The sequence below is a fragment of the Nicotiana tabacum genome, chromosome 11 (genome assembly GCF_000715075.1).
Source record: "Nicotiana tabacum cultivar K326 chromosome 11, ASM71507v2, whole genome shotgun sequence".
Lineage (NCBI taxonomy): Eukaryota > Viridiplantae > Streptophyta > Magnoliopsida > Solanales > Solanaceae > Nicotiana > Nicotiana tabacum.
In genome coordinates this window covers 17,987,442-18,059,530 of record NC_134090.1, presented here as the reverse complement: position 1 = coordinate 18,059,530, position 72,089 = coordinate 17,987,442, and the positions used below count along the sequence as shown (strand labels likewise).

General features: G+C 38.0%; 4 protein-coding genes across 4 annotated transcripts; 1 reads left to right on the top strand and 3 right to left on the bottom strand.

The window, feature by feature from the left end:
• Positions 1-29,649: 29,649 nt before the first annotated feature.
• On the bottom strand, positions 29,650-32,496 carry LOC107771344 (bark storage protein A-like). The gene is made up of 6 exons (XM_016590694.2): positions 32,203-32,496; positions 31,918-31,985; positions 31,422-31,577; positions 30,936-31,142; positions 30,635-30,814; positions 29,650-29,877 (listed from the first exon to the last, which is right to left on the bottom strand). The coding sequence occupies exons 1-6, from the start codon at positions 32,444-32,446 to the stop codon at positions 29,701-29,703; spliced, it is 1,032 nt and encodes a 343-aa protein (XP_016446180.2). The 5' UTR covers positions 32,447-32,496; the 3' UTR covers positions 29,650-29,700.
• Positions 32,497-42,429: 9,933 nt separating this feature from the next.
• LOC107771345 (uncharacterized) lies at positions 42,430-47,816 on the top strand. The gene is made up of 8 exons (XM_016590695.2): positions 42,430-42,741; positions 43,606-43,758; positions 43,846-43,961; positions 44,135-44,226; positions 44,864-44,885; positions 44,955-45,023; positions 47,183-47,281; positions 47,385-47,816. The coding sequence occupies exons 1-8, from the start codon at positions 42,525-42,527 to the stop codon at positions 47,463-47,465; spliced, it is 849 nt and encodes a 282-aa protein (XP_016446181.1). The 5' UTR covers positions 42,430-42,524; the 3' UTR covers positions 47,466-47,816.
• An 864-nt stretch (positions 47,817-48,680) lies between these two features.
• Positions 48,681-51,243, bottom strand: LOC107771347 (uncharacterized). The gene is made up of 3 exons (XM_016590699.2): positions 51,106-51,243; positions 49,985-50,278; positions 48,681-49,855 (listed from the first exon to the last, which is right to left on the bottom strand). The coding sequence occupies exons 2-3, from the start codon at positions 50,263-50,265 to the stop codon at positions 49,024-49,026; spliced, it is 1,113 nt and encodes a 370-aa protein (XP_016446185.1). The 5' UTR covers positions 50,266-50,278; positions 51,106-51,243; the 3' UTR covers positions 48,681-49,023.
• An 828-nt stretch (positions 51,244-52,071) lies between these two features.
• LOC107771346 (3-phosphoinositide-dependent protein kinase 2) lies at positions 52,072-57,494 on the bottom strand. The gene is made up of 11 exons (XM_016590696.2): positions 56,751-57,494; positions 55,800-55,980; positions 55,639-55,691; positions 55,300-55,401; positions 55,116-55,224; positions 54,952-55,030; positions 54,679-54,844; positions 53,401-53,535; positions 53,114-53,280; positions 52,517-52,739; positions 52,072-52,412 (listed from the first exon to the last, which is right to left on the bottom strand). Exons 1-11 carry the CDS (start codon positions 56,928-56,930, stop codon positions 52,329-52,331), a joined length of 1,479 nt encoding a protein of 492 aa, XP_016446182.1. The 5' UTR covers positions 56,931-57,494; the 3' UTR covers positions 52,072-52,328.
• Positions 57,495-72,089: the final 14,595 nt, after the last annotated feature.

The following is a 72,089-nucleotide window of genomic DNA, read 5'->3' as shown; positions in this document are numbered from 1 at the left end:
ACACTTCACCCTAAGTTTTGTTGGTTGATTCACACACATTTTTAGCTTAACCCCTTTGGAATTGTATACCTGGTACAGCTTCTCCGAATTGAATACTTTCAAATACCGGTCCTTTTTCCAGCACAACTTTCTAGATGAAAAAAGAACGTCTCTTCCTACTATTCTTAACTCCTTTATGTTGAGCTTACCCTCTTCCAACTTGTTCCCTAGTGGTGACAAAATAGATTAAAAAAATATTTATTTATTCATATTATCCACTAAAAAATGGGTTAGATAATTAACTTTTAAAAAACGGATCAAATATGGATAAGAACCATATTATCCACTTAAAAAATGGATAAACAATGGAAAACTAATATGTTTAACTTTTGCATTTGTAAAAACTCAAATTAGGGGTTCCTCAAGTTTGGGAGAGTAAAAATCTTCCAAAAGTGATCATATTTAAGAAGCCATGGATAATATGGATATCCATATTATTCGTCGGTTAACTAATTTTCTATTCGTATTAAATATGGGTCAGATCAGATAATTTATCATTTTTCTATTATCCTTTTTCGATCCGCCCATATTCGACCTGACCCATTGTTTGCCACCCAATCGTCCCTATCTTCTATCAATTGACATCCTTTGGAACTGTGGATCTACTTTCACAAAGGGAGTTTATTCGATAAGCCTTTAGTCTGTTTGGCCAAGATTCTAAAATCAACTTATTTTGAGAAGTATTTTTTCTTTAAAGTATTTTTCTTAAAAGTACTTTTGAAGAGGAGTAGTTTGTATTTGGATAATTAATTTTAAAAATACTTATGGGCAGCAATTAATGTTAGGCCAAGTTTTTAAAAAGTGTTTTTAAGTGTATTTTTTTCAAAAGTAATTTTCAAAAAAGTGTATGGAGAGAAATTATTTTTTTTCTCGCTTCTCCAAAACTGCTTCTGCTACTACTAGGGCCAGTTATTTTACTTAAAATTAAAACGTTTTTTTTAAATACGGAATTATATGAATAAGGGAGAAGCTCCATGAAATGAAAATTAATGATTCATATAAATCACTTAGTGGGAAATGTCCCGAAGAAATCCAACTAGTAACTAATAATCATTTTATGCATAAAAAAGTAACTGTTTGATCCATTTATAATCCTCCACTAGTTGGATTAATGGATCATCCGATTGGAAATGATAACAAAATGCATAAGTCGTTAGAAGGAGTTCTAAAATACATATACATATACATATAGTATACCACATAATTATCCTATTTCCTTTATGGGGAAGAAAGAAAATTAAGGAACCCGCAAATATTAGAAAAACTACAATTATTGTTAATTAAGGAAAATAAATCGTAGTAAAGACAAGATACACTTGGACCATTAAATCCCGTGCTCAAATATTTTGATTTTAGAGCACAGATTTGTCGGTAAAAAAAATATCTTCTAAAAACTTGGCCAAACACTTCTAACTTTGAAAAAAAAAATATTTTTTTTGAAGAAAAAAAAAGTATTTTTTTTTTTGCCTCGGAGAAGCTTGTAAGAATAATCTCACAAAATATACTCTTACAATGGTTTACACAAACGAACAGCTTAAACACATTCAATTCTCTCTCAATACTCTCTACTTCCAAAAGGACTATATTTTGGATCCTCCAAGTTGAAGTATGTATGGGTCAAAATTTGACCATAGGATAGTTGCCGTTAAGAGGAACGATAAGGGGTCGATCAAGCCATAATCACGTCCACGGGGCGAGATAGCAAAGAACACCTCGGTCATTGTCGGGATCAAATCGTCGGAAAGCTTACATTACAGAACATACGTATTATTCAGGCGAATGATAAAGGGTACAAACATAAGGAAGTACGTTGGTCAAAGACCATTGGATAAAGGGAAAATTGTTAATATATATAGGGGGAGTTGAGCCCAGATGGAGGAAGAGACTTCGATAACTGCCCTCATGGAATCAACAGGAGAAACCCCTTGGTCATCGACAATTCCCTCTTTTCTCCTTCTTTGTCTCTGCGATTATGAAACACACACCTGTAAGCCTATCATCTACAGTTAATGTATGATAATTATTTTAGGAAATATTATACATTCTTACTCTTTCTCGATGTTTGTACTCAATATATTTAGATATGGAGTTAATTATGTTTGGCTAAGATTTATCTTGTATATCTCTTATAATTAGTTTAACAAAAGGGTTCAATGCTTTTTTGGTCAAACAAAGTGAAATAGCTGAGTTTGGGTAAGAAATATGGAACCTCAAGTTAATACTTTAGAAACTTTTTGTTGTCCTGTAAATCTCTCAAATTAATCTCAACCAAATAAATAAGTTTTTGCTGCTGAATTTTAACAAGAAACACAGGAAGTGAACAAGACAAATTTAGCGTTCAATGAGATAGAAATACACTTGCTAAATTCTAAACTCGAACTAATGCAAATAAAAAAAACAGAACTATAAAAGAAACGACGATATTTTTGGGCACCAAAAGTATGTATCTAGCTGCCTGATTAGAGAAAAACTCAGTAATATATCGAATGCTTTGGTAGATTGCGTTTGCAATATCTAGTTCAGGAAAATCACTTGATGGAATTGTTTCATTTGGTTTTATAGGTGTAACGATTGGAGATCGGGAGATTTATGAAAAGTAACAAATATTTTATATGATTAGATAATTGCATTTTCGTCCAAGCAATTCATTACTATTTTAAAAAGATGAAATAGTCTAATAAATATTTGTATTTGTTATGTTTTATGATTTCGTCTTTATACTTTACGAGATTTCATCCATACCTCTGAACTCGATCAAACAACCCTAAAAAACTGCATTTCAGATGCTTCATATAAAAATGAGATTCTCGCACGTGACAGAAATACCCCATCAAGTCGTCAAAAGGCACCCCAAAATATGGCAGGCTAAATCATTAAGATATATATTTTCAAATGAAATTTAAACAAAACATTTAAAGTTGTCAACTTTTAATTTCGAAAACGCCAAAACCAAGACCACCAACCAATTTCGACAATCATGTCTGAGTCAATAGCTTTTGGATTGTGACATCTCCGCTGGATTTTAGAAAATACTGGTGTTCAAATAACATTTCTACATAAACTATGATAAAGGGAAAAAATGAAAAAACTACAAATATATAAGTAAAAAACTGTAATCCTTCTCTACTTTAGCACGTCTTAGTATCTTACTCTTCTTATTTTGAATTTCCTTTAGTTTCATTTGCATTTTATATTCTTGTTTATCTTTAGAGTTTGTAAAATTCTCCGAAGAATTTGAATAAAGGATAGTTGGATTTGGTTCATGATCTAGTAGAATATGATGATATACTGCTGCTACACTGTTTACCCCTAAACAACAACAACCCAGTAAAATCTCACTAGTAAGGTCTGTGGAGAGTAGTGTGTACGCATACCTTATCCCTACCCTGAAGGAGTAGAGAGGTTATTTCGGAAAGACCCTCGGCTCAAGAAAACAAAAAAACAAAAGGAGACAACATTAGTATTACCAGAGAAATCATAGGAAAAATAGAAACAACATGAAATTCAGAAGAAAGATGCAAAGCAAAAGCGATAGCTAGTAAATAGGCCATGCACTGAAAAGCGAAATAGTAAGACACAACATTGCCACTAGCTATCTTAGACAAAAATCCTACGAGACTAGTCTCGTAAAGGTACGAAGTAAGGCAAGACTCAACTACCTCCTAACCTACAACCCTAATACTCGACCTCCACATCTTCCTATCAAGTGTCATGTCCTCGGAAATCTGAAGTCCCGTCATATCCTGCCTGATCACCTCTCCCCAATACTTCTTAAGCCGCCCTCTACCACTTCTCGTGTCCTCCACAACCAGTCACTCACACCTCCTTACCGGAGCATCTGGGCTTCTCCTCTGAACATGCCCGAACCATCTGAGCCTCGCTTCCCGCATCTTGTCATCAATAGGAGTCACGTGCACCTTCTCCCGAATATCATCATTCATAATCTTATACATCCTAGTGTGCCCGCACATCTACCTCAACATCCTCATTTCTGCTACTTTCATCTTCTGGATATGTGAGTTCTTAACAGGCCAACACTTAGCCTCATACATCATGACCGGTCTAACCACTGCTTTATAGGACTTACCTTTGAGTATCAGTGACACTCTCTTGTCACAGAGGACTCTAGATGCTAACCTCCACTTCATCCATCATACCCCAATACGATGTGTGACATCCTCGTCGATCTCCCCTCCCCCTAGATAACCAAGCCAAGGTACTTGAAGCTGCCTCTAACAATTAAATTTGTACGCAGTTTAAAGGATATATGGTTTAATTTAACACAAATGATCAAAGAACAATAAATAATTGAATTGAAATAAAATAAAACGATCAAACCAAAGTGATGTAGTAATTAAGCCTTGTATTCAGCTTAAATGCTAACAATCGGTCACAATCAAGCACTTGAGATATAGCTCGGATCCGGCTAAACCAGAGAACAACTGAAGAATACTTAAAACAATTGCAGATAGCCAAAGTGAATTTTATTGCCTTGAATATGCATGCAAATAGCGCCAAAAAATAAAGGGGTCCTCCTCTTTATATAGTAGAGGAATTTAACCTAATACAAGTCTAAATAAGGTAAAAATCTTTTCCTTTCTTCTCTCCCACGAAAATATGATCAGCATCCAATACCGAGCGTGATCCACGCCGCAATATCCGGCTGATGGAGGATATTTCGACTCCCCGTTTGTCTCCTTTAACTATCTTTCTTTTACCCTCGATGTTCATCTCACTCAAGCTTGATTCTTTCCGGGTTTGGCCATGCTCGAGACCCGTTGTATCGTTCATCCATCCCTGGTTCCAATCTATGGGTATCTTCGGTATCGCTCGAGCCAGTAACAAGTAATGTCGTTCCTCGTTTCACAATGGGAGATCGAGGGTAACTCTATCCTTGATTTTACCCGTACACAAATAGTCCCATCACTTCTTGGAGAGTAAATTATTGGACCGATGAGAAGGGACTAATTGACCACAGTTCATTCTCTCGTAAATCATGTGCAAGCTGACGAACCGAAACATCCCATCAGTCACTTTGCTCTGACTTTGTACACGCGTCGGTCGTCAGTTGAACACCCCTGTTAGTTACCGAATTCGAAAGGTCTCATAATTATTACTCTTTCCCTATAACATTTTGGTTTCTCACTTTCACTTTTTTACTTGCTGACTTTAATTTCCTTAAGTTATCCTCGAGTTTCTCATATCTTCATCCGTTCATCGATCCTTCAAATCTTCATAACTTGTTCTTCATATCTTCATAGTTCATCTTCAAACCTTCATACCTTACCTTCAAATATTCATACCAAATCTTCATATAAAGTTTTCAAATCTTCATATTTTCAGGTAGAAATAGCGAAAACCTCAAGATTGGTACCTCAAAACACTGCACCGACGACTTCTTCTTCGGCCTCCGACATCGAGGCAGTGCCTCCGGTGGTAGCCTTGGGACCTCCCCTTAGAGATTTTATCCTCGATGGTTGCTCCATAGATAATAACTTCAAAGTCGAGAAAGCCCCTGCACAAGGAGATCAGGGTGAGGAGGCATGGAGGTATGTTTGTTCCATCATCGAGGAGGTGCTCAAGGCTGTCTGGGAGGACTGCAAATGGGAAGGCAAGGACGTAGTCATTCTAATTTGATATGCAGTTGTCCCTTGAGTCCCCAGTGTGATCTCGCATTGGAGGGAGTGGATCGAGGGTATATGCAAGCAACTCACCTATTCCAAGCGTAAGTGGTATAATCCCTCCAAAGGCAAGTGAAAGGCTCTTTCCCGTGGTGAGTGCTTTTCTCTGGTTGATTTTTTTACTTGTCGTTCTTTATTCCATCATTGACATATCCCATTTCCTCTTTCACAGGTTTGCCAAAGACCACCAAGTTTCATGAAATCACCGATACTATGGTCTCGGCCCCGTCTTTGAAACCCTCCACCTCTCTACAGCCAATTGCCAAAGTTGCTGCAGAGAAGGAGGAAAAAACGAAGAATAAGAGATCCCCAACTCCTCGTACTCTCCTCCCGAGGTCAAGAAAAAAAATCATGCTCAGGGTCAGGAAAAGCATTAAAAATACTTCGGATGCCCGGGTCCCAAATTCCGAAGCTCTTCGTCAGCTCCAGGATTTTCTCGAGGATGACGAGGACATGGAATTGGTGACTCAAGAGCTGATTGATGCTGACCAAGAGTTGGTGACCCCTGAGGGGAATGCTCATAAGGTTGAATCCCTCTTAGCTCGGGGGCCCGAAGAAGAACATGCGGCTGATGTTTCGCAAGAAGCCTCTCCGATCCCGAGATGAGACATTTTTGAAGATGACGTTGTTATCCACATTCAAGAGTCACCACCTCGTATGGAGGCCACTTTAAATGAATCTCGGGCCACCGAAGAGAAGCCGACTGAAACGTCTCAGGCTGTGGACGATGCCATCAACTCATTTTTCGAGGGCGTGGACTTTGGTATGTTAGAGGAATACTCTGGCTTTGGCCACCTGGAGATCCCGAGAAGGCTCGTGCAGCCAGAATCAGGTGGGACGAGTTCGACCTCCATGCTTGAGAAGCAATTTTCCACCCCAAGTAAGGATCCCAAGCGAAAGAAGACAAGCATGTTCTCGGAGCCGGTGGATACTAGCATGTTATCTAGGCCGGTCGAAGTGGCCAACTATCTCTGTTCCTTGGTAACCAAATAAGACCAAATGCAGATGAACGAGGTAGACGGGCCAAGCCTTTTCAATGAGGCTCAGCAGACGCTGAATCGGGTATATCCTCTTCCCTTTTTATTTCAACAAGTTCCCGTTGCCATAACTATTTTAACGGTTTTCTTTCCATATCTTATTCCTCGGTACTTCATCACGAGAGTTCCCACCGAACCAAGATGGAGGTGAGCCATCTTGAATTCGAGCTCAAGGAACAAGTCTGGCAAACAGATATGTACAAAGCTTTCGATGAGCAAAAAGATAAAGTCCTTAGGGATATGGCCAACCTCTTTGCCCTTCAGGCCGAACTGGAGAAGGCCTAGAAGGAGGCCTCAAAAGTAAAACAGGACCCTGCCATTCTAGTTGATATGGTAAGAGTGCTCGAGATTGATAATGAGAGGTTAAATGCCAATGCTAACGCTGCAACCTTACATGTCCAGGAAAAGATAAATTTGATCGACCAACTTAAGTCTGAGATAAATGAGGTCAAGGCTTCAGCCGATAAAATGAGAGTCAAAATGGATCGCCTAGCATCGGAGTGGGATGCCACCAAAGAGGACTTGGCGTCGACCAAAGTACAACTCCGAGTGATGAAAGACAAAGCCGAATAATAGTCTCGGCTGAACGAGAAGCTCCAAGCACAACTCGCCTCAGCTGTTGCAGAGCGTGGCACTCTTAGCCATGAGTATATTACTTTGAAGTCCAAATTGGAAGTTTCTTCAAATGAGATCTCAGAGGTCTGGGATATTGATCTCGTCCAATTCACACATCATAATAAGGTTATGAAACGGTCGATTGCAATAGTAATACCCAACAAGGAGTCGGACTCAAATTCTACAGGGAGTTATGCATGGGAGTTAGGAGTATATATTGTAGTGTATGAGCTTGAACTATCTCAATTTGCACTTCCACAAATTCGGGTTGTTTCTATGTCTATTTAAACTAAGATTACAAGATTAAGAAATGAAACTAAGAAATTATTTTTGTTGTTTTTCAAGGATATAAAAAGGCCTAGGGTTGTTACCACAACCTAGGTGTTTGCCTAATGGGATTTAGACTTTTACACTCATTTTATTTACTAGGGTGTATTATAGCTCACAACACTATGTTGCCCACTCAATCCTCTCGGTTAAAGAGTGGGTTTGCCTAATTTGGCTTTCTCAAGACCAAATGGATATCTACCAAAGAGGTTGATAAGAGATCAAATCGGGTTGTTACTATCTGTTGAACCCTTTAATTGGGTTAGCCAATTTCTCAATTGAACTAATTCCTTATTAGCTTGGTTGACCTAGACTAAGTCCCTCTTTCTCAAGAAGAGACTAAGTCAAATAGGCATGAATTAATGTTTGCAACCACTAAATTCACAAATAAAGCAAAAACTAAGCTAAATAACACACACCCATTCATAAACAATCATAAAGTTAATCACCCATTAGGTTTACACACTAGGGTTGGGTGACAACCCTAGTAAAAATTTAGCTATTCATGCTTGAAATTGAAGAAATAGAGAAGAAATGCTAATTAAACTCATATTACAAAATTAAAATGATAAAATCTATGTTAATTATCCCAAAATATGAAAAACTACTAAAATAAGTTAAAAACGGCTATTGTAGCTGCTGATGTCCAAAGTTACCCTAAAAATGTGAAACTCGTCTATTTAAACAGGGCTAGAAATTTCGGACAAAAATGCCCTTGGGGAGGTTCTGCAGTCGCACAATTCCATGTGCGGTCAATAGAATTCTTCAACTTTGTCAGGACTGGAAGTCTGCGGCCATATGATTGTGATCTGCGGCCGCAAGGCACTCTTTCTGCGGACCGCAGATTTGTAACTACGGTCCGCACTTTTACATTTGTGGCCACATAACACTTCTTCTGCGGCCGCACAATTCTTGTGCAGTTCGCACTCTTGATGGACTTGGAATGGACACTTTCTGAACTTTGCTCCTGGCCTAGCTTTTGCGGCCGCACAATTCATGTGCAGACCACACTTTGCATCTTTCTCTGTTGACCTTTCCTTCATAATTTGCGGCTGCAAATGATAATCTGTGGCCACAGATGATATTCTGCGGTCCGCACTTCTGAGCTTCTGTGCCTTTTGTGTCCTTGAGTTCAGATTACTCCTTCTTGAGTTAGATTTCATCTCGGGAGTTCATCTTCCAATATTCCTGCAATTATGCACATTTCATCAGTTTTCGGGAACACAATTAAACACTTTTAGACTAAAACAAAAGCTAAAAGGCGCTAATAAGTAGTCAAAATCCCCACTTATCAACTCCCCCAAACTTAAGTCTTTGTCCTAAAGCAAATAAAATAGTTCCCACCTCCAAAAGTTAAAGGACATTGTAGTCGACCACGAGTGAATCATTCACACCTTAGTTGGGACTAACAATTACCCATACCACTCATGCATTATTGACAAGGAAACAAGTTAAACATTTATGCACATATAGCTCTAATGTGACATTCAAGCATCAAGGGTTGACTTAGCTCATCAAGTACTTTCGCTATATCTTCTAGGTCATGGTGGATCCCAAATCTCTCCTCCTCTACTCTCCATTTGCCAAGCTCACTTAAGAATTTAGCACTCAATTCAAATATTTACGAAAGGTTCACTCATCTCTCTCAAGAAAATGTCACAAGTACGGCTTCCGGTACCATAAGCTTGTCCCTCATGTAAATCACCACTAATGTAGCTCACTCGGCTCGATCAAGTAGGATTTCTTTCAGGATGTAATGAAGGCTTTTGGATTAGGAATTGATACAATATAGATAAGTGGTTACACCTTCCTTAAGAACTCCATCTTTCAATTCTCGGCTCACACTTTACCGATTCCTTGAGGCATTTTTCTTTTCCTTGGGGACTAGAGAGACTTAACATCACTCTTTATTGATCATTTCATTCATATTCCTCCATGTTTGGGATCATTGCTTTTTCTTTGAATCCCTTCAACTCTTTCATTTATTCATTTTTTGCATTCTTTTTTTGTTATTTTCTTTTCTTTGCCTTTCCTTCTCGTCGTTCCTTTTTCTCTTTTTGTGACTTAATACCCTCTTTAAATTTCCTCATCTCTCCCCCAAACTTACGTTTTTAGCTAATTATTTCACATGAGTGTTAAGGAAAGCTCGGGTGCCAAAAGAAGGTCACTATAGAACGGGCAAAGGCTTGTAACATGGTTTCCAAAGGAGAAAGGCTAAAGGCTCGAAGGATTTGACTAGGGATGACATCATTGGTAGGCAGTAGAAAACTCAAACAAGCCAGGGAAAGCCTATAATCACTTCTCAAGCCAAGCAAAACTTACAATTTCGCCTTAAAAAATATTTGGGGCAAGTTCTAGACCTTCCGCACAAGTACTCGGACTAGCAACAAAGTATCACACCCCTCACACAGCTAGATTGTTAAAGAGGATAGAGTCGAGGGCCCACAACGACCACATTCAAGATTGAAGATCACTATGGTCCAATTAGACCACTTAATGATATCAAAGTCAACACAAGAGTCACAATGTCACTAACTAGAGCTATTTAATTTTCTATTAAAAATCATTGTCTCTAACCATAAGCACGTAGTTAAATGTGTTGGTGCCAAATGAATCATGTTTGACTCTTCGAGTTTGACTTAATCAGGTCTTTTAATTTATTATTACACTATTAATAACTAGACATCAAAGACGAACTCAATCCCTTAAGAAGGTTGTCACACCATCTATTGCTGGGAAGAGTCACCCGGTTCACACAAAAACTACCTTTGATAAGAACCGTTACATTAAGAAAACCAAAGGCTTATTGCACACTAAAACATAAAAAGAAGCTATTAAATTAAAAAGAATCTACTAAATTAAACACTAACTAATAAGAAAACAAAATAAATAAGCTACAAAGCAAACTACTGAAAGCGTAACAAATACACATAATGAGAGAGGAAAAGAGAGAATATATACATCATGAGAAAAACGAGAGAATATATACAGAATAAGGAGAAAAAAATACTATCAGTTATTACAAACCAAATGTCTCAAAATCATCCAAATAGATCAAATAAACTCCCCCCCCGAATAAAAATAAGCATTGTCCCCAATGCTTAACAAAATAAGAGTAAGGAAGGGTAAGAGTGAAGAAAACTCCCTATGTTGCCTTGGACATCTCTGTGTCCACAACAGTGTCACCGCCCTCAGTCTCCTATAAATGGATCTCATTATTCTCGAATTAGGGAGTATCTGGATTGGTGAACATCTAGCGTACCGCCTCAGCAGTGTCGGCAGCCAGGTCTGGCTCCTCAGACTAGCCAGCTGGTGACACTGTAACTACTGGTGCTGAAAGAGCTAGATCTATCAACATGTCAAATGAAAGATCTCCAGCTGCTGCAATCTTGATCACCTCTGTCCGCAGCCTGTCAATTGATTTCTTGGACGCCTGGAATTTCCTCATTTTCTTTACTTGTTTTCCCAGCTCCTCAATCACCAATCCATGCTCTACCAAGATGTTCATTATGATGGTCTGGTTCTCCAAGAGCTTCTTCAAAGTCTCCTCCACTGTCGGATGAATCTGGGGTGCCGTAATAGATGACTGCATTGCAACAGTATTGGATATGTCAGATAGCTTTGCAGTGGCTGTCTGCATCCAGTTGTTGAGGCTCGTCAATATCTAGGACACTCGTAGCACAGATAGTGGATGAGTGGGCATAGGCACAGGCTTTAAAGCCGAGGTGGAAGGTACTGAGGTTGAAGGTGGGGGCATGACAACTGTATTGGCCGAAGGCTCTATTGAAGTGAATGGCATATCGGTTGTCTGTATAGGTACCATTAATGGCTCATCAAACTGGCTAATAGTGGTAGTAGGCTTACCCTTTCTCTTAGGGTTGTGTGCATCCATCACCATGAGAAGGGCTTCTTCGCCCTCACCTTTGTATCAAAATCTTTTGGCTCCACCCGTGCATCTATAAGGTACTCAGTGATGGTGTTGGGATACAAGTAGGAGGTGTCATCTAGCCTGGCAACCACAGACATGTTGGCTGATATCACGACACCCATATTGATCAGGTACACGGCCATGATGCAGGCGATTAGAATGGCCCGTGGAATAGGAAGGTTTGTTTCATTTTGGCACGAGTCTGGTCTGCTGCATACAAAAGTTTTCCATCCCTTTGCCTCGAAGTTCAGGGTGTTCCGCTAAATAGGAAACCCTGTTGTGATCCATGATGGTGGTAGCCCCGGGGCTGCTAGAATCTCAGCTAGTTATGGGCGAGCTGCATCTCCAAGTGCACACTTCTCCAGGTAATGTGTAGGCTCAACATCCTCAAAACCCAAGTAGGAGCTTAGTGTGTGCTGGTCAAACCTCACCTTTAGATTTGTCACTTTGGTCCCTTTCTTTATACGCGCCACATTGGCGTAGAATTTATGGACCAGATACTCTTTTGCGTCCACCACACTCTGGATGAACCACATCCACCCCTTCCACTCTCGGAATTGTTTCAAGAATATCGGATTGTACTTGTCAAGGTATTTCAGTTGGAACTGTCGCTCAAGAGTGAGCGATCTCATCGGTCACCACTCTCAAAAGCTAGTGAAGGCAGCTAGACTGACGAACCGGTCCTTCCAGACTTCTTTCTTCTTCGACCTCTCAATGACAGCAACTATAGTATCTCCCTCGCGGCCGTCATCTGGAATATCATCAACTAAGGTCACTGGTGCCTCAGGGGCAGGTGTAGAGCAGGGCTCTAAAGCATGACTGTCACTCTTTGACCCCTCTAAATAGCTTTGAGATGTAGAAGGCTCGTCCCATAGTTGATACCTTCTTAGAGGCTTTGACTGGACAATTGACTGCTCTTCAACCGAGTTGCCCTCTGATGCTTCCCTAGATGGGGCATAAGAATTGGATTCGGCAGGATCTGCATTTCTAGCTTGGCCGACTGCAACCTTCTTGGTTATAATCTTTTGGAGGGCAAGGGGTAAAGTACTTTTGCCTCAGCCCCTAGAAGGTTTATCCCTCCCCTTTGAAGTATTTCCACGACCTCGATATCTAACCATTATTGGTAACAAGCAGCAGCAGGTGTTAGTTGTAGTTCAAGTTCAAACAAACAGTGAACACAGTGTAAGATAAGCTTGCAGGGTGGGGAAGTGTGGTCCGCACAATTACAAGTGCGACCGCAAACTGGGCTGTGCGAACCGCACAATTTGATCTTGCGGCCGCAAAACTGGAACTACGGTCCGCACAATTGTTAGTGCGACCTATAACTGGAGTGCGGTCTGCACTTTTATCATTACAGCCGCATATCAGATATCCCAAAATTGCCAACTCTCTGATGACAAAGATTAGGCTGTTTTTCGGACGCACTCACTTTTCTGCGGTCGCAGTGAAATTTCTGTGGTTCACACAATTTCAAGTGCGGTCCGCAGATTCATGCTTGACCAATGCCCTTAATATCCACTTCTGCGGACCACACAATTTCTTGTGCAATCGCAGATTTCAAAACTTTAACGAACAGAGTTCTTAGGGTTTTTAATTTTAGCAAAATTCGACATGGTATTTATAATTGAGCTTGAACATCAATTCACCCACCCCCAAACAATTATGAGTATACCCACAACATATTCACCCCACAACATTGTTCAAATAAATTCATAGACAACTGGTTCAAAATTCTACTAGAAATCTAAAGATTTAAAGAAGTTAATCAAAATTATGATGCATACCAAAGATGAAAGAATGCAATAGATGCATGATCAATAGATGTTAGGCTTGTGAGCAACAACTTTAACAAGAGATTTCAATTTTTTTTAGGACTTTGAGAGCTCAGAGAGGGAAAAAAATTGTACAGTGACCTAGGCCTCCTATTTATATGAAATGGGTCTGGCTAAGGGACAAGAGGATGAGTGAGGCTGCAGAATTCCTCCTACGGTCCGCACTCCGTTACTTGGGGCTCAAAAGCCTTTGGTGGTCTGCGATCCGCACAATTTGTGGTGCGGTCGTAGATTTCTGATGCGGACCACATATTTTGATGTGCGACCGCACTTTGGCCATTTATCTAACAAACCAAACTTCAGAGAGTTTGCAGTTTCCCTTTCTAATTTGTGTTGTCCGCGCTGCAATTTTGTGGCCGTATTTCCCTTTTGCTATAACAATCACAATTGTGCGGTCCACACTTCTTTCCATACTTAGCCAATTTTCGAAGCACAGTTCCTGTAAAGCACACTCATCCTTGCAACACACTTCAAATTTAGTTAGCACAAATATAATACCTATCTACAAAAGAAGAAAAGAAAAAGAAAAAGAAACATGGGTTACCTCCCAAAAAGCGCCTGATTTAATATCACAACACGATGCTGACTACCAACACTTGAAATGACTCACCGCCACAACGTGGCCATCACCTACTTTTCCCAAATGATGCTCTCCCCGGTGACCATTGACTCGAAACACCTCATCATTTTTGTTCTTCAAGTCCAATTCACCAAAGGGTGTCACACCCACAATTTCAAACGGACCATTCCATTTAGACTTTACCTTCTCGAGAAACATCTTCAACCATGAATTGAACAACAACACAAGATCATCCTCTTTGAACTCTTTGTTCCAAATGTACTTGTCATGAAGATATTTCATCTTCTCTTTGTATAAGGACGAACTTACGTAGGCATGGTACCGGAACTTATCAACTCACTCAAATGTGCCACCCTCAAGTTTGCAGCGACATCCCAATCAAGATTCAACTTCTTTAGAGCCCACATGGCTTTGTGCTCAAGTTCCACCGGAAGATGACAAGTTTTGCCAAACACCAACCGGTATGGAGACATTCACTAAGCCCATAAAGCATCATCAAGTTTCTTGGACCAATCCGTCCGGTTAACATTCACTGTTTTGGACAAAATACTCTTTATCTCCCGGTTGGAGACTTCTACTTGACCGCTTGTTTGTGGATGATAGGAGTCGTGACTTTATCAGTGACACCATACTTGACGAGTAATGTATCAAAGGCTTTGTCGCAAAAATGTGACCCCCCCCATCACTTATGATAGCCCGTTTGTGAAAATATTATTCTTCAAGAATGCCACCACACTTCTCACCTCATTTGTTGGGTAGAGCAATGGCCTCAACCCATTTGGACACATAGTCAAACGAGACCAAGATGTAGGAGTTCCCACATGAACTCACAAAAGGGCCCATGAAGTCAATACCCCACACATCAAAAATATTGATCTCCAAAATAGTGGTGAGAGACATTTCATTTTTCTTTGAGATTCCGCCGGCCCTTTGACATTCATCACACCGCTTGACAAAATTACTTGCATCCTTGTATAGAGTGGGCTAATAGAAATCTCAAATTAGCATTTTGGTTGTCGTTCTTGCTTCACCATGATGACCATCCTATGGCAAAGAATGACGACCTCCAAGTATTTCACCTTGCTCCTGATCCAGTACACATCTTCTAATCACCCCATCTGTATAAATCCGAAAAAGGTACGGTTCATCCCAATTATAGTCTTGACAATTTTGAGCTCCTTATTTTGGTTTGAAGAGAACTCAACAAGGATGATACCACTCACAAGAAAATTTGCTAGATCCGCGAACCATGGAACCTCCTTTATTGAAATAGCCAAAAGTTGCTCATCAGGGAAGGAGTTGTTGATTTCAAGGCCATCATGCAGCCTCCCCTCCTCCTCCAAACGAGACAAATGGCCAACCACTTGGTTTTCACTTCCTTTTCGATATTGGATGTTAATATCAAACTCTAGCAATAAAAGCACCCATCTCATCAATTGGTCTTTGGAATCTTTCTTGCTCATAAGATAACAAAGTGCCACATGATCTATATGGACAATTACTTTTGCACCCATCAAGTACGGGCGAAACTTCTCAATAGCAAACACAATGGCAAGGAGCTCTTTCTCTGTCACGGTGTAGTTGACTTGGGCACTATTCATGGTCTTACTTGCATAATAAACTGGATGAAAAATCTTGTTGATACGTTTCCCCCAAACAGCCCCAACCGCTACATCACTTGGATCGCACATGAGCTCAAAAGGAACACTCCAATTTGGAGCGGTGATAATGGGACTAGTAGTCAACTTGAACTTTAGCAATTCAAAAGATCTCATGCAATCATCATTGAAGTGGAACTTAGTATCTTTCTCCAAAAGCTTGCACAACTGGTTCACCACTTTAGAGAAATCCTTAATGAAACACCGGTAAAACCACGCGTGGCCTAAGAAACTCTGCACGCCCTTCACCAAAGTTGGAGGTGGAAGTTTAGAAATCACCTCAATCTTTGCCTTGTCGACTTCAATGCCATCCTTTGAGACCTTGTGGCCAAGGATAATGCCTTCCTCAACCATAAAATGACATTTCTCCCAATTTAGCACCAAATTTATTTCTTCACATCTTGCCAACACTTTATCCAAGTTTTCAAGACGATCATCAAAAGAATTCCCGACCACCGAGAAGTCATCCATGAAGACTTCAAGGTAATCCTCTACCATGTCTGTGAATATCGTCATCATACACCTTTGAAAAGTCGTCAGTGCATTGCACAACCCATTTGGCATCCGCTTGAAGGCGAAAGCACCATAAGGACATGTAAATGTAGTTTTCTCTTGATCCTTCGGAGCAATAAGAATTTGGTTGCAGCCGAAATACCATCAAGGAAACAATAGAAAGCATGACCGACCAAACTATCAAGCATTTGATCTAGGAAGAGAAGTGGAAAATGGTCATTCCTTGTGACTTTGTTGAGCTTACGATAGTCCATACACACTCTCTACCCGGTCACCGTTCTTGTAAAAATCAACTCATTCTTGTCACTGGTGACCACTATCATGCCCTCTTTCTTTGGGACATATTGAACCAGAGAAGTCCACAAACTATCAGAAATGGGGTAGAAAACCCCGACATCCAACCACTTGATGATCTCCTTTTTGAAAACCTATTGCATAGCTTCATTGAGTCTCTTTTGATGTTCAATAGATGGTTTGGCACCTTCCTCCAAATTAATCTTGTGCATGCAAAATGTGGGGCCTATCCCCTGAATATCCACCAATGTCCATCTGATAGCCTTCTTTCTCTTTTATAGCACCGCCAATGTAGAGTCTACCTGCACGTTAGTCAAACAAGAGGAAAGAATAACCGGTAAAGTAGAAGAAGAGCCAAGAAATTCATACCAAAGATGTGGAGGCAATGGCTTCAACTCCAAGATAGGAGTCTCTTCAATTGAAGGCTTTGTAGGAAGAGTTATCCTATTTTCAAGATCCAAGGACAATTTGCAAGGTTCATAAGTATACGACCCCATTCCTTGCAAAGAGTTCATACATTCCACAAAACCATCCATCTCGTTATCATCAAGGTTGACCAAGACGACCTCCAATGTATCATCAACATTTATCACAACACTTGTTTCATCCACAATCATATCGGTCACCAAATCCACAAAAGAACACACCTCATTGCTATTGGGTTGCCTCATGGACTTGCACACATGGAAAACCACTTTTTCATCACCAACCCGGAAAGTAAGTTCTCCGACTTCCACATCAACAAGAGCCTTCCTCGTAGCAAGGAAAGGTCCACCAAGAATAATTGGCACCTCATAGTCAACCTCACAATCTATAATGACAAAATCCGCCGGGAGAATGAATTTATCAACACAAACCAAAACATCCTCAATCACTCCCAAGGGTCTCTTCGTGGTACGATCGGCCATTTGTAATCTCATAGATGTGGGTCTTGGTTGCCCAATTCCCAAAGTCTTGAAAACCTAATAGGGCATCAAATTGATACTTTCCCCAAAATCACAAAGAGCTTTAGAAAACTCGGCACTTCCAATGGTATAAGGGATTTTGAAAGCATCGGGATCTTCTAATTTAGGAGCCATTAAATGCATAATTGTGCTCACTTGACGAGTGACTTTGATAGTTTCAAATTTATCAACCGCTTCTTTGTCACTAAAACCTCCATGAACTTTGCATAACCGGGCATTTTCTCCAAATCTTCAACCAATGGCACATTGATGGATAGACTCTTCATCATGTCAATGAACTTTTTGAATTGATTCTCGCCATTTTGCTTGGCAAGCCTTTGAGGATATGAAGGAGGAGGCTTAGGCAATGGTGCCTTAGCCTTTTACACTACCGGTTCCGGTATGTCAACAACGTGATCCCTAGACGGGTTTACTTACTCTTGAGTCTCTTCCACATTGTCCTCAATATCAATCCGCAATTCATCACTTGGTTGCACCACATTGTTTGGGGTCTCATCTTCTTATACCACTTTCTCATTATCCACAAGTTTCCTTTGACTAGAGGTGGGTACATTCCCACCTTTTCCACTCCTTGTAATAACATTCATGGCATGTCCCGTGTTGTTCCCACCCTTTGGGTGCACCACCGTGTCACTTGGTAGTGCCCCCTTAGGACGGGTATTTAGAGCTTGAGAGAATTGCCCTATTTGAACTTCCAAGTTACGAATAGATGTATTATGGGAGGCAAGTTGGACATCGGAATCGGCATTCTTCTCCATCATTTGTTTGAACATATTTTCAATACGCCCCATTTCATTTTTGGAAGAACTTGGGCCATGGGAAGGATAAGGAGGCGGGTTGCTCAATTTTTGATACATCGAGGGCCTTTGAAAACTTGACCCCCGATTTCCTTGATTATTGGTCCATCCGCCTTGATTATTACCTCCCCAATTTCCTTAATTGTTACCACTCTAATTTCCTTGATTGCTATTGTTATGCCAATTCCCTTGATTGTTCCCACCATTCCAATTACCTTGGTTGTTAGAATTCCAATTGCCTTGGTTGTTTTGAGGTTGTCATTATTGTTGACTTGGTCCTTGGAAGTTGTTTCGTTGCCCTTGAAAGTTATTCACATATTTCACTTACTCTTCTTGTTCATTGTAAAATTCATCTTGATCAAATCCACTATCTTCTTGCACATAATTCTCTACTCGGCTTTGCACTTGCGGACCTTTGGTGCTTCTTTTGTTCACCATCATGTTTACTCCCTCCATGACATTGACTTGCTTAGGACCTTGCACTTGTTGAAGTTGAGACTTTGCTAATTGATTTATTGTGGTGGTCAATTCAGCAATGGCTTGTCCATGATCATGCAACTCTTTATGGAGGTGAATTACATTGGATCATCTTGAGAAACATTTGCCCGACTTTGCCATGTCGAGGAGGTATCCACCATTTCATCTAAAATCTCACAAGCTTCTTCATATGGCGTTGTCATGAAACTTCCTCCGGCAAGTTGTTTTACCACGCACTGATTGGTCGTGTTGATCCCCCGATAGAAAGTTTATTGAATCATAGCTTCCGTCATGTCATTATTGGGGCACTCTTTGACCATTGTCCTATACTGCTCCCATATCTCATGTAACAGCTCATTGTGCTCTTGTTTGAATGCTAGAATCCCTTCTCTAAGAGTAGCCATATGCCCGGGAGAAAAGAACTTGGAAATAAATTTTTCCGCCAACTCGTCTCACATATGGATGGAATGGTTTGGTAATCTCTCCAACCAATCTAAGGATTTTCCCCATACAGAGCAGGGAAATAGATTTAACCTTAAATCATCCTCAGAGATGTTTGTCTGTTTACTCCCCCAACAAGTGTCCAAAAACCCTTTCAAGTGCTTGTATGCATTTTGACTCGAACTCCCGGAGAAGAATCCCCATTGCTTTAGAAATCTGAGCATTATATTTGTGATTTGAAAGTTGCCCCGCCCTAATGTGGGGCGGGACTATGGCACTTGAATACCTTTCATTCGGCAACACCCGGTGTGGATCCGCTCTTCATGGAGGTGGGGTGGAATTAGGACGTTGTCTTGAGGCGACCGACCTCTTCTATTTGCTTGAGGTTAAAGAGGAACCTCATCAACTTAGTCATCATCAATGTCCCCATCTCCCAAAGGCATGTTTCCGAGTTGATCGTTATTGTTTGCCATTGTAGTACCTATAATTGATTCACAAAAATCAATAACACAGAAGGAAAAAAAGATAATTCACACATAAAACTAAATATATAACTAAATCCGTTTTTTAGCTTCCCGGCAACGACGCCAAAAATTGAACTCGTCCAATTTACACCTCAAATCAAGGTTATGAAATGGTCGATTACAATTGTAATACCCAACAAGGAGCTGGGGTCGAATTTCACAGGGAGCTATGTGTGGGAGTAAGGAGTATATATTGTAATGTATGAGCTTGAACTATCTCAAGTTACACTTCCACAAATTTGGGTTGTCTCTATGTCTATTTTAAACTAAGATTGCAAGATTAAGAAGAAAAACTAAGAAATTGTCCTTGATGTTTTTCAAGGATATAAAAAGGCTTAGGGTTGTGACCATAACCTAGGTGTTTACCTAATGGGATAAAAACTTGATTGGGGTGTATTATATCTTACAACACTGTGTTGCCCACTCAATACTTCTCGATCAAAGAGTGGGTTTGCCCAATTTGGCTTTCTCAAGACCAAATGGGTATCTACCAAAGCAGTTGATAAGAGTCAAGTCGGGTTGTTAATATCTCTAGGTTGAACCCTTTAATTGGATTAGTCAATTTTACAATTGACCCAATTCCTTGTTAGCTAGGTTAACCTAGACTAAATCTCTCTTTCTCAAGAAGAGACTAAGTCAAATAGACATGAATTAATGTTTGCAACCACTAATTCCACAAATAAAGCATAAATCAAGCTAAATAACACACACCCATTCATAAAAAAGCATAAACTTAATCACCCATTAGGTTTACATATCAGGGTTGGGTCATAATCCTTGTAAAAATATAGCTACTCATGCTTGAAATTGAATAAATAGAAGAAGAAATGCTATTAAACTCATATTGCAAAATTAAAATGATAAAATCTATGTTAAAATATCCCAAAATATGAAAAATTACTAAAAGAAGTAAAGAGAAACGGCTACTGTAGCTGATGATGTCAAAAGTTAACCTAAAAATGTGAAACTCATCTATTTATACAGGGATAGAAATTTCGGACAAAAATACCCTTGGGGAGGTTCTGCGGCCGCACAATTCCATATGCGGTTTGCAAAATTCTTCAACTTTGTCAGGACTAGAAATCTCTGGCCGCATGATTCTAATCTGCAGACGCAAGACACTCTTTCTGCGGACTGCAGATTTGTAGCTGCGGTCGCATCTTGCCCTTCTGCGGTCTGCACTTTTACATATGCGGCCACATAGCACTTCTTCTGCGGCCGTACAATTCTTGTGCGGTCTGCACTCTTGATGGACTTGGAATGCACATTTTCTAAACTTTGCTCCTGGCCTAGCTATTGCGGCCGCATAGTGTATGTGCGGACCGCACTTTGCATCTTTCTCTACTGATCTTTCCTTCATAATCTGCGGCCGCAAATGATATTTTGCGGTCCGCACTTCTGAGCTTCTATGCCTTTTGTGTTTTTGAGTTCAGAATACTCCTTCTTGAGTTGGATTTTATCTCGGAAGTTCATCTTCCAATATTCCTGCAATTAAGCATATTTCATCAGTTTTCGCGAACATAATTAAACAGTTTTAGACTAAAACAAAAGCTAAAAGGCGCTAATAAGTAGTCAAAATCTCCACTTATCAAATATGCTGGCCCAGTATAAGATTGATGTCGAGATAGCAGAAGCCCGGATTATAACGAAGGCCTAGTACGTGAAGTGTCTATCTTGGAGGGAGCTTTCGAGGAGATCCAAGTCGGGGAGGTCGATGTAGCGGCCAAGATTGAGGAGGCCAAGAGGTTCAAAGCCGAGGCCAAAGAAAAGTACCAGCCCTAAGGATCAGATATTGAGTTGGGCTTTGGTGAAGATTTGGCACGGAATGCCTTAGTTAGTTTGTGTTATTTTTTGTTTTTTTTGTACTTGTATATTTTGTATGGGGCCATTTTCTCGTGCCTATATAAATATTTTTTGATGAATATATGAAATTACCCTTCGGCTATATATTGTGTCCTTTAACTTTTTCGCACTTGCTTTTGCTTAGGACTTAGAATATATAACTTGTGTCTCGGATTCAGTATAACTAATATATCATTAATGCCTTAGCATAAATTTTGTCATCGCTTAAATCATTTGACTTCTAAAGCCCAAATAAGGTCCGGGTCAAACAATGGCTTCGAGTTGCTTTGATTTCGAAGGATCTGACAAAAATGAAATGAAGTCTTAGTTTTAGGTATTTGAATGATTTATTAGGACACAGTTAATCTTTGCCGAATGTGGCCTTTTCCTTGGCCATAATTCGAAACTAATTGATTTGATCAGATCGGACATAATCTTTATAGACTTAAAATGTGTAAGGACCTTACTTTTTATACTTACGAACTCAGACGTCTTCGAGTCGTTTATACATTGATGTTGAAGATCCAATGGTTTTCGACCTTAAGTTGGCAGTAGCCTTTCATATTTAGGCCCTACCTCATGGGCTTGGTGCCTTTGGGATTTAGTAACCTGATTTACCCAGTCTTTTTGTCATACGGAAGTCCCGATTTAAGGCGACCTGTCGGCTTAGGGGTCTTTAAATGATTGGGCATGGTCTCGTGGACTCTTACTGCCTTTGGGATTTCATGTTCCCGGTTAATGATGGCCCTTGGGCTTAGAAAATTTTGAACCCAAATATTTTTATTGTAAGTGACTTAATTATAATGTTGCTTATGTAAGCGTTAACCGATGAAGTATAGAAGGTAAATTTCTCACCTTATTACTTCAAATATAATGTAAATAATCGAAGATACAAAAACTATCCACCACGGCGAGAATGAACTATCCGGGTATGATTCATTTAACCATTTGAACCTTACAATAAATCCTATTATTCAAGCCTCTGCTTTCGATGTCGAATAAAATTGTCTTCGAAATTTTTGAACTCAGATCTTCGAATCTTGATTTGGGGTGTGATAGTCTCCGAGTACTTGAGGCCGAATTTTGAGGGCTCGAGTACTATGACCCATGCCAGCAGTCCCCGGTCCTAGACTGGTCTTCAAAACTAAAGTAGCAAGCTTCCTGTTGCCTCGTTAAAAACCTTGCCATAAAACCCACTTCGGAAAAAAATCGGTCTAAGGGAAAAAAGTGCAACACGTGCTTTCGGACCTAATTCTTGGACTTGACTTAGATTGAGTACATGCACGAGTTAACTCACAGGATAATAAACCTCAAAGAAAATTGGGTATTCATACCTTAGCAGTACTACTGCTTTAGGTGTGCCACATTCTAATTGTTTTGCAGTTGCATGCCACTTTCAGAATCAAGATGGTATGAGCCTCTTCAGGTTATACCGGTGACTATATATAGTCCTTCCCAATTCGGTAGTTTCCCGTCGTTCGGGTTCTCAGACCAAGGCAACTTCTCGCCGTTTGTTTGCTAAATTTAGAATTGTGGTCATGGCCTCGTCGCTTGATATTTTTGTAGCATATTTAAACCTCGAGCTTGGTTCCCTCACTTCTACTAGAATCAAATCATCTCCGTCGTAGACTAGAGAAAACGGTATCTCACCGGTACTCGGCCCCGAGGTTGTTCAATACTCCCATAGGACCTCATGCAGAATTTCTTTCCACCTTCGTTTTGAATCGGTTAATCTTTTCTTCGGGTTCTGCATTATAGTCTTATTTGTCGACTCCGCTTGTTCATTTGCCCGTGGGTGATAAGGGGTTGATAAAACCTTTTTGATTTTGTGATCTTAAAAGAACTTATTGACCTTGTTGCTGATGAATTATCTCCCATTGTCACATGCAATTTCGGTTGGTATCCCGAACATGCAGATTATGTGATCCCAAATGAAATCAATAACCTCCTTCTCTCTAATTTTCTCAAACGCCTGTGCTTCAACCCACTTGGAGAAGTAATTAGTCATAAGAAAAATGTATTGATCCTTATCGAATGCCCATGGTAAAGGAACTACAATATCCATTCCCCACTTTATGAACGGCCAAGGGTAAATGACCGGGTGAAGTAGCTCCCCATGCTGATATATCATCGGGGCATGCCTCTGACATTTGTCACACTTTTAGATGAAGTCTTTTGCATCCTTCTCCATTTCGTTCCAATAATACCCGGCCTTATCAGTTTCTGGACCAATAATTTCGATCCCGAATGGTTTCCGCAAGTCCCCTCGTGGACTTCTCTTATCGCGTAATCAATTTCATCGAGGCCCAAACATCTTTCTAGTGGTCCGAAAAATAATTTTCGATACAGTTAGCCATCAACCAAGCAAAACCTGGCAGCTTTAATCCGAAGGGCCCTTGCTTTTTTAGGGTATGATGGTAGTTTCCCCTTTTGAAGGTAGCCCAAGTATTTGTTCTACCAATCCTAGTTTAAACTTGTTGATTTTACCTCAGCATGACCGACCTCTATTACTGAGCTCATTAATTGCACCACCATTTCGGAATTAAATTCTTCGAAGTCTACTGAAGATACCAAATTAGCCAATGCATCGGCCTCACTATTCTGAATCTTGAGGCACGTGCTATAGCGTCCATTTTTGAATCGGTGTAACACCACTAGAAATTTATCTAAGTACCTACACATTTGGTCTTCTTTGACTTCGAATGTTCCATTGACCTGGTTAATAACGAGGAAGGAATCATACTTGGCTTCGATAACCTCAGCCCTCAGGCTTTTAGCCAATTTTAGACCTGCAATCATAGCCTCATATTCGGCTTCATTGTTAGTCAATTTCACAGTTCTAATTGATTGCCTTATTACGTTGTTAGTGGTTTTTTTAGTATAATACCCAACTCGAACCCTTTCGCATTGGAGGCACTATCCGTGAATAGGGTCCATACCCCCGAGCTAGTCCCCGAGGCGAGTACTAATTCTTTATCGACCTCGGGGATCATGGCCAGTGTGAAATTAGCCACAAAGTCTGCCAATATCTAGGACTTTATAGTTGTTTGGGATTTGTATTCAATATCGTACCCGCTAATCTCTACGACCCACTTTGCTAGCCAGCCTGACAGTTCGGGTTTATGTATATTATTCCTTAATGGGTACAGGTCATGACACATATATGGTGACATCGAAAATATGATTTTAGTTTCCTAGATGTTCTTAGCAAGTCAAGCGCCAGTTTTTCTAGGCGTGGATACCTCGTTTCGGTATCACCTGGGGCTCTACTAACATAATATATAGGAAATTACGTACCTTCTTCTTCCCGGACCAGGTGACACCACTTACTGCTATCTCGAATACCACCAAGTAAAGGTATAGCTGCTCGTTCTCATTCGGGCCGTACAACAGGAGAGGGCTTGATATGTATTATTTAAGTTCCTCCAAAGCTTTTTGGCACTTCAGGGTCCAAGCGAAGTCGCTCTTCTTCTTTAATAATGAGAAAAATCGGTGGCTTTTATCCGACGACCCGGAAATGAATCGTCCCAATGCGGCTATTCGCCCGATCAGTCTTTGTACTGCCTTGACCTCATTAACCACGGTGATATCTTCTATGACCTTCATCTTATCTGTGTTGATCTCTATTCCCCGGTTAGACACCATGAAACCGAGGAACTTACCCGAGCCGACTCCAAAGGCACACTTCTCTCGGTTCAACTTCATATTATATTCCGTTAGTATGCCTAAGGTTTCCTACAAATGCCTCAAATTGACCTCTGCTCATAGGGGCTTAACTAACATATCATCAATATAAACCTCCATTGATTTCCTCGAACATTCGGTTAACTAGGTGTTGGTATGTGGCATCGATATATTTTAACCCTAAGGGCATCACGTTATAACAATAAGTGCCGAACCTAGTTATAAAAGAAGTTTTGTCTTGGTCTTATGGGTCCATCTGTATTTGTTGTACCCGGAATAGGCATCGAGAAAGCTCAGCGTCTCGTGACCAACCATTGCATTGATCATTTGGTCGATGTTAGGCAAAGGAAATGAGTCCTTTGGGCATGCCTTATTCAAATATTTATAATTTACACACATTCTAAGTTTATTTTCCTTTTTAAGTACGACGACTACGTTAGCTAACCAGTCTGAATATTTTACTTCCCGAGTGGAACCTATTTTTAAAAGTTTAGATACCTCATCCTTGATGAATGCGTGTTTGACCTCGAACTATGGCTTTCTCTTCTGTTTAACCGGATGGAAGCTACGACTCAATTTGTGAGTTGTTATCTTCGGTGAAATTCCTGTCATATCTAAGTGGGACCAGGCAAAACAATCGGCATTAGCTTTAAGAAAATAAATAAGTTCTTTCCTGAGCTTGGGGGTTAGCCCCGTGCCCAGGTATACCTTTCTATCAGGCAGATGCTCGAATAGTATGACTTGTTCCAGTTCCTCGATTGTTGACTTGGTGGCGTCATCATCATCAGGTGATATGAAGGATCTCGGTACCCCAAAGTCATCTTCCTCATCTGTTGGACGTTCCTCCCATTTTTCTGGCACAATCGGGGTCGAGATCTATGATTGTTATTTGGTGCCTTTCTCTCCAATCAGTCCCTTATCTTTTGATGTCGTGATTGCAGGTACTGGAATCACTTCGTCGATGGCGAACATCTCCTTTGCAGCCGGTTGTTCCCCGTAATCAGTTTTGATTCCACTCGGAGTTGGAAATTTCAACACTTGGGGCAAGGTCGATGGTGCTACCCTCACACTATGAACCCACGATCTCCTGAACATGTCCTCCTTTAGAACTTTGCTTGTTGAATGGTTCCGGCCGTGTTGACCGGTAGGGTGATTTCTCCCTTTGTTGTCTCTTACGCCATATTGAACCCGTTCAGCACTCAAACTGCTGGTACGATCTGGTCCAACAGCCCTAGTTGTTCCACGACTCTCCATCGGATGATGTTGGTTGAGCTACCTGGATCAATTAACACGCGCTTAACTAGAGATTTATTAATAAGTACAGATATTGCCAATGCATCATTATGAGGTTGGATTATGCCCTCAGCATCCTCGTCACTAAACGAGATGGACCCTTCCGGAACATAATTTTGAGATTGTTTTTCTCTTGTGATGGAAACTTTGGTGCATTTTATCACCGGTCCTTGGGGAATATCTACTCCCCCAATAATCATATTAATCACATGTTGGGGTTCTTCCTGCTCGACCTGCTTGTTGGCGTCCCTACTCCTGAAATGGTTTTTGGCCGGCTCTCTTAGGAATTCTCGGAGATGCCCATTATTGAACAAACGAGCCACTTCTTTCCTTAACTGTCGATAATCCCCAGTTTTATGCCTGTGAGTACCATGATATTTGCATATCAAATTGTGATCCCTCTATGCCGGATCAGACTGGAGCGACATCAACCATTTGGTCTCCTTGATGCGGCCGATGGCTGACACTATGCTCGCTGCATCTACGTTGAAGTTATATTCCGATAGCTTCGGCGCATCTCTGACTTCGGTTCATCTGTCGAGCCCGTTTCTATTCACCAACCCTCGATTGCTTGAACCCTAATCGTTTCTTCTATCATTCGTGGTCGAATAGCAATTGGGTCTGTTTTCCCTTCTATCTAAGTTGTAAGGTTGGTATCGATCTCGGGGTGGCCTCGACTCCTGAACCACTATTCTTTTAGACTTTTCGTCCACTTTATCGGGATAAACCGATCTTGAGGGGGTCCCTAATTGGTCGTCCTCGACTCTGATCTTTGACTGGTACCTATTGTGGATGTCGGCCCAGGTAACCACTGGATATTCTATCAAATTTTGCTTCAGTTGTTGAGACGCGACCGAACTTCGGGGGTTGAGCCCCTGATTAAATGCCTGAATGGCCCAATCGTCTACAAACGATGGTAGATCCATCCGTTCCATTAGGAATCTTGACTCGAATTCTCTAAGCATTTTGTTGTGTTTTTGTTTGACTTTGAACATGTCCGATTTCCTCGTCTCAACTTTAATGGCTCCGGCATGGGCATTAGCAAAGGCATCTACAAGCATAGCAAATGAATCAATAGAATTTTTAGGCAAATTATGATACCATATCATCGCTCCCTTGGATAGGGTTTCTCCGAATTTTTTCAGCAACACCGACTCAATCTCGTCATCCTCGAGGTCGTTGCCTTTTATAGCGCATGTATAGGAGGTCACATGCATGTTTGAGTCTGTGGTCCTATTGTATTTGGGGATATCGGGCATTTGGAACCTTTTCGGGATCGGCTTTGGTGACACACTTGGGGGAAAGGCTTCTGAATGAACTTTTTGGAATCCGGTTCCTTTACTATCGGAGGTGACCTCGGGATCTGATTGACCCTCGAGTTGTAGGTTTCCACTTTCTTATCATTTTCCACTATCTTTTTTTTGCCGGATTCTACCCGTTTTTTCAGTGCCTCGAGCATTTTCATCACCTCGGAAGTTTCCCCAGATCCGGACCTGTTGGGCTCTGTGACAATCTATTCTCCCCTCCTGGGTATCTTCTTCAGCCCATTCGGGTTCAACCGTGTTGTGTGCGTGATTTTGATTCTGCAGTTGTGATATGGAAACTTATTGGTCTTGCAACATCTCAAAAATCAAACGTAAGCTAACCTCATCGCCTCCCTCTTCGGCCGTTTCACAAACTGATGGCCGAGGTGCTCCATGAACGTTGTTATTGGGATCAGTCGGTAGGTTAGTGTTGACAGCAACCGGCGATTTGGCATCGACCAGATCAGTGATTGGAACGTTGTTAGGGTCAACAGGGGGTACGTTATTGCTCGGCACCCCATTATTATTTTCACCGTGATTGCCTGATTCGGCGTCAACACTTAAGTGAGCAGATTGAGAATCTGATTTATTAAATAGTCCTTATCCCCATGTTCGATGCCAAACTGTTTACCTCTTAAAATGGACAACAATTAAATTTGTACGCGGTTTAAAGGATATGTGATTTAATTTAACACAAATGATCAAAGAACAGTAAATAATTGAATTGAAATGAAATAAAATGATCAAACCAAAGTGATGTAGCAATTAAGCCTTGTATTCAGCTTAAATGCTAACGATCAGTCACAATCGAGCCCTCGAGATAGAGCTCGGATCCGGCTAAACCAGTGAACAACTGAAGAATACTTAAAACAATTGCAGAGAGTCAAAGTAAATTTTATTACCTTGATATGCGTGCAAATAGTGCCAAAAATAAAGGGGTCCTCCTCTTTATATAGTAGAGGAGTTTTAACCCTAATACAAGTCTAAATAAGGTAAAAATCTTTCCTTCCTTCTCTCCCACGAAAATATGATCAGCATCCAATACCGAGCGTGATCCGTGTTGTAATATCCGGTTGATGACGGATATTTCTGCTCCCGGTTTGTCTCCTTTAACCGTCTTTCCTTTACCTTCCATTCTTCATCTCACTCGAGCTTGATTATTTTCGGGTTCGGCCATGCTTGAAACCTGTTGTATCGTTCGTTCGTCCCTAGTTTCGATCTATAGGTACCATCGGTCTCACTCGAGCCAATAACAAGTAACATCATTCCTTGTTTCACAACGGAAAATCGAGGGTAACTCTATCCTCGATTTTACCTGTATACATACCCAATGAATAAAATTGAAGCATAAGGGGTAAAATGTCTATTTGTACATAAAATTGTAGCTTTGTTACAAGTTGAAATTAATTGTTGTTGTTCATCCTTGATACATCCATTTATGACATGACCATGGTCTCTCTTTATTAATTATTAATCTTAGTCAAAGATCCAACAAATCGTATAATCTAGTTAAAATGCTGAATACTGAGATCAATTCCACGCTGTTCTCTATTTGTTAATCTTAGCCAACGATGAATGATCCAATAAATCACTTATTCTAATTGAAAATGTTGAATAATGGGATCAGATCATAGTTGTTTGAGATCATAAAACCATCAAATACTAATACTCAAATAGTCATCTTTGTAATAGGTGATATTTACGGACAATTCAGAATCAAGGGTTAGTAAGTTTTAAATTAGTGTGATCTTATTTTATGTATATATTTAAATGATTTCGCATATGCATGCATCGTTCGAATAAAAATAGTGAATTCAATTAGACCCATAAAACCCATCCTAAATCCGTCTCAGGAAATATTCTAACATGCTAGAATTTGGAAATGTAGTTTCCTGGTAGAGACTTGACAAAACTAATAACAACTTTGGCTGTGTTTAGAGCAGCTAAAGGTCCAAATAATCTAATTGTGTTGTCTCCTTCTTGTGTCCCTGCTAAATCTGATACTCCACGAATTACGATAACTGGGTAGCCATTTGACAAGCATGTCTGCACAAAATCACCAAAACAGAGCTATTAGTTCAAATTAAAAGAGCTATTAGTGTTACAGAAAATAGAAAAAAGGAAGAAAAGATGAAAATTTATTTGTATGTTTTAATATGTAACATGTAACTTATATACAATCACAGTGCGAAGAATTTGTATATTATTGCGTATTTTAACATATAACTTGCCTTATTTTTTATGTTACTTATCCACTATTTACAGACAGTTACATATTGTCAAAGGCGGATAGAGTTTGTAGAATATAGATCACGGGCCCTAAAATATAGTGAAAATCACAAAATTTCAACAAATATTTAATTATGAACCCATAAATTCAACAAGGATTCAGTCTAATAGCCTGTTTGGCCAAGCTTCAAAAAAGGGAAAAAAGATGAAAATGTAATTGTGTGTTTTAACATATAACATGTAATTTATATACAATGACAGTGCGAAGAATTTGTATATGAATCGTGTGTTTTAACATGTAACTTACCTTATTTTTCATGTTACTTATCCACTATTTATAGACAGTTACATGTTAGTTATAGGTGGATGGAGCTTGTAGAATATGGGTCACGGTCTCTCGGACCATAAAATATAATGAAAATCAAAAAATTTAACAAATATTCAATTATGAACCCGTTATTTCAACAAGGAACTCAGTCTAAATCATGAATCTGGCCTCGAGCTACAGCTATCGTTTAGGTGGCACGACAATATTAGAGAAGTTAATTAAAAAAAAGAAGGAAAAGCAAGTTACCATTACAACAGCTGAGCTCTCCATGTCAAGTGATGTAACCCCAAAAGTTTTGAAAAGGAAATCTGTGTAAGCTGCATTGTCAATGAAAAAGTTTGAAGTTGCCCCCTTAAGTCCAACAACTAATTTAGGTATTTGAGGAAGACACAAAGTTGAATTTGCACACTGCTCCAATTTCAGCCCCTGTTATTGAATCCAAACACATTACAATCACACCAAATAGAAAATCGATCCGCCTCTAATTGATGAACATAGTTACTCGATATCAGTACTGGTGGTGGAAGATAATAAGTATATTACTTACCTGCAAATGAGAGGCTACATTAAACCAATTCTTGGTTATATTAAACCAAACTGGTCTCTGAGGTACATTGACCTCCCCTGAAGTTGAGTAAAACTGCTCCGTGCTATAACCAACACGCCCCAACTTGTTATCCCCTCCTTTTGGCACATTATAATTCTTGAAATCAAATTGAGCAAAATCATTTGGTTCCAAAGTTGCATTTGGTTTCTGCACAAACATACAATTTATGTGAGCCAACTATAATAAAAAGGGCAGTCTGGTGCACTTAGCTCCCGCTATGCACGGGTTCCGGAGAAGGGCCAGACCGCAAAGGTCTATTATGCTCAGCCTTACCCTGCATTTCTACAGGAGGCTGTTTCCACGGCTCGAACCCGTGAACTCCTGATCACATGGCAACAATTTTACCAAGGTTACTCAAGCGAGATGTGAGTGGAAATACCAAAAAAAAAAAGTTTGATTAAAGGGTTAAAAGTTAGAAAGATTTACCAGCCAATCCCAGAGCCCTGTTTGTGCAATTTGATATGGGATTGTGACATCTCCAATGTGCATAGAACTGTTGGCATTACCAGAAATACCAAAATGGATTACTCCTTTTATGTCAAACAGATCCAACATCTGCTGTGTTGCTGCAGCTGCATTCACCTAAGTAGAAGCCAATCAACTATCTCATCAAATCTTAGACAAATAGTAACTGCAGTAACTCAACTCTTACTTCCTCTTTTTTTTTTTTCTTTATATATTCGCAATATTCAAAAATTCACTTGCCTGACCATTCAAGATTCGAGCCAAATAGATACATTAAAACGCTCGAATTCGAAACATTTGATTAAGAGTGGAGATATTTTAACCATCCCATCATGCCCCATAGGTTGTCTCTGACTTCTCTCTTATCATCAACGAGTGGTCAAGAATAGAAGCATAATTATTTAAAAAAAGAACAATATGAGTTGACTTGAAAAGAAAGATCTCAGAATTTATTTACCAATCCAACTCCACATTTCACATAAATGGCTTTCTTTCCTGCAACCTTCCCAATTTGGAAACGTCTACCTGCAAAAATGACTCTTATGTCAGTCTTAACTCTGGAAATTAACATAATTTAAAGCAAAAGAAACCAAGAATATTTTGAGTTAAATCAAGGAGAGAATGCATAAGCGAATCCAAGATCTAGAGTATACATTTTAATTTTTTTTTCTTTTCATATTTATACATAATTAGAGCAAAAAGTAATGAGTTCAGTTGAATCGACAAAAACGTTATAGTTTACCTGATAAATCAACAAAGGGGTGTCTAGGATCAGGCCTAAAGACACCAGTACTAAAAAAAGCTTCTTCTTCTGGTGCATAGACTGTGATAAGACCAAGGAAAGGACCATTTTTATTCACACTTTTAATAACTCTTAAAGAATTCAACCTTTCTAATGGAACTGCTTGTGCAGAAAACACAAGTAAAGGGATGAATGCAAAAGCCAATATCAGAGAAAATGGAGGGATTACTTGTTTTGCAGCCATATTGTGAACTGTAACAAGTTTTGGTTCATGCTACCACCCTAACCAAGTTCATTTTATATACTCAATAATTTACAGAAAAATTGATATAAAATCAAAGACAGGTTCTTGTTCATCGAGCTTTTATAATATATTCTCAAGTTTCACGTTTTAATTAATTTGAATATGCTTTCAATTCTCTGAAGCTACATGTACTATGTATAGTTGTTTATTAAATAACAAAATTCAAATGTCCGAGATTTGAAGTTTATGAGTTACTACAACGATGTCTGTTTATTAATACTATAATAATAATTGAAATTCACGGTCAAATATTTACAAGTGAATTTCTTTATATATATATATATATATATATAAAGTTAGAGCAAAAAGCTTGACCGTTATAACATTCTAAATCCGTCTCCGAAGTGGAGGTTGATTTTCTTTTAAAATAAAGTTGTCATGCTGCCAGGTAAAGTTAGTTGACTTTATAATATGCACAATAATTCATGGAAAATCTCAAGCAGGATCTTGTTTTATATTTTTATTATTCTCCACCTACTTCACGTTGTTGTCTCAATTATTTGAAGTTTACATATACTACTATGTATATTTGTTGACTAATAAAATGGAGGTTGATTCGTAATATGAGTAATATACTAGCTTAATGGGACAACAAAATATATACTCCATATGTCTCACTTAATATGGCTTGTCTTTTCATTTTGGAATATCATAAGTGTAAAAATTGTAAAATTTGAAGTGACATTTCCCTATTTCTTTACTTGATCATTAGTTATCGCTCCGCTAACTTTTTAACAATATATGATTCTAATAATTTCTTCCATTACTACTAGGAGTGTTAAATGGTCGGGCCAATGTCATTTGGTCTAGGATAAATTTGGTTAAGATGAGCTAAAATTTGGATTATAATCCAACCCGTTAAACTCTTACCAAACTTTAACTAATATGTGTTATTTTTTTTTTGGTATAATTATTAAATAAGACTTTTTTTCTTTTATTGTGGTCATATCTAACATATCAAATAAAAAAATTATTTTAAAAATATTTTGACAAAGTTACTCATGAATCAATTTGGGCTAAAATCAATCTACGTTAAAATGGGTTGGTCAAGATGAGCCGAGTTAAATAAATGAACGAGTCAATAATCAATCCAACCTTGGATGGGTTGTGCAAGTCATTTGGACTTGGGCCAAATTTGACTCCCCTGATTACTGTTAAAATAGCAAGGTCTAGCCAGTTTTTGGACTGGTCATTCAAAAATAGCCAGCGTTTACTAAGTCATTGAAAAATAGTCACTATTTTGCTGCAACAAAAATCGGTCCAGCATAATATACTGGAGTTCAGTGCACCTGTATATGAACTTCCAGCATAATATGTTGGACCGGTATACTTTGCTGGCTCAAGTATAATATACTGGAGACTAGAGCAGCGGTTCTCCAAACTCCAGTATATTATGCTGGAGTATTTTTTCGGATTTTGAACAGTGTTTCGTTCAGACTTATCTATACATGAAAGTGGCTAAATTTCGATTATTTTTAAAATTGTGGCTATTTTTGAATGGCCACTTGTAAATCTGGCTTTTTTTGAATTTCTCCCATGAATAGTACCAATGTAATACATAACTCTAATTAACATCTGAAACATTGTTTCTAAATCAAACATCAAATAAAATTAGATAATGAGTTTATGTATGTGCGTATACACTATGGTACGAAATATTGATGGGTTTATCAAGGTGCATGTGGTAGACCCGAATTACCGTAAAAATAGCACGGTATAATCAGTTTTCGGACTGGTCATTCAAAAATAGTCAACGTTTACCAAGTCAATGAAAAATAACCACTATTTTGCTGCAGTAGAGACCGGTCCAGCATAATATACTGGAGTTCGGTGCACCTGTGTATAAACTCCAGCATATTATGCTGGACCGGTATACTTTGCTGGCTCCAGTATAATATACTGGAGACTGGAGCACCGGTGCTCCAAACTCCAGTATATTATGCTGGACCGGTATACTTGCTGGAACTCCAGTATATTATGCTGGAGTTCTAGTGTACTTATGCTGGAACTCCATCATATTATGCTGGAGTTCCAGCATACTTATCCTGGAACTCCAGTATAATATGTTGGAGTTCAAGTATACTTATGCTGGAACTCCAGCATAAAATACTGACGTATTTTCCGAGTTTTGAACAATGTTTTCGCTCAAATTTATCTTTACATGAAAAGTGGCTAAATTTAGATTACTTTTGAAACTGGGCTATTTTAAACGACAAGTTGTAAATCTAGTTATTTTTGAATTTCACTCCGAATTACCTAACACCCATAATTTCATAAAAATAAATGTTCACCTAAAACAATGTTTTATTTCCTTGTAATAAAATATGTTTGTACACAATTGGCATTGAATGGTGATCTATAAATTACCCTAGGCTTGTACTTTAGCTTCAATTTAAATGGAATTTTATTCAACTCTTCGTATATTATTTCATCCCTAATGCCTATCTCCTTCAATGTTTGTTAACATTGTAATTGAACAAAATTGATGAGATGAATCTAAGGTTGCAGTTCGAAGAGAGAAGACGGAGACAGAGAGACAATTAGACTTTCATTCATCTGATTAGGAAAGTTCTAGAGTATATACACATATATACAAAGGGAGAAATAATCTTCTTCTATCAATCTAACGGGGCTAATATAAATACAATTATTGGGTTGACTTTGCTGACTTTGGCCCAAATCTGTTCTATAGGACTATGGCCCAAGGCTGTATGTTTATGTAACTCCAACACCCCCCCCCTCAAGTTGGAGGGTGAGGCCACACCCAACTTGCCAAGCAACAAATGATGTTGTCCACCTATCAAACACTTGGTAAAAATGTCAGCCAATTGAGAAGTAGTGCAGATATGATGTAAAGAAATTAGGCCGTCAGCTAACTTTGTCCTTATGAAATGGCAATCCACTTCGATGTGTTTAGTACGTTCGTGAAACACGGGATTTTTCGCAATATGCAAAGCAGCCAGATTATCACAATATACAGGAACAAGAGACATAGAAGGAATACCCAAATCAGTGAGCAAACGAACCAACCAAACCAATTCAGCCACAACCTTACTCATGGCCCGATACTCAACCTCAGCAGAGGATAATGAAACAACAGACTGTTTCTTAGATTTCCAACTTATTAAACTTCCACCCAGAGTTATGCAAAAACTAGAAACAGACCTACGAGACTCAGAACAAGCAGCCCAATCACTATCACAATAGGCAAGCAAAGAAAAATCAGAAGAGGTATTAAGAGAAACCCCAAAATCAGGAGTGCCTTTCAAATATCTCAAAATCTGAAGAGCAGCATTCATATGAGGCACCCTAGGACACTTGAGAAACTGACTTAAGTGTTGTACAACAAAACACAAATCAGGTCTAGTATGGGTGAGAAAGTTAAGTTTATTAACTAAACTCCTATAAGAGTCAGGCCTAGGCAATAACTCTGCATCATCAGATTGCAGCTTGACACCCAATTCTAGAGGAGAAACTACAGCAGAAGCAGAATCACAACCAAATTCACGAAGCAAATCAGCAATAAACTTCCGTTGATGAAGAATAACCCCAGAATTATCATAGAAAACTTCAATCCCAAGAAAATAATTGAGTAGACCCAAATTTTTGATTTTAAATTGGTCGTTAAGGAACTCCTTAAGAGCAAAAATTTTAGTAAGATCATCACCCGTAAGAATAATATCATCCACATAAACAACAAGAAAAATAGTAGAATTGGTAGATTTCTTGATGAAGAGAGAGTAATTATTTAGAGAAGAAACATAACCTCTAGAGCAAAGTGCGGTGGATAACTTGGCATACCACTGATGAGATGCTTGTCTTAAACCATAAAGGGATTTTTGAAGCTTGCAAACCAAAATAGAAGAGGGATGAACATTGGAAGTAACAATAAGACCTGGAGGTAGTTTCATGTACACCTTCTCATCTAAATCACCATGAAGAAATGCGTTGTTGACATCTAATTGAAAGAGAGACCACCCTTTCTTGACAGCAAAAGCCACAAGACACCGGATGGTGCACATCTTGACAACCAGGGAAAATGTTTCATGAAAATCAATCCCTTCAATTTGTGTATCACCCCGTACCACCAATCTAGCCTTATACCTTTCTACACTACCATCAGCTTTACGTTTAATTTTATACACCCGTTTGCAACCTATTGGTTTCTTGCCTTTAGGTAGCTCAACTATTGTCCAAGTTTTATTAGCTTCTAAAGCATCAAACTCTTGCCTCATTGCCTCCTGCCAAGCAGGGCTGACAGATGCCTGAGTATAAGAATGAGGATCAGTTGTTGTTGATTGGGCAGCAGAAAGTGATGTAGAAGTAGAGCCAGAAAGGGAAGGAGGAAGTTGTGTTATAAAATCATTGAGATGAAAAGGTAGAGTGTGAGTCCTTCTGCTCCTTCTAACTTCAGGAAGAGGGACAAAACATAAGTTAGAAGGTGCAGGAATAGTACAAAGAGTAGGAGGATCTGGAGATACAATGGTTGAAGGAGGAACATAATAGGGAAATGAAGAAGTTGAAGTTTCAGATTGGAAAGGATAAAAATCATCATTAGGAATAGGAGGCATTGGAACAGTAAGTATAGGGGAAGGAGAAGATAAGAAGAATGGAAAAATTGACTCATGGAAGACTACATCTCTGGATACAAACACAGTTCTAGTGGAGAGATTGTACAATTTATACCCTTTCTTACCAAATGGATAACCAACAAGCACATAAGGGACTGCTCTAGGATCTAATTTGTCTCTGTTGCACTTGGGGATGGTAGCATAGCATAGACAACCGAATGGCTTCAAATATGTATAGGAAGGTGATTTGCCATATAAAACTTCAAAAGGGGTTTTATTGTGTAAAATAGTTGAAGGGAATCTATTTATTAGGTATGTAGCAGTCAAAATACAATCTCCCTAGAATTTTGTTGGGAGTTTTGATTGAAATAATAATGCTCTTGCTGTTTCTAGTAGGTGTTTGTGTTTTCTCTCAACTACACCATTCTGCTGGGGTGTATGTGCACAAGATGTTTGGTGGATAATACCATTTTCAGAGAAGTATTGTAAAACAGAATTGGAGAGCCCTATTTCTAAAGCATTGTCACTCCTTACAGTCTTACCATGAGGATTGAATTGGGTTTTGATCATAGCTATGAAAGCTTTCAACAAGGAAAAAACATTACTTTAGAATGCATTAAATGGGTCTAAGTGACCCTACTATGATCATCCACAATGGTAAGGAAATATCTATCTCCAGAATATGTTTGTGTGTGATAAGGTCCCCATGTGTCAACATGAATCAATTCAAATAAGGAATTAGAAGCAGAAGTTATATGAGAAAAAGGCAATCTGTTTTGCCTTGCTAATGGGCAAACAGGACATGTAAAAGATTGTCTAGAAGATAAATCAACAGATATAGAAGGAATGAGCTTCATTTTAGCAAAGGGAATATGTCCCATCATGTTTATTTATACTATACACATCATCAGAAGGAACTAAAGGAATAGAATTTATACTATGCACATCATCAGAAGGAAGTAAAGGAATAAAATTCAAAGCACTTTTATTTGGTACAACTTTGTTAATGGAAACATCATAAACATTCTTAGAGTGTACATTCTTACTAAAAACAGAAACAGGGAATCCAGAACTAGGAGTAGTGTGATCCTCATGAAGAAGCTTGTAAAGTCCTTGGTCCAATTTACCAAGTTCCAGAAGCTTCCTCATGGAAAGGTCCTGTATGAGAATGCATGAACAAGAAGTAAACAGAATTAAGCACTTGAGTTGTTGAATCAATTTGTGGACAGAAATCAGATTATAGTGAAAGGATGGAATGTATAGTACTTGATGAAGAGTCAAAGAGGGGAACAAAGTAACAGATCCTATACAAGTAACCTTTGCCTTGTATCCATTAGGTAAAGTCACTAAGTAAGGAGTAGTTAGTGGTATGATGTTAAAGAGTATATCTTTATTAGAGGTCATGTGATCAGTGGCCCTATTATCTATGATCCATACACTTCTACTAGCCCCAGACAACAAACAAGCATGAGACTCATTGTCAAAATAAACAGGCAGAGACAAAATACTACCTGCAAAATTTGCAGAACCTATCAGGTTGGACTAAGAATCAGAATCAGAACCAATTTGAGTCTGCTGCAGCAATGTCATGAGCTGTGAGTATTATTGTTTGGTTAAACCAAGAATAGATGAAGCTTGATCATCACAGATTTGACCAGGAGTTCCATTACCAGAAGTACCATCACAAAACTGAGGAGGACTATGCTTCTAACTAGGATATGGACACCCAAACTCAGTGGACACATTTGTAGCTACCCTCTTTTCCTTATTAAATTTGAAATTCTGGGGGAACCCATGAAGTTTATAACATTTTTCAATTGTGTGACCTGATTTCTTACAATACTTGCAGAACACATTGATTCTGGACTGTCCAAAATCTATCTTTTGATTGTACTGTTTTGGAGGGAATGTCTTATTATTCATTTTGGCAGAGAAAGAAGCAGACTCTGGAGTAAGTTGAGGACTGAAATGAACTTGTCTTTGATTCTCATCTTGAAAGAGTATATTATATTCACTATCAAGTGAAGGAGAAGGCTGCATCATTAACAGATTACTTCTAACCCCCATATAAACCACATTCAAACCCATAAGAAACTGATGTAGTTTATCCTCCTCGTCGTCTTTTTGAATGCCTGACTTAGCAGCACAAGTACATGAATTACCATGATTTTTACGCATGGTCCCTAACTCATCCCAAAGTTTCTTCAATTTATTAAAGTATGAAGCAATGTCAAGAGACCCTTGCTGAGTTGATGCTAACTCCTTTTTAATTTCAAAAACCTTAGTCCCATTCACAGCCCCATATCTACGCTCCAGTTGTTTCCAGATACTCTCAGCAGTTTCTGAGTACTGGACACTCTCAGCAATAACTAGTGAGAGTGAACTGGTTAGCCACGAAATTACCATATTATTGCATCTATCCCATTGTCGTAATTTTGCGGAATCGTCAATACTCGAAGGTCTAGGACAAGAGCCATCAACAAAAGCAATTTTGTTTCTAGCAGAGAGAGACACTATCATGTTTCTCTTCCATCCCCCATAGCCATACCCAGAGAAGAGAGTACTAACTAGACATGTTCCAGGAATATCAGAAGAATGTATGAAAAGAGGACTTGAAGGATTAGAATTATACGAAGTTTCAGTAGAAGTTCCAGGATTTACCATAACTCAACAATTTGGGACAAAATCGTGTAACAAGACAGAAATTCAGAATCAAAGTCGAATAATGACACTAAACATACATCAATGAAGTAAAATACCACCAGCTATGATGCAAAGGACAGAAAAATTAGGGTTATCGATCTTCTTCCTGATAAACTTGCAGGAATAGGAGATGACCGTCAGAAATCGGAAAAAATCCTCGCCGGAATTTCAGAAAGCTCTGTTCACCGAACCAAAACCGGAAAAAATCTTCGTTCTCTTTCGATTCAAACAACAGGGTCAACACCGCTCGAGTTATCACGCTTGAATCTACCCAAAACCGTGGCTCTGATACCATGTTAACATTGTAATAAACAAAATTGATGAGATGAATCTAAGGTTGCAGTTCGAAGAGAGAAGACGGAGACAGAGAGACAATTAGACTTTCATTCATCTGATTAGGAAAGTTCTAGAGTATATACACATATATATACAAAGGGAAAAATAGTCTTCTTCTATCAATCTAACCGGTTAATATAAATACAATTATTGGGCTGACTTTGCTGACTTTGGCCCAAATCTTTTTTATAGGACTATGGCCCAAGGCTGTATGTTTATGTAACTCCAACAGTGTTAACTCAGACGACGAATTAACCTTTGGTTTCAACTTTGACACACACAAATTTATCCGCCATTACCATACACCTTCAATATGTGAAAATATATTAAGTTAAAATTGCTTATTTTATGATAAATAAATATAAACGGTATTAAATAATATATAAGTGATCTCTAATAACACATAGACAATATGTGATTTCTTTAGAATCTTCCACTTTATAAAAAATTGCGTGATCTTGATAATAATTAATAAACGAATAACCAAAAAATAATTAGGCAATCTACTATGCTATGTTTTAGAAAATCAGGACTATTTTCCGTTTTTACCAATCAAAAATAAATAAATTAAATCTACTATCAAATATCCATGGTATTCTAACTTTCAAATTTTGTGTTTTTGTGTTGAAATCGAGAAAATAGTGATTTATTTATTTATTTAAATCCATCCATCTAGCCTTTCACTTATGGTGGGGTTAATTCCTCATTGATGAGCAACACAAATGACGAGTCTGATAATCTATTCTTCTTCGATCAATTATAAGTAGGGCGGTGCATAATTTGGCAAATACAGAATTACCGTATCAAAATAAATTCTTTTGATATTTATTATTCAATATTTTGGTATTCGGTATGGTATTTGGTTTAAGTTTAAAAAAAATGGTATTAGTTATAATATTTGGTATTTTAAAATAAAATACAGAAATACTGATACCTTACCGAAATATATATTATATTACACAATACACATCTTATTAATTATCATAAATATAAAAATTCTAAAATTTTACTATCCTTTATTCTCTAAGTTCATCAATTAACTCTAAGCAAGTAACAAGACATTTCTAATGATTAAATTTATTTCTTTATGTACAGTTTTCTCTCTCCGAGTTGATATTTGTTGGATTTAGACAAAACTTATGTCAACACATGTTTTATTTTTATACTTTTGAGTACTTTAATTAAGAATATTACAGTCTATGACTCTGTACACTAGTTAGTATTCAAACCGAATAAACCGAAATTATCGAACCGAATAAACCGAAATCGAAAGGAGAAAAATCGAATCATCCCGAATTTAATTAGGTACGGTATTGATATAGCATTTTAAAAAACTGAATATTAAAAATACCGAACCGAAATATCTGAATATTGTATCGTACTGATCGACAAACACCCCAAATTGTAAATACCAATTGTAATGCTTACCAACTTGGAACCAATTGTGGCACAATTTAGTAACGATGAGAGTAAAGAAGGCGATAAAGAGAATTTTTGGCTTAATTGGCCTATTTGATGTTTGATTTACATTCAGAACCACCAAATCTCATCGAAATAACTTAATTTTACTTGTACACAAAGCCTATGCATGCCGGCCCCCTCCGTTTACCTGCGCAGGGGAAATCTATAATAATTATTCTGCATTTTCTTTTTTTTTTAGCCGACTAACTAAAAATTAATTGAAAATCAAGTTTTAAGTAGTTAAGCTTAGTATTTCAGCTTTTTGAAATAAGAATTACTCCATCTGTTTTAGTTTATTCGATAATAATTTCCTTATCAGTATTTGATCACAACATCTTATTTTGTAAGAAACTTTAAAAGTTACGCAAATATTATGACACATTTAGTAGGCGTTTGGACATAAAAATTGTAAAATTCCAAAAAGTGGTGAAAAAAATTTTCAAGTGAAAATTGTATTTGAAATTTAGAGTTGTGTTTGGACATGAATTTCAGTTTGAGTTGTTTTTGAAGTTTCATGAGTTATTTGAGCGAAAATTTTGAAAAACAGCTTGGAGTTTTTCAAAACATCTACGTGAAAATTGAAAATTTTATAAGCAAACGCTGATTTCGAAAAAAAATAAAAAAATTTTAGAAAAAAGGAAAAAAAAAATTTATGTCCAAACGGGCTCTTAAAATCAGTTATTTCAAAAAAAAAAAAGAAGAATTTCCTTTAATTATGTGTCGAGTAAAACTATGACACATAAATTAAGACGAGGTAGTAATAGTTCTTTGGTTTTTTGAAATTGAACCAAACCCGATTGACAAAACGAAAACTCCGGTTGGGTCGATTCGTTATTAAAACCGAAAAACGCTTTAGAACGAAGGTTTTGTAAAACCCTATAAACCAGAAATCGCCAAAAGGGAAAAGAACAGTAAATGAAACTTGGTGAATTCTGAGAGTACAATCAATGGCGATCGCTATCAGACGAGCATTAACATCTTACCGCAGCTTCTCTGGTGCATTACGCGCAACTAATTTCACCGCCCATCGGTTTTCCTCTTTAGGTGGCTCCATTTCTAGTCCAGTCCGCAGCTCTGCAACTATTGGAAGTTTCCCCTCTTCTCCGCAAACCAATTTTCTACTTGAAAGTCGCAGGGGTTTTGCTAAAGGAAGGAGGCAAGCTAGTAATGATTCTATATTCCTTTCTTATTGATCCTCAATTATATATATATTTCTTCTTCATGTTTTGGAATTCATCATTGAACTCTACATATTAGGTGGATAAGTATCATCACACCTATTTAGTGCGTATTCTCTTTGTTGTTAAATGTGTTTACATTTCTAACTCAGTAAGCTAATTGCACACTAAAGTAGACTTCTGTAGTTGCCTGTTTGCTTGATGTTCCGTGCTGAAAGGTTCAAGAGTTCATATAATGAAAAATATGTTAGAATACATTGTAGTTGAATCAAATGGCTGGGCTTAGGTTTAACTCCCATTCTTGTTTTGACTGGGTGTTGAGTTTAAGAAGAAAGGAAAGAGTTTGGAAACTTGTTGGGCTGAAAAGAGTAAAAAAGAAGAAGGAGAGTTTTGAAACTTGTTGGGCTAAAAAGAGTCATAGAAAGGAAAGAGTTTTGAAACTTGTTGGGCTAAAAAGTGTCATAGGCGTTTGTGTGACTACTAAATCAATCTCATTAAGGGTAAAATAAGAATTTAAAGTTAAATTATTTTTAAATATAGAAATGTGTCATTCTTTTTTAGACATACTAAGTAGTAAAGTTTACCAAATAAATTGGGACAGTGGGAATATGAGTGTTCTCTCCTTTAGAGTTGTTACTTGATCACATCAATTAATTAATTTCATCAACAAGAAAGGAACTTTTGCTTATTGAAGAGCATTAGTTGATCATTCGAGATAAAAGGTTTCTAGAGTTTGTTCAATACAAATGCAAAAAACATGGTGTCTTTAAGTTTCTTGTTTTGACGTGATAGTTTTATCTTTGAAGTTTCTGACTCTTGCAATCTGTTGTCCTCCACGGCAAATTTTTAGGGGAGGAGGTAGATGACGATGATTATGGAAATCCAGCGGCTGCTGTAAATATAGGTCCTAGCATCAAAGCTGCTGCAGTTTCACAGATGGAGGCAGCAATTGATGCATTGTCGCGAGAATTGGCCAAGTTGCGAACTGGCAGAGCATCGGCTGGTACATGAACTCAATTTCTGTTGTAAAACAACACAACTTGTTTGTCCTGGGACTTGGACTCACTTGTTTCGTTTATTGGAATCACAGGGATTCTCGATCATATCATTGTTGAATCAGGAGGTGTTAAGACACCTCTTTGCAGGATGGCTGTCATTTCAGTGCTTGACCCAAAAACCTTGTCGGTGACTCCTTATGATCCAAATGTAATATTATATGCAAACTCATATCCATAATCTGTCTAGGTTTCTATATTTGCTCGATACATAATCAAAGCTTGATTTATGGAGCCATTCTGATGTACATTTATATTGCATTGAGGTTGCGAACTGAACCATATTTTAGATAAACATGAACCATGATCGACTATCTTTTGCAGACCGTCAAAGAATTGGACAAAGCCATTGTTTCATCTCCATTGGGGTTAAATCCTAAAGTGGACAACCAGAGGTTAATTGTGCCAATTCCTCCGTAAGTATCCATCTGAAAGAGTAATTTAGTCTCTGTTGGTCCACCTATTAGTTAGGCTAAAATGTTAAAAAGAGAAGCAAAATGTTGATTTAAGCTGGACTTGATAGTCTTTTTTTTTTTTTGGGAAGAAAGATTTGAAACCTCACAATTTACAAAGTGGACGGATCTTCCCCTTACTATAACTTTCATGTTGCCGGTATTTACATGTAGAATCCTTGAATTACATTATGATAATGTAGACAAAACATCATTGTTACACTTTTTCAAGACAAACATTTTCTTGCTAGGGAATATAACTACTTCAGGCAATTCCTTATCACAAACACTACTTCAGGCAATTAAGTTTTATGCTTCTTTGCTATTTGCATCAGCAACATTTTGAGATATTTGATTGGGGAACTTATATATTTGGCCACTCGGTCGAGGATATTTACATTTGTTAGCCAATATAGATAATTTATACACTAATTATACACAATATATACATTTGCTGGCTATTTTTTTTATTTTTTGAGTGGATGGCTATTTAAGTTAATTTCTTTATTTGATTTGCAATGGAAACTTTATGTCTTGTTAGATTTCCAATGCTTTTTGACTCAGCCTTTCTTCTTTTCTTGGCAATCCGTGCAACAAGCAGGTTGACTAAGGAGCATGTGCAGGTGATCCTTGTCAATTTTCAGTTCTTTTTTATATGTTTCTCGAGCTGATAATATCATCCTCTTTACCAGGCTGTATGCAAGGTGGTTGCAAAATCATCTGAAGATGTTAAGCAAAGTGTAAGACGGGCCCGGCAGAAGGTACACCATTGACCAAACACCTTTGTACTTTCTCCTTTTCCTCTTCTTATTTTTTGGTTAGTTTTCCTTTTCCACTTCACTTTTTACTTAAAGTTCTCCTTCCTTTTTTTTACATCCATAACCAGGGCCATTAAAAAAAAGGTAGCCTTGAGAAAGGAAGTAAAATACCCATTTCATCCTATTGAAATATATAAGCACAAAATGTAAGAGCAGCACTGTAAGAAAGGAGAAGATGATTGGGCAATGGATGGGATCACACCCGTGTTATCCGAAGGATAAAATAACTGAAGATACCTAAGGAGGGCAAAGGAGAGAGAACCTGGTAAATATGTTTTAAGGGTTTTAGGGGAAATAGTGCTGTGGAAAACCAACATATGATGAGAGAATAGGAAAGTAGTTGCATGTATATTATATGAAGTCAATAGGAATGGGCTTCTTAGTGATTGAGATTGACCAGAATATGGTTCAAGCCAACTCAAACAACAACAACAACAAAAAACCCAGTGAATCTCCACAAGTGGATGGTTCAAGCCAACTCAAGTTCATTAAAAGCTGTGAAGAGAATCAGGCCCTAGTTACTCATAATCTGCACCAAATTCTGTGTAACCTTAATTGTAAGTTAGTTTGTTCGAATGGTGTAGTACAGACACAGTAAACACTAGACAATTGCATTTGGCTATTACTGAAGTCCTTGATACATGATGGCGCTAAACTCTCATAAGCATTTATTTAAGTAGTATAATAATCTTCAAATAAAGGGACGTGTTGCACACTTTTTAATTTTTGAAGTCCTTTTTCTTCCACGAGCATAAACGGTCCAAATTGGACGAATGGATATTGGTGATTCATATAGTCGACTCCAACTTGTTTTTGATTGAGGTGTAGTTGTAGTAATAGTTGTCTCTAAAGATCCACTAAATTCATTGTAAGTAATAAGGAGCCAACAATTGGATTGCTCTTACTGATCCAAAAGAATCAAAATTTACAAGTGATTAGGAACCAACACTTGGAGTTTTTTTTGGATAGAGAGAACTAGATCCAACGATTGGATTTTCTTACTCATCACCCCCAAAAAAAAAGATTAAGTTGCAAGGAGCCAACAATTGGTGCTCTCTTATCAAAATGTATATACAACTACGAGCTATAGGAAATAGATGGAATGGGAGTCAAATAAAAGTTTAAAAGTTTATGCATGAAGGTTGTGTATCTGGAATATCCAAATGAAGTTGGAGGTGTGTTGAACTTTGGTTATTGCTGGGTAACAAACACATGAGTGCTGCAGTTGTATAGAAGATTGACTTTCTGTTCTGGCTATGCTGAAGTGATTGGATGCGGAGAGCTCGGAAATTAAATGAATAATAAATATAAGTGCTTAGAGGGGTTATATTTATATGTACCCAAATTCTGGTAGTATTTGGTTGCAGCTGTGTATACGGAAAGGTTCTTTAGAGGAATAAGAGAGAAGGGCTATCGGCCTTGCGACGTTTCTACTATTTTCATTAGAGAAGTGGGGAGGAAAAATGAAGTATCTAAGAGGAAAAACTGGGAAGTTCAAACTAGGGGAATGCTAAAAGAATAATCACTCAATTCATTAACCTTCAATTCAGTTTGGCCACTTAAAAGAGGTTTCTGTAATTTTCAGGGATGCTGTTCTGTATTAGCAAATTAATGGAGCTCTCCACATAGCTGACTATTTATTTTTCTTGTTTAGAGTTGGGGGAGTGTCTTTGTGCAATTGTTGTGTCTGTGTGTGTGTTTATGCCATATGTTACATGTATGGTAAACGGATTCTTTTCCCATGGTGATGTCCACAATACTCTCCTCACATGATGTGGGCTGTACTGAAGATAAAGCTGGTCAATCACCTATTTGTCTTCTGTCCTTTGTGAGGTCCAATGTTTATATTCTATTCTCTCATTGCAAGACAACAGCATGGCCAGTGATATCGCGGCTAGATTTATTAGTGAACTCAATCTCCACAACCCCAACAAAATGGAAGTAATGAACAAAGGGAGAAAAGATGTTGAGCTGATGGAAACAGTTATATGCATGTAGTTTTTGCATGGATATTAAACCCAAGAACTTATGTAACAAAAGTAATCTCGCCTGGTTGATACTACAAGATGTTAATCCCTTATTTTAATTACTTTGTATATCAGGCTTTGGACACTATAAAGAAATCTTTGCCCAAAAAGAAAGACAAAGACAAGGCAGCTTCAGCTTTCTCGGAAGATGATGCTAAAAAATTGGAGAAGGAAGTACGTTATTTAACTTGTTTGCTGAAGAAATTGCTATGTGCTGTATAATTTATATTCTATTCTTTACAGGCTCTTTTACTTCGGTTTGTGTGTGTTCTTTCAGATTGATGACTTGACTAAAAAGTTTATAAAGTTGGCAGAAGATATGTGCAAGTCAAAGGAAAAGGAAATAACTAGTAGCTGAAAAAGCAAATTTTTGTTTTAGCAGAGGCTCATTTAGAGATTCAATTTTTGGCTGAGGCTGTTGAGGGAAATACTTAAGCTCCAGAATTCTTGCCTGCAAAGTCAGAAAAAGACACAAGACATGTTCGCGTGATTATGCAGATACTCGAAGGAAAATATTGTATTTCTTTTTTAAGCTATGTTGTTGCGTTGTTGGGTTTTAGTGGTTTACGTCCAAGATCATATATCTTATTATTCTGTGACAAGTGTTGAATGTAAGCTAGAACGAAAGACGAGCATAAATTAATGACCTCGTTTGACATTTAGAGATGAAATAAGTTGGAAGTTTAATTAATTTTATACTATGTTTTGTTATATTAAATTGTTAGATGGTGAGTGACTGAGTTGTAATTTGAATTAATTTTTAAGGCAAACGAATTAACCAACATTTGCCAGATCCTCAGAAACTCGAAAGCATGAGATAATCAACTAATTCAATCACATTGATTAAGAACTACAATCATCAGAAATTGAAATGTTTAAGCACAATCATAACTTTCTTCTGGTTTGGTATATATTTATGATTCTTAAGTTCCACAAACATTGTCTGCTTGAACTGTTAATAAATGGCACTTTTGCCTTTACAAGAATGTAACGTACAAATATGATTGCGCAAGAGTTGAGAGCTTCATCCAAGGAAAATAACTGTGTTGAAAATTTCTACTTGAAGTAAAGCTGTAAAATTGAGTAGTGTTGATAAGAATACTTTGGCTGTATGATCACAAAATAAATGCACACAGATAGAGCAAACGAGTTAAACTACAGAAACGTAATATAAACTTGACATCCAATATGTTGAAATAAAAACTCATATAATTATTCTTGTAAGAAAATATTGTATTTCGTATAACCTATGCTGTTGGTTTTAGCTGTTTACGTCCAAGATCATATGTCATTTCATTTTGAGACAAGGGTTGAATGCAATCTTTTTTTAAATTCAAAAACCATTTCTTCTCTTTCCCTTCTTACAAGAATAATTATATACAACCAAAATATAAAGCAATTTGCACAGAGCAGAATCATACCAAATAAAATTTAATCATCTGTTAAACTCGGCTAGAAACATAATCTAGGTGAATATAAGCAATTTTACACTTCAGCACTGCCGAATTGAGGATCTAATTGCCAGCTCTAGGACAAAAGGATCAAACTGTAGATTCTGTAACTCTATAAGATATCACTTCGATAAATGGAAGATAAGGTAACAATTGTACTTCAACTCTTCTACCTTAGGCACATTACAGATTCTTCACTCATCTTTGCAGTTAGTTGATATGTATGATTCTTTGATGCTAGAGTGCAGTAAATACTACCCTGATCAAATATCTAATAGCTGCACGGGGAAACGAATATGCAGAAGCCAGGATGGTAAAACTCCAAAAAAGGTTGGTTTGGATCAGCCGTACCTACATGATTCATGTTGCAGCGGATAAAAGTACAACATGAAGATTTTAACTAGCTGATAATGCGGTAAGACAAACCAACATGCTCTCTCTTGTCATGAAATTGCTTAAGTCTCTTCAAGTTTCTTCAGATTGGAATGCAAGGTCAATCTTTTCAACATGAACATTGCCGTCATAGTCAATTTTGTAGGAGATGTCAAGGCCTTCCAAAATAAGGTGGTAAACAATATCATCAGGAAAATGAAGTGTCTCTTGACTGTCATCATCTTCAAGCGTTACATTATCCTGGCAGTCTGAATTCTGAGAGATCATGCTGCTATTTTCAGTCTTATGAGGCCGAATTCTCTGAGATACTGATCGAATGTCCCATGACAGCACTTGTTGAATCAAGTTTTGAAATTCAGTAGGAGAAGTATAAAGGGATATCTTCTTCTTCTTCTCTGTTATTCTTGACCAACAATGGTCAAGAGAGGCAGAGAAGTCGTGAGAGAAGTTAACAGATGCTACAGCTAACATATTATCCACCTTTACCCAACCGGGGACCATTGCTCCAGGGATACTATCACAATATGGAAGATATGGCTTAATATCAAGAACTGGAGTTCCATCAACTAAATCAACACCAGAAATGAAAACTTTATTGCCATCCACAACATCAACCTTTGCAACAGTGAGGCCTATAGGGCATGGACGATGGGGAGATCTTGTCGCAAAGACACCCATCCTTTCTCCTTTCAGCCTTGGTACTCTTACCTTTGCCTTGAACTTAGATTGAGATGGATGCTTCCATAACTTGTCAAGATCCGTATTTAGATGAAAGACATACATTATCCAGCAGTGAGAATAGCCTTCAAGACCCTCAAGAGATGCAGGTGGAACTCGAGTTGGATCAAATACTAAACATGCTCTAGCAAGAGGTACAATCAAAGGTTGCCTTGGAGTCCCATTCCTAATGAAAAATATTAATGCCACACAATATTATTTACAGTACCATCAATAATAAGAAACCCTACAATAAAACACAATGTTAATGCAGTTTTGACTTTTTAGGAAAAAAATTAAAACAAGAAAATGTTACCTCGTGGAGAAGCATGACTGAGTGATTGCAATAGGTGCCAAAGGATATGAATTATTAGAATTATTTGAGTTGGCTTTCCTCAATGCCTGTTGAGCTCTAATGCGGCCTTGCCTCTCAGCACTGCATTTTTGCAATGCAGCCTTCAAAGATATTTCCAACTCTCGGATTTTCTCCTCATCAGCTCTTGTCTTTCTTCTCCAAAATCCAACACCTGTGGCTGCTGCTAATGTAGAAAGCGCCACGAATACTATGGAGACTGTTAGCAATTTGGTCGCCGCCATGAAAATTAATGACCTTGAACGAAAGACGATCAATAAATATTAATGATCTTCCTCATTTGGGAATTTAGAGAAAAATAAAATGAAGTTACAAGTTTAATAATTTTATAGGAGTTTTTGGCTAAAAACATCTCTGAACTATGGTCCAAACCTAAAATACATCCCTTAAATCTCTCAATTCTATCCCTCCCGCCCGATTATGTTCCAACTTCATCGAAACTAAGGCTTCAAAAACTAAACTTTCTTTCATTCTGAACTTCATAGAATAATCTAGAGCAAAGTTAGAGGAAGAAGAGATTATAGCAGGTTATTCTCCTAAACCAAAACACGTGACTTCCCCCCTAAATCTCCTGGTCAAAAGTAGAGCTTTTAATCACCACAGGTGGGTGATGACTTATCATGGAACAACTCAGTGAATTTCGCGTTACTTTCTGCAGTACTTCAACTATATGGGTATTTTTATCAATTGAGAGTTTTCCTGATAAGATGGAGGCACTTTTGCGCTAATTCATACACCCAGCAGTCTACTACATAAATGAACTAAAAGATGCTAAATTTAACTCCCTGAATAATGGGACTTGAAATTTACACATAACATAAATGCAATCTCTTTCAGGAATTTTAGCAAACAGGTAAGGGGCATCTCAACACTGACTTAGCATTTTTTTTTGGACAAGGACTGACTAAGCAGATCTTAATTATTGAATGGTTATACAATAGTCTCTTTCAAGATGAAGAAATGAAGAGAACAGAAACTAACTAATCCCACTCGTCAACTACATTAGCCAATTAAAACACTGCTGGAACAAGAAAGTCGAGAAAGATTATGGACTTGACGTTTACCTTGTTTCATGAAGCGCAATTACAGTGTAGTACGGCAAATTGTAGCTCTTCCAGTTTTAATGGCGTAAAAGAGTTGTAGTTCAAAATGAAAGAAAAGTTCAGCTTTTTTTAAGCCTTTTCGCTGAAGGTTGAAGACAGGGAGGCACGAAAATCAGAATATGGATACTAAACGGAAGGGATGTGTTTTGTTAACTAGTTTATGGTTTCCCAATTATAATCATTTAAATTTTTGAATTCTAAATTAATAATTTGTACATATTCAATATTTTTTTTTAAGACAAATATGGAGTTTAAATTAAAGCTACTAGTTTCGGCTGAATCAATAACATGTATTCTAGCTCCGCCCTTAGGTGGAAGCATGAATGCTAGACTTGCAATGGCAAAAAAGTTGTAAATTTTGAAGGCTACAACTCTTTGTGCTTTATACATGGAAATTGAGTTTAAAGCCTTGCTTGGATATAATGCATATCTCATATTTGCTGATGAAGATGTACACGCTATACAAGGAGAGCGTTGGGATTTGCGAATGATTATTTATAGTAAATGACTGTTATATAAGTATGCTCCTCTTTTGGACAAATCTTGACCTTACTGAAGTAATATTATGATTTCTTTTGAAAAAGAAAAAAAGATGGTGTGTGACAGGAGTGTAACTTGATTTAATTTATAAGGCCAACCAACATATACCAGATCCTCATCAGTAACTACAAAACTTGGCCCTACAATCACATTCATTTAAAACTATAATCATCAGAAATCAAAATGTCTTAAGCATAATCATGACTTTCTTCTGCTGTGGTATATATTTATAATTCTCAAGTTCCACAAACATAGTCTGCTTGAAAAATGAAAATAACAACTAACAATATATTCAGTATATTCCCACAAGTGAGGTCTGCGGAGGGTAGTTTGTACTACCTTGTCAGGTAATGAACAATGAAAATAAATGGCACTTAATCAAAATAATAGAGAGCGAAAGAGCTGACAAATCAGCTCTCCAAGTTCTTTCAATTAGAACTTCTGTCCTTGCAAGTCTGTAAAATACAAATGTGTGAGCTTCATCCGAGGAAAGTGTGGTGAAAATTTCTACAAGAAGTAAAGCTGTAAAATTTAGTGTTTGATAAGAATTCTTTGGGAGGATCCAACTGTTTCTGGATTCCCCGTACGCTCTACAATTCCCTTACATTTGCAAAGAATGTGTAGTCGAAACAAAAAGACCAGAATCACCGGTTCTGGAGAGCTTCAATCGCCTTTTTCCACTGCTGTGCTCGTTGTTTAGAATCCTCAAATGACATAACTTTCTTTGGCTGTATGATCACAAGTTGAACGAAATAGTTAAACTCGAGATGAGTTGGCAAAAGCTAATAACAGCTTCACTACCAATATACAATGAAAAGCAAAGGGACTTAACTGTACAAATCTTGAACTGTGAAGGGCTAGTGACTTGAATACTAAGATCATTAGGATTGTCGGACCATATAATGTTCCCTTTGACCACCAATTTTGAGGGATCTACATAAATCAACTTTGGTTTATTTGTTAGGATTAGCTGAACTTTCTTGTTTGTAAGTTTCTGTATCTTTTTCACCATGGAAATCATGAGAACAGATTCACCAGGTTCCAAAAACTGCTTCCTGTTGATGTCATCACAAGAAACAAATTAACACGAATTAGTTATGAACAGGGAAGAGAGAGAGAGAATATAGCCCTTACGTACTTATGAAGCTCTATTAAAAAGGATAACGAGATAATTGCTTCTCAGGTCTCAGGTTTAAATCCCAACGGAGGCAAAACACTAGGTGATTTACTCCCATTCGTCCAAGCCTAGGTGGACAGCGATAAAGAGTTACCTGATATATGTTGCTGGTGAGAGAGTAGGTATCCCGCGGAACTAGATGAGGTGCGCACAAACTAGCCCAGACATCACCGTTAAAATAAAAATTGCATAAAAAATATTCCGGAGTGTTTTTCATTATGTAGGTAAGTAAGCAGAAGTTCAGGATCCTACCATTTTGAATCAAAAGAGTCGATCGATGCAAGCCTGGTGATGCTACCAGTTTCAGAAGTTGATGTAGCACCGCCATTTCCATCGCTAGGTCTAACTGAACCATCGCCAATATGCGATGGATTCCATGAAGGATCTTGTTCGTCGCCACTGCTATGAGTTGACGGGGCCTAAATGATTCGAACTAGCACTTCAATAATTGTATAAATGTCTAACCGGAAAAGAAATATCTCTCAGGACAAAATAAAATGAGGCTTGAATGACTAAAACATAAAGAGGGAATGACTTACTTTTGGCTCCATAGCAAGCTTTGGAGGAGTTTGTGACCTTAAATTCTCCCAATCAATCCCATTAAAAAAAGGATGATTTTTCAGCGAAGCATAACCATCAGGTCCAGCACCAGGTCTTCTGCTAGGATCAATATCCTGAGATGTTGGAGCATTTAAGCCAGTCAGGCAGAAAAGAGAAGATCAATACGAAAATGTATCTAGCATACCACAGACATTTTCCACCCAACTCGAACTTCTATAACCTTAATCTTCATAGAAACCCGTAAAAGACATTGTGACAATCGCTAGCATTAGCACAAATGTTCTGCTCCCGAAATATCAACTACATCTCCTTGAATCATGCATTGACTTCTTATTACAGTACCTCCTCCTCCCTACTTACCATTAAAATATACAAATATGTAAAAAGCTCCTTTCCCTCCCTGCACTCCCCCAAAAAATTTCCACCAAAGGGTAAGGGGGAAGAAAAAGGAGAATTCTTTCAGTTTATGTTACTCTTGCCTCTTTAACCCACATTACACAAGCGGTTTTTTGTTCAGAACTGGAAAGCACTAGCTGCAGTGACCAAAATTTTATATCTGGCAAAACTGCACTCAATATTCTAAGCTTCTGCCCCCTCAATATTTTCAACGTTGAACAACTATATCCTACTAGCAAGGAATTAAGTGAAGCCTGATAACGATTTATAAATAAAAACAAAACTTTGTTCTCCACAAAACTCTTAGCTTTCATATCTCCCAACAAAAAAGAGATCTTTCCATTAGCAAGGTATCCAATGCATATTATAAATAGGTATAAAATTGCATCTTCGTACCGTCTCAAAACCACAAAAAACATTCAAGTAACATCACTTCGGAGGGATTATTCCCTGTTCTATTCAGAAGAGAAAGATAGGTCGATAGACAAATATATGCTCCATACTACCAAGAACAAACTAGATATAACTTTTGATCAGAAATATTATAACTTCACCAACAAAGCTGGTCATCCCTCACTTCAAGCAGGTATATAATTTAAAGTAAAAACGCTACACTGTTTAAGTAACAAACTTGAAAGTCCTGAGAATCAGTTTAAAGTGATGAAGTGATAGTTCTAGATAACCTCAAGCAGAAAGATAAGTTGTGAAAGCTTCAGCAATAAAACTTAAAGATGAAGTTCAGTCAAATGGGGAAGCATAAAAAATTTAAGACATAAAAGGAATAAAGGTAAAATAATAGGGGAAGAAAAAAGAGGAACCACAGGATGGAAGTGAAGGTTAAGTATGAAATAGTAGCTCACCAGCAACTGATCAATAAGATCTCTGGCTTCATTTGAAAAATAATTTGGAAATCTGATATCTCTGGCAATGATTCTTTGGAAGATGAGCCATTCACTGGCATCTTTAAATGGAGAAGTTCCCGAAAGCATTTGATACAACGTGCATCCAAGTGCCCAAAGATCATTTCTGGTACGATATGTCCAGAAAACGAATAATGATGTTAGACATATAGGATTCATATGCAACACAAAGAAGGGAAAAACTTGGCTTTTCCGAAGCATTGAAATCCATACCCAAAAGTCGCAGGAGAAGAATTTAAAACTTCAGGAGGGACATAAGCAGCTGTTCCCACAAAAGTACAGGCTTTGTCATCTGGATAAAAGAAAAACAACCAATCCAATAATGAGGAAGACAACAACATACTCTCACGAGCGTCCTCATAGAAAGCAATATTTACCTGATGCCGCGTTTGGAAGGACTGTTATTCTGCTATCCTGCATTGGCTTTACGCTGCCAAAATCCGCAATTTTAATATGTCCATCTGAACTAAGAAGCAGGTTCTCTGGCTGCCAATAAGCGAACTGTAAGAATCCCCCACCCGTCATATATTATTCACGCAACAGTCCACTTTGTCAAAATACCTTAATGTCTCGATGAATCAATCCCATACTATGTATATATTCAAGAGCATCTACAACTTCAGCTGCATAAAAACGTGCCTCGTCTTCAGACAAACGGCCTTTCTGCACCCACCAAAGTTAAAAGCACACTATACATCAGACAAGCAGTCACAAACTTTGGAGAAGAGAACTACTTTGAAGAAAGGACGGAAACATTTTCAGTAAATTCACGAAAATACCAATATTCGACAGGAAAAAACACAAATATACAGGAAACTTTTGTGAAGATGTTCATTCTTTTGTGGCACTTCATATAACAACAAAAAAGAGTACATGCATCAAAGTTCTTCATTTACTTACCCTTGTTATTTGATCAAAAAGCTCTCCACCTTCACAAGACTCGAGCGCCATGTCTTCAGAATACAGCCAAATACAATTAAATTAGACAAACCAAAGTTCCACACCAGAATGCAGACAATGGAGGAAAAAGACTCATAATGAAGAATATATAAATTACTCACACAGCGAAAAAGTGTCTTGAAAGGTGAAGAATAGTCGGACAACACCAGGATGATCTAGCTGATCAAGTACAATACGCTCTAGTTTCACATAAGCCGTCTTATTCTCCTTAGTGATGAACTTTTTGTCCATGATCTTCAACGCATAAACATTCCCGGTATCTTTCTTTTTTGCTCTAACAACCTGATATATCATAGAAAGTAAGTAACTAGTAAATGGTAAAACTAAACTTGATACAGATAATTAAGCATGACACCATAATTCCCATTCAAATTAAACTTAACTTGGTAAAATTCAATTTGAGGAGTGTGATCTTTAATTAATTACACTAAGTTTTTTCTTATTCTTCTTTTTGACAAATCAGATATATTCTATATATAACACACCAAGTCAGTGTCAAAAATGAGAATCTTCTATTTACACCAAAAGCAAATGAAACAAGAATGAGTTTTTAACATTCCTAACATCATTAATGCCATGAAACATTTCTTTTATGAGTATTAATCTCTTCAAATGAACATCCTCTTACCAGAAAATTCAGAAAAAACTTCAAATATAAACTACACTAAATTATATTCTTCACTTTGGCCTAGAAACTACATTTCTGCAAACTCAAAGACAATGACCATTCTTTTCTCATTTTCTCTTGTGCAGAGGCTTTTTATGATAGGACTAGCTCAATAGAACCCCCCCCCCCCCAACCCCCTCCCCCCACACACAAAAACATTGTTTTAACTATAAATTTTCCAAAAGAGAAGCATAGGAAACACAAGTATCAAACGCCAACAAAGGAGAATGAAAATGAAGGTAAAGGAGCTAAAAGAATTATTATTATTATCACAGCTAAGCACAAATTTGAGGAAATAAAAACCAACAGTACAAATGCTACCAAAATTGAAATATTTTAGGAAATGACATAAAAAGATAAGGAAGAGAGAAAAAAAAAGACTGACCTTGGAATAAGAACCAACACCATAGATCTTTCCCAATTCAAAATCTTGAATTGTAAAATTCTCCTGTGGTGCTCTGAATGCAAAACTCTTAGATCTCTGAGTAGTATTAGGAGCTGAATTATTCTGAATTTTTAGCTTTGCATCAAATTCTTTCTCCATTTCACCTTCCAATGCCAACATTTCACCCTTAAAAATCCAATCTTTTCACCACCCCACAACCTTATTTTGTTCAAACAATATAATATATTTATATTTAACAGAAAAAGATTGGATTTTTTTCACAGCAAATGATGAAATAGCAGAAAAAGAGAGAAACCCATGACACATCAGATCATATTTTCTTTATATATTCTCTCTTTTTTTAAAGAGAGACCAAACTGATAAAGCAAATTCCATATGTCAAAGGCAGACACCCAAAAGCAAATGATTCCTTATACATGCAAATATCTTTCTATATTTCCATAAAAAATTAAATTTAAAAGAAAAATAAAGAGAGAGAGAGACACCAGTAATTATGTCTATATATGTGTATATAAAGGTGAGAGCTTTATTTAGGTTTCTTTCTTTTTTTCCTTTTCTCTAAACCCTAGAAAGCAAAGGTGATTAAGATTAAAGATTCAGAAGAAAAGGGAAGAAGGAGACATTGATGAATAATAGCACAATGCTTGTAATAATATGTTATGGGGATTGAAGAGCACATGAAAATGAATGATGGGTATCATTTCATTTTTGCAATTCCATTCCAAAATCCAATTTCTTTGAAAATATTTTAATATAAATTGAATTTTTTGAGTAAGTTAATACTTCATATGTCCCATTTTATGAAGTTTAAGAAAGAAATACCTTTAAAATTTGTGATCTAAAGCATAAGTATTTATATGGTTGTAAAATAAAAGTTGAAGATTAAATTATTTTTAAATATAAAAAAAATTGGAAAAAAAATACACCATTTAAATTAGGAGAGAGGAAGTATATAGAGTATTTTTTTTTATGTATATAACAAATATATATGTATAGGTCCTAAAATGTAGGGTAGGGGAGAGGATGATATTGCTACCTATGATTGGGGATTCCTTCAAAAATGGCATTAGTTACATTGCATGCTGCCATTACATTGGTTTTACTGTCACTTTAAATAATGGGATTCTTTGGATTTTACAAGATCTATTTTTTTATTTTTTTTGTGCAAGTACATTTTAAAAAAAAATTCGTGCAAATTCCCTTCTTGGGAAATAAAAAGGGTAAAGTTTTCTAGGGCCTTACCTTGTAACCGGTGCTTGGATGTATTGATGAATAGCTTCAACTGTCAGCGACCCAAAACCAATCGTTGCGACGGCGCCTGTGTGGAACTAGGCAAACTAATTACTCAACTATTTCAACATAACTAAAAGCTTTGAAAAATACGGAAGCAATTAATATTTAAGGAAAAACTTTTTGAAAATAGAAAATAAGTTCGTAATTCAATACAATCCTCTCCCAAAACCGGAGGGTCACCGAGTACATGAGCCTCTATACCGGGATACAATCTACTATAACGTCTAAGGAATAAGAGCTGAAGTACACATAAAGATAATAACGGAGAGTCAAAGCCTGTGAACGCCATGTAGCTACCTCAATAGTCTTCCGAGATCTTGACTCCACACTCAGCAGCCACCGTGACCAAAAGCACTTGGATCTGCACACGAGGTACAGAGTTTAGCGTGCGTACAACCAACTCAATAAGTAAAAAATTCAAACTTTGGACTGAAAAAAGTGACGAACTCAACCGGCACAGTTCAATATAGAAATAACAATGCAGACACGTACACATGCTTTCAAGTTTGATAGGTAACTCAAAACAGGAAAATGGATCAAATCTGAATGATATGGAGAATATAACTCCTCTACTTCTATATGCCAATGCGCGTGCCGTATGTGCCGCACCATGCTAACAGCCTCATGTGCTCACACTCTCAAATGCTCAATCGCTCAGCACTATATATGGCCCATACGACCTAGGGAAGATCCATCCCGGAATATATACATCACTAAGTATCAGTCACCCAGTATTGAGTAAGGCCAATCCAGCCCGTGGAGAAGATCCTTCTCCGGGTATATAATGCTTCGGACAATATTCATGTCCAAGGAAGATCCATCTCTCAATATAATCAACCGCGCTCACTGGAGCTGTGTGCAGACTCTGAAGGGGCTCCTTCAGCCCAAGCGCTATCATAAATCAGTATAACCGCTGCAATGTGCAACCCGATCCCATAAATGTCATTCATAATGAGGCCCTCGGCCTCACTCAATCATCAATCTCTCTAATCTCTCTCATGGACTCACAATGTCATAAAGCTAGCCCGAAAATAATGATATGATGTATCAATAAATAACAACAGAGACTGAGATATGATATGAAATGAATGAATATGACTGAGTACGAAGTATCAATGAAATCAGTAAGACAACAACAAAAATCGACCACTATAGGTCTCAACAGTACCGGCATAAAGCCTAAACATGATATCTAGCATGACTGACAACTCAATTACTTTATCTCATGATGAAAACACGGAGATCAACAAGATAGAACCACTATACAGTGCCATGGAATCGACCAAGTCACAATTCTCACGGTGCACGCCCGCACGCCCGTCACTTGGCATGTGCATCACCTCAATACCAATCACATAACACATAAATTGGGGTTTCGAACCCTCAGAACCAAGTTTAGAAGTGTTACTTACTTCAATCCGAGCAAATACCTACTCCAATGCGCCTTTGCCTCACAAATCGGCCTTCAAGTGACCCGAATCTAACCGCAAATAATAACATACAATCAATACGGGATAAAGGAATCAATTCTACAAGAAATTACTAAGTTAAAACTCAAAAATTTGATATTGGTTCAAACCCGGCCCTTGGGCCTACTTCTCGAAATCCAATAAAAGTCACGAAATTCGAAAGCTCATTCGACCACGAGTCTAACCATACCAAATTTATAAAAATCCGACCTCAAATCGCCACTCAAATCCCCAAAATCGACTCTCCAAATCCGTAGTCTCAAACTCCCAAATTATACCTCAAAAATATAGCAACAATGTGGAAAATTAGTGGGGAAACATGATTATTAAAGAAAGATAAACACAAGGAACTTATCTCAAGAATCCCCTTGAAAATCCTCTCAAAAATCTCCAGAATCCGAGCTCAAAATGTTAGAAATGGTGAAAATCTCGGAACCCTCGCTTATATAGGTTCTATCCAGTCAAATCGCTTTTGCGGTTCACATAGCTGCTTCTGCAACCTCGCAGGAGCGCCTCAGGGCCCCCTTCTGCAACTAACTCCGCACATGTGCAACTAACGATCCAATGTATTTCACGATTTTATAACTATGAGTGAGTTTATGTTAATTAGCCACGGGTAATAATTCTATGTTAGTTTCTTCCAAAGACTAATAAGACTTCCTAATTGAATTATCCCTAAAAGAATTAGGAGATTAAACACACCTGGATATGGCTACAAGTAGTTCAATCCTATCCCTAGGTAGAATCTATAAAATGAGGGTTAAAGCCTCAAGTTTTTGTTCATTAATCTTTCCCAACCCCAAATAATCTATTCGAAAATTAATTCGAAGTTAATGGGAGAGTCCTAAGGTTAGCTAATCCCTTTGAAAACGTTAAAGAACAAGAATAGTTAAAGAAACAATAACTCACTTCATAAAAAGATAAAAATCATTTAATACATAAGCACAACAAGATATTTAATCCACACTTTAAACAAGTATATTTCCATAAACAAGATTCAAGTGTTGGATAAAATACTACACACTTAGATATTCAATACAAAGCAATAAAATGAAGAAATGAACATAAATGTGTAAGAAATTCTCAACCAAAAGTTTCAAATCTTCATACCAAAGTGTGTGTGCAAACCCTAGCTCCCAAAACTTGTTCTCTCTAGTTTTTAGAACTAAAAATAAGCCAAAAGATCCTTTACAACTGAGCTAACTCAGGTATTAAATGGTTTGGGGCAAAAAAATGTGAAATTACAGAATTGCCCAGAACTGAAGCGCGATCTTCGCATTTGCGAACAAAAGTTCGCAATTGCGAACTTTGGCTATCTTGTTGACCATCGCATTTGCGATCAAGACTTCGTATTTGTGAAGGTTGACTACCTGGTTTGACTTCACATTTGCAAAGTCTTCTTCGCATTTGCGAACATAACTTGAGTAGGCTTACTTCGCAATTGCGATGTATTTCTTACAATTGTGAGCTCTGTTTTGTTCGCATTTCCCAAGTCAGTGTCGCATTTGCGACAACTGAGGCTATTTTCTAGATTTTCTTCTTTTCAGCTTCTTTTTGACTCGTTTCACTTGGTTTCTTCAAGATCACTTCTAAATCACATAGAACCTGTAATATAGAAGTAAACGACATTAAACACATGATTTTATCACTAAAAATAGCAAAAACCTATGCTTAAAGACGAGATAAGTTGGTAAAATACCAACTTATCAAACCCCCAAACTTAAACTATTGCTTGTCCTCAAGCAATGAAAGCGACAAAATCTCCTCCCAAGTATTTAACTCAATAGTGCATCCATATCATGCCAAGCCAAAAAAGGTCTACTATAAGCACAAACACATGACTTTAATTGGTACCAACAATTAATCCAAAGCATATGAATTACCAAACACTTCTCATGAATCTCATTACATTTCAAGTGTTCAAACACTATGCAAATCAAAGTAGCAATCAAGTCATGACACTGAAGCTTCAAAATTTGCCTCTCTATCAAAATTATCTTCCCTCGTTCATTTCTCCCAATTAGAAATGGGATTAAATTCACAATTCAAATCTCATGTGCCCTCACACTTAAGAGAGAATCTCACACTCATAATTTGCAATTTAAAACATAGATGGATATCAAGTGGAAAAAATAAGCTCTCACTCTCACAAAGATATTCAGATGCACAAAAGTAGTGCCATAGGCTTGCCCTTATTTTAATTCGCCGCATATTCAAGAACATTCGGTTGGAGGTCCCATAATGACTTTTTAAGCTTGTAATGTAGGTTTAGGGAAAGATTGGAGCATTTAGGATACAAGTGACTACACCCTCCTTGAACAATACTCACATTTGTCCTTCTTTTTGCGCTTCGCTTCTTTTTAAACCATATAGCCCTTATTGGCATCTAATTATCAAGATAGAACCACCTTAAAGTACCTCTCTAATTTTCTCAAGACTCCATATTTATATATATACATATTAACACCCTTCTTTTTGGAGCTTGAGTAGCTTCATATGAACAACTTTGAGGTATATATTTCTACCCTCAATATACAACCTTACCAATTTTCAACTTGATACCAACACCCCCAAACTTAGGCTTTTAGCCTCATTCTCAATATTCAAGGAGGGACGGGTGCAAAAGAGGAAATTATTTCACAAAAGGATAAAAGTTTTTAATGAGGTGGCCAAAGAAAAGGTTAAAGGCTCAAATGGGGGAAACTAGTGATTATATTTATGCAATGATAGGCTTGAAAGGCTAAAGAGGCTTTTTCAAATATCACAAAGAATGCCTAAGGTCATCCCTCCAACCAAACATAATTAATATTAGCATTGAAAGACCAACCGAGCAAGTTCTAGACTACAAATGATGCAAAAGAACTTCACAATAAGTCTCATCACACTGGCACATGAAAATTCAAGTAGAATACAAATCCAAAATCCAATTCAAACCAACGAATCTAAAGGAAGTTACGTGTAGCATAAGAAGCTATTTAGTGAATCAAAGAGCCAAAAATTGAGTCTAAAAGTCATGCCAATGATTTTTACTTCAATCATTTTTCTTTTTCAAGGATAAAAATTCATATGCCGAAGGTTTAAATCGTGTTGGTACCAAGCAAGCCACAACTTGGCCAATGGGCTCATACCCCACTCAAACCACTTATTCTTTCTAAATTAACATAATCTATATCTATACTACAAGACTAATTCCCTTAAGAAAGTTGCCTAGCTATCCATCATCGGGAAAAGTCGATAAAAATTTACTAACAATTACCCGGTTCGAGAAGAAAATTGACATACTCGGAAAAAAGGACCATGGTACAAAGAAAACCAAGGATATCGCCACTAAAATAAAATATACTCTAAAATAAATTTGAAGCTAGTAAATATACTAATATAACACATCACATGAAAACACAATAACATCACATGAAAACAAACAAAGTACCAATCTACCATATCCACAGTTATCCACAATTATACAAAACCCACCCCCAACTAAAGATGTTGCAATGTCCCCAATGCAACTAAACATAATAGAGTAAACTGGTGGAAAGTGCTCCTTGAATAATGCATCAGGTGCTCTCCTTACTGTCTGACTCAGGCATCCTCCTCTCCTTCTTTCTCGGACCAATCAAATGGAGCATCATCATCATGTTCTGGCTCGGTCGATGGCATTGGGTCTTGAGGCTTTAGGACTTTCCACAATCCCGTCACACCCTTCCACATGCGGGTAAAGAATTTATCTTTTTTCTTCTCCCTTTTATTCATCTTGGTGTGTGCCTTTGCCAGATTGTCATGAGAACTGCTCAACTTACCATGCGCCTTGGCCAAATCAGTGTATACCTTCTCTAGTGTCTCAAGGTGATCTCCTGCTTCTTCTGATCATCAAGATACTTTTGAAACTCTTTATTTGAAATGTATGCAGCGGGTCCCTCAAATGTTTCCCCGGGTCCCTGTGGAAGGCCAGCCACTTGGTCGCGAATTAGCCGCATTTCCTCGGTAAGCAGAGAAAATGGTCCTCTTGCTAAAGATGATGACTGGCTACCCTGATCAGTCCGAGAAGAAGATCCCAACTTTCTCTTTTTGCTCTTGCCAGTGTCGCCCGCTTCTATTTTCTTCAGTGGTTGAATAGACTTTTTTGGATTAACCCAATTGTCTTCTGGAGCCTCCTCAACTCCAGCAAGTAGGCACAATTCAGTTATGAGAGATGGGAACATCAATGATTGACCCCCAATAGCCAGATACTCTTGCAGTTCACCTATGAAGATTTTACCAACATTTATCTGAATACCGTCAAGAATTGAGGCTATCATTTGAGCTCTTGTCACTGATACATTCCATACATTCCTTGCAGGGGAGATGCAACTGCATATGATGACCATCCATATTTTTGCTTCGACAGTGAATTCTTTAGATATGATCCCTCTCTCTCAGCTGCCCATGGAACATCTACACCCGGGCACAATTTTGAGACCAACCACTCGCCTGAGGCACAATCTTTTGCACGAAATGCGGCCATATCATGGTCATGCAGATGGTAAACTTGGTTCATAGCTTCAGCTCCGAAATGCACTATTTTGCCGTGAATCCTCATCTTTGGCTTTCTTAACTTGATGGTTGGGAGATTTGCATAGAATTCCCTCACCCATTACTCATTGTCTTTGCAAGGTTGAGGGGCAAAACAGTTCCATCCCATGTCTACAAGCCTTTGATGGAACTCGGGAATACGTTTCGGGACATTATCCAGTGCCATACCCCTTTCCAGTAGCAATTTCTTTGAAATCAGCTCAACATAGTACCGTTCCTGGCATTCCAACGACAAGAACCAGTGTTGGTCATAATTCTCCTCAGCTTCCAAGGGGTTGTCATTTGCGGATTTATGGTACCTGTAAACAAATGATAGGAGTGAAAATATGATATGGCTATGAAGAATATTGCAAAATGAGGCAAATATGCCAAAGGAATGATTGGACAATTGAAACCCAGCCTTACAAAAAATTTTAGGATTTTGAAATCTGCAGGTGCCTGCTCTCTGATGTCGCAATTACGACAGATCAGGACTGCCCAGAAGTCGCAATACCGACAAACTCTTCGCAATTGTGAAGGCATCAAAATCAGACAGTTTTCGCAAATACGAACGAATCTTCGCAATTGCGAAGATGGTCAGGGCTGCCAGGTTTCACAATTGTGACCACCTTTTCGCAAATGCGAAGAGGCTATCGCAATTGCGAGTAGGGGTGGGCGTCGGTCGGTTCACTCATTTATTATGAAAGTACGGTTCGGTTTATCGATTTTTGTTTTTGTAATATTAATAACCAAATCAAACCAAAGTATTTACGGTTCGGTACAGTTTTTTCAAGGTTCGATTCGGTTATTTTCGGTTTAGTTTTTTAGTTATTAACGGTTCAAGATTTTTATATCCGATGTAGACTATGGATCTTCAGGGTCGGCCTCTGGCTAGCAGTCCAGTTAATATAGATAGACATGTGCCATTGAAAGATTTCAGAATAAAATTTCCATTTGACAAGGCGTACATTTAACAATTTGACAAACAAGGCAGCGTTTGATAAATAGACATGTCCAGTCAATACTATGCTTATTGGTCTTCTACTGCTTTGATTTTTTTTGTTCTTACTTTTGGAATGAAACGGCGCATAATGCCAATTAACTTGGTCACTTAGACCAATTAATAGGCGAAGTAACAACTACAAAAGCAAAACCAATTTTTAACAAACAAGGCAGCGTAAGGATTTAACAATTTGAGACAAAATTTCAGTTTTTCGGTTTAACCGAAAAAATATCAAAACCGAAAACCGAAATTTAATAATTTAAAAACTGCACACCGACTAAATAACCGATTAAACCGAAACCGAAAAACCAAAATTCACGGTTCGATATGTTTTTTTGGTTCGGCCGGTAGTATGCCCACCCCTAATTGCGAGTCCATCGTCCCCAGCCAGGTTTTTTTCTCAGAGAACAGTTCCTAAGCCCAAATTTGTTTTTTTCGAATACAGGCATACTTCTAGATGACCCAATCACTTTTGAACACAAAATCATGCAATAGACTTCATAGACGACCATGAATAAACAAATATATCAATGCTTTTACCAAGAATCTCATTCGGGCCTTTCATCGATCACATAAGAAGCACACAAGACCACTCCTAATTTCGCAAGGTCATGGGTACTCAGACTTTCCCGTTTTTACCGTAAAGAAAAGGACTCACACTCTCAACCAACCTCACCCAGAAATCAACAGAAGATTTGAACAATTTTACAAACAATTTTAGACAGAAGAACGACCCATTTTAGACCTAGGTTTTGAGAGATAACTGAGAGGAGGAGGAGGAGGAGGAGAAGAAGAAGAAGAAGAAGAAGAAGAAGAAGAAGAAGAAGAAGAAGAAGAAGAAGAAGAAGAAGAAGAAACATACAACAATAGCACAAAGATTGAGCTTTCATACCTTGATTATTGCAATTAGGAGTGAGAAATAGTGGAGTTTTACAGTTAGGAGAGTGAGTGAGACAGAGCTTTGAGAGCCCAGAGTTTTTTTTTTAACTTTTGTTCAAAATGGGAGCAGTAACCCGTTTAAACCCTCTGATGTCGCATTTGCGACACTATATTCGCAATTGCAAAGCTCAGTGAATCCTGCAGTTGTCGCAAATGCGACGTAAGCTTGGGTTTTGCGATGGACCATGTCCGCAAATGCCAACAAAAGTTCGCAAATGCGAAGGATGGTGCTCCTGCAATTTTCAACTTCTGGATTTCGTGCTCTCCGTCGCCCCGACCTACTCAAATCAACTCCAAAAAAATATGAAACTTGGCAGATTGGTTAGAAACAATATAATGAGCTATTCTAAAAAGGAAAATTTCAAAAAAATGACTAAATATTTTGAGAACGATGGGTTTCCTCCCACCAAGCGCCGCATTTAACGTCATGGCACGACGCGAATCAACTTTACCACTTTTCTTGCCACTTGGACGATATGAATTGGGCACCCAACTTGAAATCAAGCTTGTGACCACGAGCGGTGAGGGGTGGTAAGTAGATGATCAAGCCAAACCTTAATCTCTTCATTTTGCACTTCTTGGCTTTCATGTGAGGAATGTCATTTTGCCTTCTTGTTCCGTCAAATTGTAAAATGTAAGGCCTTTGTCTTTCCTCCTCGCAATCCCTCATTGACTCATGTAGTTTAATTCGCATATCACCACACAATTTCAATGTTGAAAAATACTTGGAATGTGACATCAAACTTCCAAATTTCAATTCTTCCCGGATTTTACATCCTCTTTTTCCCGCGAACTAGAGTTAATCTCAACCATATTTTCATTTACACTGGTTGACTCTAGTTTTATATTTTTCTTGGCATCTCTAACATCATGGAGTCGGTTGGCAGATGCTCAATTCTTGATTCCTCAAAGTAGAGCTCACTTTCTTCCTCGTAGTCGGACTCTTCTTGACTTCTTCACACTCTTAAGTTGGTGGGCATAGTGAGCCTCAACCAATATTTTCATTTGATCTTCCAAAGTATGGATATGTTCATTATTGTGAGTCAAACCTTGTTTCAAGTCCTCGAGTGTAAAGTTGTGCTTCTCCCCATTCTCAAGAATGGTCTCCAACATGAGCATCATCTTCTCATTTTGAGCATTTGAGAGTTCTTCTTGGTTTTGATAAAGTGCCAAGGAAGGATTTTCGGCTTCAACCTCCAAGGAAGATTCTTGGCTATCATTAGCTTCTAAGGCTTTTTGAACCTCTAAAGCTTCAAGCATTTCTTCCATTTGCAAGTTCAACCTTTCAAGTACCAAATCATTTTGGAGACTATTTTCCAAAAGCTCCTCTAAGACACTTTGTTCTTTGTTTCCTCATTCAATTAAGTATTCTAACATGAGCTTGAACTCTCCACTTTGACCATGCTCAACTTCTTCCACTTTCATAGCCCTATCATTTTCATCACAAAGAGTAAAATCATCATAGCGGGGGCTTGGGAAGGGAAGGACAAATAAGCACAATACTCCCAATGACCATTTTGACGACCACACTTATCATAAATACTCCACTCATGGGTTTGAGATTGTGCGCACAATCCACCCCCGGGAGAATTTAAACAATTTTGCCACGAGTGTGGTCCTCCACAATAAGGGCAAAGGTCATCAAAGTATGAACAACTACCATTCGACCAATTTTCATTATATGATGTCATTTTCCAAAACTAAGAAAATAAACAAGAAAAATAGACCAAGCTAAGAAAAATAATTATACAAATATTCACAAGTTTGGACCAAAGCACTTACGTTGATTTCTTAAACAACCTAAATTATGCCAAATTATTCCCTGATAATGGCGCCAATTTTGATGACGTCCAAATCCACTAACTAAAAAATAAATGGATACGATCGCATGCAATATAATTTATCCAACTATGAGTCGGGGTCGAATCCCACAGAGAACAATATGTAGGCGATTAGGAATGTAAGAGAATTATCACTTGTTATGCAATGCCGAACACTTAGAATTATTTTTAGAAAATGTTTATATCTAAATGCAGAAATATAAACTAACCTAGAAAGCAAGTGAAATGATCAATGGCTACAAGTATATATACATGGGGAATTACACTCAAGTAATGATCCAATGTATTTTACGATTTTACAATTATGAGCAAGTTTATGTTAATTAGTCACAGGTAATAATTCTATATTAGATTCTTCCAATGACTAATAAGACTTCCTAATTGAAGTATCCCTAAAAAAAATAGGAGATTAAGCACACCCGGATATGGCTACAAGTAGTTCAATCCTATCCCTAGGTAGAATCTATAAAATGAGGGTTAAAGCCTCAAGTTCTTGTTAATTAATCTTTCCCAACCCCAAATAATCTTTTCCAAAATTAAGTCGAAGTTAATGGGTGATTCCTACGGTTAGCTAATCCCTTTGGAAACATTAAAGAACAAGAATAATTAAAGAAACAATAACTCACTTCATAAAAAGATAAAAATCATTCAATACATAATCACAACAAGATATTTAATCCACACTTTAAACAAGACTATTCCCATAAATAAGATTCAAGTGTTGGATTAAATACTACACACTTAGATATTCAATACAAAGCAAGAAAATGAAGAAATGAACATAAATGGGTAAGAAATTCTCAACCAAAAGTTTCAAATCTTCAATATCAAAGTGTGTGTGCAAACCCTAGCTCCCAAAACTTGTTCTCTCTAGTCTTTAGAACTGAAAATAAGCCAAAAGATCCTTTACAACTGAGCTAAGCCGGGTATCAAATGGTTTGGGGCTAAAAAAATGTGAAATTACAGAATTGCCCAGAATTGAAGCGTGATCTTCACATTTGCGAACTTTGACTAACCTGTTGACCATCGCATTTGCGATCAAGACTTCACATTTGCGAAGTTTGACTGTCTGGTTTTAACTTCGCATTTCCGAAGTCTTCTTCGCATTTGCGAACATAACTTGACTGGGCTTACTTCGCAATTGCGAGCTCTGTTTTGTTCGCATTTCCCAAGATAGTGTCGCATTTGCGACAACTGAGGCCATTTTCCAAATTCTTTTTTTTAGCTTCTTTTTTACTCGTTTTACTTGGTTTCTTCAAGATCACTTCTAAATCACTTAGAACCTGTAATATAGAAGTAAACGACATTAAACACATAATTTTATCACTCAAACATAGCAAAAACCTAAGCTTAAAGACGAGATAAGTAGGTCAAATACCAACTTATCAGGACCTCAACCAAGCATACTAACAGGTCCTAACACACGATATGAACTTAGTCTAGCCTTCAAATCACCTCAAACAACATCAAAAATATGAATCGCACCCCAATTCAAGCTAATGAACTTTGAAATTTTCAAATTCTACAAACGATGCCGAAATCTATCAATTCACATCTGATTGCCTCAAATTTTGCACACAAGTCATAAATGATACCATGGACCCACTCCAACTTCCGAAATCGGAATCCGACCCCGATATCAAAAAGTCCAACCCTGATTAAACTTTTCAAAATTCAACTTTCGCCATTTCAAGCCTAACTCTACTATAGACCTCCAAATCATAATCCGGATATGCTTCTAAGTTCAAAATTACTCAACGGAGCTATCAGAATCATCAAAACTCGAATCCGGGGTTGTTTACACATAAGTCAACATCCGATCAACTTTTCCAACTTAATCTTTCAATTATGAAACTAAGTGTCTCAATTCACTCTGAAATCCATCCGGACCCGAACCAACCAACATGGTATGTAATATAACGACTATAAAGCACAAAAAGGATCAGTAAATAGGGGAACAAGGCTACACACTCAAAATGACTAGCCGGGTAGTTACATCCTCCCCCTCTTAAACAAACGTTCGTCCCTGAACGGGGTCTAGAAACATACCGGGAGTCCCAAATAGGTATGAATATCTGCTCCGTATCTCCCGCTCGGGCTCCCAAGTAGCCTCCTCAACTTGTTGACCCCTCCACTGCACCTTCACTGAAGCTATATCCTTTGACCTCAACTTTCGAACCTGCCGATCCAAAATAGCCACCGGCTCCACATCATAAGTCAAATCACCATCCAATTGAACCGTGCTGAAATCCAAAATATGAGATTGATCGCTGACATAATTTCGGTGCATAGAAACATGAAATACTTGATGCACACTCGACAGACTAGGTGGCAAGGCAAGCTTGTAAGCCACATCCCTAATCCTCTGAAGTACCTCAAATGCCCCAATGAACTGAGGGCTCAACTTGCCCTTCTTCCCGAACCTCATAATACCTTTCATGGGTGAAACCTTTAGCAGAACCTTCTCCCCAACCATGTAAGACATATCACAGACCTTTCAATCGGCATAGCTTTTCTCTCTAGACTGTGTCGAGCGAAGCTGCTCTTGGATCAATTTAACCTTGTCCAATGCATCCTGAACCAAGTCAGTATCCACTAGACTAGCCTCCCCTGCTCAAACAACCCACTGGAGATCTACACCGCCTCCCATACAAAGCCTCATACAGATCCATCTGAATGCTCGACTAGTAACTGTTGTTGTAGGCAAACTCCGCGAGTGGCAGAAACTGGCCCCATGAACCCCCGAAATCAATGGAACAAACATATATCATGTCTTCCAATAACTGAATAGTGCGTTCGGACTGTCTGTCCGTCTGAGGGTGAAATACTGTGCTCAACTCAACCTGAATGCCCAACTCTCACTGTACTGCTCTCCAAAACTGTAATGTAAACTACGTGCCTCGCTCTGAAATGATAGAAACTGGCACATCGTGAATGAGCACAATCTCTTGGATGCAAAACTCAGCCAACCGCTCCGAAGAATAGGTAGTACCAACTGGAATGAAGTACACGAACTTGGTCAGCCGATCCACAATCACACAAATAGCATCGAACTTTCTCGAAGTCCGTGGGAGCCCAACTACAAAATCCAAGGTGATCCGCTCCCACCTCCACTCTGGAATCTTTATCCTCTGGAGCATTCCACCCGGTCTCTGATGCTCATACTTCACCTGCTGACAGTTTAGGCACCGAGTTATAAATCCCACTATATCCTTTTTCATTCTCCTCCACCAATAGTACTGTCTCAGGTCCTGGTACATCCTCGCGGCACTCGGATGAATGGAATACCGCGAACTGTGGGCCTCCTCAAGAATCAACTCACGTAGCCCATCCATATTGGGCACACAAATCCGACCCTGCATCCGTAACACCCCATCATCTCCAATAGAAATCTACTTGGCATCACCATGCTGAACCCTGTCCTTAAGAACAAGCAAATGAGGATCATAATACTGGCACCCTCTGATGCGATCAAATAAAGAAGACCGAGAAACCACACAAGCTAGAACCTAGCTGGGCTCTGAAATATCCAATCTCACGAACCGGTTGGCCAATGACTGAACATCAACTGAAAAAGGTCTCTTACCAATGGGAATGAATGCAAAGCTACCCATACTCACTGCCTTTCTACTCAAGGCATCGGTCACTATATTGGCCTTCCCAGGGTGATACCGAATGGTGATATCATAGTCCTTTAGTGGGTCCACCCATCTCCGCTGCCTCAAATTTAGATCCTTCTATTTGAACAAGTGTTGGAGTCTCTAATGGTCCATAAACACCTCACAAGACATACCATGGAGATAATGCCTCCAAATCTTCAATGCATAAACAATGACAGATAACTCCAAATCATGAACTGGATAGTTCTTCTCATAAGGCTTCATTTGGCACGAAGCATAAGCAATCACTCTACCCTCCTACATCGAGACACACCCAATATCGATCCGAGAAGTATCACAATATACTATGTAAGAGCTTGAAGCTGAAGGCAAAACTAGAACTGGAGTTCTGGTCAAGGCAGTCTTGAGCTTCTAAAAGCTCTTCTCACACTCATCCGACCACCAAAAAGAAGCACCCTTTTAGTTCAATTTGGTTAAGGGCGATGCAATAGATGAGAAAACCTCCACGAAGCTACGATAATAACCGGCAAAATAGAGAAAGCTTTGAATTTCCTTAGCTGAGGACAGTCTAGGCCAACTCTAAACCGCCTCTATTTTATTCG

Coding starts and splice junctions, on each gene's coding strand:
- LOC107771344 (XM_016590694.2), bottom strand. CDS start 32,446: ATGGCTGCAAAACAAGTAATCCCTCCATTTTCTCTGATATTGGCTTTT. Junction 31,986..32,202: donor CCCCTTTGTTGATTTATCAG/GTAAACTATAAC, acceptor TCATTTTTGCAG/GTAGACGTTTCCAAATTGGG. Junction 29,878..30,634: donor AGAGCTCAGCTGTTGTAATG/GTAACTTGCTTT, acceptor GATTTTGTGCAG/ACATGCTTGTCAAATGGCTA.
- LOC107771345 (XM_016590695.2), top strand. CDS start 42,525: ATGGCGATCGCTATCAGACGAGCATTAACATCTTACCGCAGCTTCTCT. Junction 44,886..44,954: donor TGACTAAGGAGCATGTGCAG/GTGATCCTTGTC, acceptor CCTCTTTACCAG/GCTGTATGCAAGGTGGTTGC. Junction 45,024..47,182: donor TAAGACGGGCCCGGCAGAAG/GTACACCATTGA, acceptor TTTGTATATCAG/GCTTTGGACACTATAAAGAA.
- LOC107771347 (XM_016590699.2), bottom strand. CDS start 50,265: ATGGCGGCGACCAAATTGCTAACAGTCTCCATAGTATTCGTGGCGCTT. Junction 49,856..49,984: donor CAGTCATGCTTCTCCACGAG/GTAACATTTTCT, acceptor ATTTTTCATTAG/GAATGGGACTCCAAGGCAAC.
- LOC107771346 (XM_016590696.2), bottom strand. CDS start 56,930: ATGTTGGCATTGGAAGGTGAAATGGAGAAAGAATTTGATGCAAAGCTA. Junction 52,740..53,113: donor GACTCTTTTGATTCAAAATG/GTAGGATCCTGA, acceptor TGACATCAACAG/GAAGCAGTTTTTGGAACCTG. Junction 52,413..52,516: donor CACAGTTCAAGATTTGTACA/GTTAAGTCCCTT, acceptor GTGATCATACAG/CCAAAGAAAGTTATGTCATT.